Source organism: Dromiciops gliroides, chromosome 3 (genome assembly GCF_019393635.1).
Source record: "Dromiciops gliroides isolate mDroGli1 chromosome 3, mDroGli1.pri, whole genome shotgun sequence".
In the NCBI taxonomy this organism is placed as follows: Eukaryota; Metazoa; Chordata; class Mammalia; order Microbiotheria; family Microbiotheriidae; genus Dromiciops; species Dromiciops gliroides.
The window spans coordinates 242,604,308-242,676,396 of NC_057863.1; the positions used below are offsets into that span (position 1 = coordinate 242,604,308).

General features: G+C 38.9%; 1 protein-coding gene across 2 annotated transcripts; it reads right to left on the reverse strand.

Annotated features, from left to right (window-relative positions):
* Nucleotides 1–15,114: 15,114 nt before the first annotated feature.
* SHOX (short stature homeobox) lies at nucleotides 15,115–33,802 on the reverse strand. Of its 2 annotated transcripts, none has more exons than XM_043991424.1 (5): nucleotides 33,401–33,802; nucleotides 29,046–29,254; nucleotides 24,492–24,549; nucleotides 24,230–24,318; nucleotides 15,115–21,273 (listed from the first exon to the last, which is right to left on the reverse strand). In XM_043991424.1, exons 1-5 carry the CDS (start codon nucleotides 33,675–33,677, stop codon nucleotides 21,028–21,030), a joined length of 879 nt encoding a protein of 292 aa, XP_043847359.1. In that variant the 5' UTR covers nucleotides 33,678–33,802; the 3' UTR covers nucleotides 15,115–21,027. The 2 variants fall into 2 exon arrangements, with proteins under 2 accessions (XP_043847359.1, XP_043847358.1); XM_043991423.1 differs by having other exon boundaries at nucleotides 24,227–24,318.
* Between the last annotated feature and the right edge of the window lie 38,287 nt (nucleotides 33,803–72,089).

A 72,089-nucleotide genomic window follows, 5' to 3' on the forward strand; every position in this document is an offset into this window, starting at 1 on the left:
TTTCTTCCCTCTCCAATTTACCATACACATGGTGGCCAAACTCATATCACTTAAGCACAGGTTTGATTATGTCATTCCATTGCTGAGGGAGCTTCAGTGGCAATTCTTTCCCTTAGGTAAAAGCACAGCCTCCTCTATTGGGCATTTAAAGTGCTTTACAATTTGACTCCAGGCTGTCTTTCTAGACTAGTTTTTCATTACATACCCTATAATCCAGCTGAAATAGCCCACTTACTCTTCTTCATAAAGAATAGTCCATCTCTCACATCTAAGCCTTTGGACATGGTAACCATCATACCCTGAAGTATTTCTTTCCTTTCTCCCACTTTATGGAACTCCTAGAGCCTTTTAAGTATCAGCACAAATTCTACCTTCTTCAACAGGCATTTCCTCATTTCCCCCAGTTATTTTCTATATATCTGTGAACTTATAGAATGTAAACTCCTTGAGGGTAAGATATATCTTACTTTTTAAATTTATACTCCCAGGGCCTAACACAGTCTCTGCCACATAATAGACTCCTTGGGGGGGGGGATCCAGAGTTAAGTGACTTGCCTAAGGTCATATGGCTAGTGAATGTCTAAAGTCAGATTTGAACTTGGGTCCTCCTGATTCCAGGGCCAGTGCTCTTTCTACTTCACCACCTAGCTGCCCCAACTGTTAATCAGTGCTTATTGATTAATCGATTTATATCTGACAACACAGCTGATCACTAGACTATGCTACCAAAAGAGAAAAAGAATCAAACAAAACTCTTAGATAAATGATAGTTTTAAAATATTGTTTATATACATTTATATATACATGTCACATATGTGTATGTATATATACATGGGTGCATATATGTACATATATATTTAAATATCAACAAGCTGTAACTAGGGTGAAGCAATCAATATGTTGTTGGAGGATAAGAGAATTTATAGTGTACTTAGAGTACACATAATCCTTTGACATTGTGAAGTTAGCAGGAGTAATTAGTTAAAATAAAAGGGAAACACATAATACCATTTTGTCCTCTCTGCTGTAGCTAGGTGAGCTCCTCCTCCCATAACAGAACAATTATTCTATTATCTGGGTTCTCTGCCCTCTCATCCCTACCCCCAAGTAGACTTTGTCTGAAAAAAAAAAGTTTTTTGAAGAACCCATTTGATGCTACTTGCCCAGGGAGAAATTTTTGGAACTTCTTTTAGGGGGAAAGAAAAATGTTATGCCATTTACAATTGTTCTCTAAGTAATCGACATTTATTCCTTTGCCACTGTGAATAGTCATAATGCTGTCCTTCTTATGCTGGTCTTTTCTTGATCTTTTATCTTTGCATCCCTAGCTGCCCCTGAGGGAGGTGTTTTTTTAATCTGTTCTTTGAGATCTAGCTTAATTGTTGTAATTACTTAGTATTGAGAGATAAAACCAGGGGCAGCTAGGTGGCACAGTGGATAAAGCAAGGGCCCTGGATTCAGGAGGACCTGAGTTCAAATCTGGCCTCAGACACTTGACACTTACTAGCTGTGTCACTGGGCAAGTCACTTAACCCTCATTGCCCTGCCAAAAAAATAGGGGGACCCCGTCTCAAAATAAACAAAAATAAAGACCTGTTGATTGATTTCATTAGCCCCTCATGCCCACTTACTTACTCACCACCACCACCATTGCCTTCCTTATCCCCCATATTCTACCACCCTTTCCAAGGGATTCATATCTTCAGATACATGACTTGTTTTGAGTACTACTAGGATGATTCACTAGCATTCTAAGTTTTCCCAAACTATTTTTTTATAATGTTTTGGTTTTGGTTTTTTGTTTTTGTTTTAGTGAGGCAATTGGGGTTAAGTGACTTGCCCAGGGTCACACAGCTAGTAAGTGTTAAGTGTCTGAGGCCAGGTTTGAACTCAGGTACTCCTGACTCCAGGGCTGGTGCTCTATCCACTGCACCACCTAGATGCCCCCCAAACTATTTAATTTAATAAAATAAAATTCCTCTCAAGTTCTTCATTTCAGCTCTACAGCAGGCCAGATAAAGTAGCACCATGGGGGAACTAGAGTCTAAGACAATAGCCATGATGATCCAGTCATAACAACATGAGAAAGAAAGTGTCAAAATGATTTAGGAACAGGTAACCAAAAATAATGAACTCTGCTAACATTCTTACAGTATTGATATGGCCAGTGAAAGCTTTAACTGCTTCAGTATTTTCAGAATAAATATTCATTGTGCCATTTTCCCCTGTGGTCATTTACTTGGAAAATCTAGTGCTTAGCCACAGATACCCAAAGCAAGGAAAGGCATTCAAGAAGCTAAAAATGTAAGGTTTATTAAAAGACTTTTGACTTTCTTTTGGGGGGAAATTATTTTCTAAAGAAATAAAGGATAGCCACCTTTTTTGTGATTGAAGAGATTTTATTCTAAAGTAGTGATTAGACAAAAATCAGGGCTCTAATGGTTATAACATATAGATAGAAAATAAAGGATTGGATGAACAAATGAATAAATGTAGCAGACTTTTCTGTTTCAAACCATCTGGAAATATATTTCTCAGTTCATTTGAAGTCCATCTGAATAAAGATATCAAACCTGAAAACATGCAATGTTTCCTTACCATTGTTTCAAAACCTTGAAATAATTATTGAATTAATGATTTGTTATACAAGATCTTGCAATAATAATAACTATATTGAAATCTAGATAGATAGACACACACAATCTATATGTATATTTAAAATATCACTTTTTTCCACATTTACAGCTGAATATTCTCTCCTCCAAGTCAATGATTTTGACCATCCCCACTTCAAAGATAGGACAGATAAAGTAAGGAGAGGTTTTGCCACTAGCCCAAAATTAGTTGACCACAGAAATATAGGACTAGAACCCAGATTTCCAATGACTCATCCCAGGATGATAGAACAAACTGCATTGCCTTTAAGTAATGATAATTTTATTCTTTTTAGTCTAGATCTATGATTTCATTCCTGTGGGGAACTCCACCAATGCAGATGATCGATGGTTCTACAGAACTTCTTGTTTTAGAGTGTTGCCTAGGAGCACTGAGATGTTAAGTGGCTTTCACTGGATCACAAAACCACTAAGTGTTAGAGTCTACTTGAAGCCAGGTTTTCCTGTCTCCAAAGCTCTTTCCAGACATTCTCCCATGCTTCCTCAGTTTTATTATCCACCAAAATTAGCGTGCATGTCTGTGCCCAAGGCCTGAAATAAAGCAAAGCCTCATAAAAACCAGGCAGATACAGGGAGGCCTCCTTCCTCTTTGTCCCTGCCTTTTAGTTAAAAAAAAAAAAATTTATGACTTGTTTGATGTCATGTTCCTGTGTTCTCTCTCCTCTCTTGTGACACCATGCACACACATGTGTGTATGTATGTGTGTGTGTATATATATATATGGGTGTATATAAATGCATATAGAGAGATATATACATATACACATATATAAACTATATATGTACATACATATACATACATATATATAGGGACGTATGGGAGTATGAGGGCTTGCTGAGCCCTTTTCAGGGCTGCTCATCTAATTTTGGTACCTGACATTCAACTCTCACAAATGCAGAAGCCACATCCCAGTAAACTGTCTCAGCAGATGGCTAAACCAGGTTAAGGGTAAACAACGAGTTTGGGTGAATTAAGGGGGTGTCTATCCCAAACATGTGAAGACTTCCCCCAGCAGAATGAGCAGATGAGAATGCTTTGTTCCAATGGCCATGAAGGCAGCTGAAGTAGGCCCTGTGGAGAGCTTAGAGCTTGGTCAGACATCAAAGATGTCAAGGTCATCTATTACATCCTGGGCCATCACCAGATATGCTGATTTTTGTCTTGTCACTAAACCTAAATGACTCTGAGAGTGTGAAGCTGTCAACTTTGTGCTACTTGGCATCACGTAAATCCAATTCACCCAAGAGTCAAAATAGCACCCCATGTTGTCATTGATCTACAATAATGAAGGACAAACAACAACAATATTCATTAAATGTCTCCCAATTATGTGTAAAAAACTTAACATTCATTTTTTTTTAATTTCGAGTCCCAAATTCTCTTTCTCCTTCCATTCCCTCCACCAGTACTGGAGAAGGCAGGTAATATATCTATTATTTACATGTTAAATTATGCAAAATATATTTCCACATTAGTCATGTTGCACTCCAAAACCACACCCCAAAAAAGATAAAGAAAGTTTAAAAGTATGCTTCAACATATACCAAGATATGGTCAAAAACATATACCAAAATAAGTTCAAAATGATACATGTTTTAGACATAAAGGGTGATACTAAGCAAATTAGGGGAGTATGGATTAGTTTACTTGTCAGATCTATGGATAAGGAAAGAATCAGTTACCAAACAAAAGATGGAGAAAATCATGGGAAGTAAAATGGATAGATTTGATTGGATTAAATTTAAAAGGTTTTGTACAAATTAAACCAAGGCAGCTAAGATTAGAATGAAAGCAGAAAACTGGGGGGGGGGGGTTACAGCAAGTTTCTCTGATAAAGGCATCATCTTTTAAATATACAGAGAACTGAGCCAAATTTATAAGAATATGAGTCATTCCCCAATTGATAGATGGTCAGAAGATATGAACAGAATTTTAAGAGGAAGAAATTGGGGGCAGCTAGGTGGCACAGTGAATAAAGCACCAGCCCTAGATTCAGGAGGACCTGAATTCAAATCCAGCCTCAGACACTTGACACTTACTAGCTGTATAACCCTGGGAAAGCCACTTAACCCTCATTGCTCCACAAAAAGAAAGAAAGAAAGAAAGAAAGAAAGAAAGAAAGAAAGAAAGAAAGAAAGAAAGAAAGAAAGAAAGAAAGGAAGGAAGGAAGGAAGGAAGGAAGGAAGGAAGGAAGGAAGGAAGGAAGGAAGGAAGGAAGGAAGGAAGGAAGGAAGGAAGGAAGGAAGGAGAACAAATCCAAACTATCTGTACTCGTATGAACAAATGCTCTATTTTACTACTGATTAGAGAAATGAAAATTAAAAGAACTTTTAGATACAACCTCATACCTATCAGATTGGCTAATATGACATAAAAGGAAAATGCCAAAGGTTGGCAGGTATGCAAGAAAATTGGGACACCATTGTATTGTTGATGGAGTGGTAGACTGATGTAACCCTTCTGTAGAGCAATTTGGAACTACAAATAAATGTTTCATCAAGGAAACACTCCATGTTCCTTGAAGAAACAAAGGGGGAAATGTGGTAAAATAATGGAATTTGGCAGACGCCCAGGGGTCTGACTTGACTGACCTAGTAGTGTTTGAATTGGGTATGAATGAGAAACTACTAAGTAGCCACTTAAGATGATTAGATTTTTAGCCACCTAGTTTCAACTTGTTCAATCCTGAGGAGTGTCCTCAGAGGCTGTGGACTGCATCATCAACAGGGAACCAGTCTCAGCCACACTACTTGAAGGACCTCCCCTTTGGGAGAGGGAGAAAAAGGTAGAAAAGGGGAACCCAACAGGAAGTAACACACACTCTCACTCACTCTCTGGCCTTGAAGGAGCTTTGGAGCAGACTGGCTGCCATAGAAATTACGGATCCCTGGTGGTGAGTTAAATCTAGCCCTTTGAATTAGATGAGCTGAAAGCAAGTTTGGGGATTGTATAGGCTTTTGTTAGAGTTAGGGGGATTATCCATTTTCTTTTTTCACTATTCCCTTGTCCTTGACTTTATTAATTTCACCTTTGCTGTGTATGTTATTCCCATTAAATAAAACCTGATTTGTTTGTGGAAAAGAGGCTTTTAAGCTCCTTTCTTATTGACCTGGGAGAAATAACTGGAAAAGGCAGTTCAGAGGGGAGGAAACTTTGGACCTAGAGGTCCCTCATTATTTTCTGAACCCCAATATTATGAAGAGCCACCCAATTAACTCTCCCCATATTAAGTTTGCCCCCTACACAAAGATCTGTGAAACTATTCATACCCTGAACCAGCAAGATCACTACTAGGTCTGTATTCCAAATAGATCAATAGGAAAAAGGAAAGGACCTGTAGATGTGCAAAAATATTTATAGAAGCTCTTTTTGCAGTGGCAAAGAATTGGATATTGAGGGGATTCCCATTAATTGGGGAATGACTGAACAAGATATGGTATATGGTTGTGATGGAATACTTTTATGCTATAAGAAATGACAAGAAGTATGGTTTCAGAAAAACTTGGAAAGACTTAAATGAATTGATGCAAAGTGAAGCGAGCAGAACCAGGAGAATGTTGTACACAGCAACAACAATATTGTAAGGATCATCAACTGTGAATGACTTAGCTATTCCCAACAATACACAGATCCAATACAATTCTGAAGGACTTATGATGAAAACTGATATCTACCTCCAGAGAAAGAACTGATAGAAAACAAATGCAGGTCAAAACATACTGGTTTGGTTTGTCGTTGTTGTTTTTACTTGTCTTATTTTTCTTTGGTTTTGTTGTCTTAGTTTTCTTTCACAACATGATTAATATAGAATGTTTTGCATGACTGCACATGTATAACCTTCATCAAATTGTTTGTCTCTCAATGACAGGGGAGGGGAGGGAGAACAGGAGAGAATTTGGAACTCAAAATTATAAAAGCTGAAGGTTTAAAATTGTTTTTACACCTTATTGGGAAAAAATAAAATTTCTCTTTTTTATTATAAATGTTTCCATTTACTTTAAACTTAAATACAAAAAGAGAAAAGGAATGAAATAACTTTGTCATGTGCACAGCAGAACATGAGAGAATTCAATAAAAAATATTTCCATTTCAAGAAAACCTATATAATAAATATTACATTGTTTTCAAGGCAACCCAGCTTTTATTTGCTTCCTTTTGGTTTTCTTTTGTTCTTTGCTGTGCACTTTTACCATATTTACCCCTCCCTGGCCCCCCAAAGAAGGCTACAATTAGATGCAAATATATACACATAAAATTATATCTCCAAATATACACATATGTATACACATATGCTCATAAACATATATGCATATTTCTACTTGTCATCTCTTTCTCTGAAGATGGATAGCACCTTCTTTCATAAGTCCAAGTCTTTCCATGTTTTTCTAAATCAACCACCTCATCATTTCCTGAACCACAGCAATATACCAACCCAATTACATCCTATCTGAAAGGGTGTCTATAAAAGTTTTCCCTACAATTTTCTGCATTCCTTCTATTCTCGGCTACATTGGTTTTATTTATACTAGAAAATTTTAATTTAAAATGAGAGAAATTATTCATTTTACACTTCAACAATGCTTACCTTATAACACAGTTTAAGGTCTGCTACTGCTGAATCTGCTTCCCTTACATCTTTTTTCTCCTTTTTTTTTTTAAATACTTGTTTTTTGTTCTTCTAAATGAACTTTGTTATTATTTTTCCTAACATAGTAAGATTTTTTTTAGTAATTTAATTGTGATGACATTGAATAAATACATTAATTAGGTAAAATTGTTGGAGTTTTTATTTTATTGGCTTTACCTATTCATGAACAGTAAGTATAACTTCAATTATTTAGATCTGAATTTATTTGTATAAAAAGTGTTTTATGTTTATGTTCATATAGTTCCTGCATCTGTCTTGGCAGGCATACTCAAGTATTTTATATTTTCTGAGTTTTTTAATGGTCTAAAACAATATTGAATAATATTGCTGAAACAGTATGGTTTCCCTATTTTTCTCTTTTGATTTAATATATTTTAGCTTTAACTTTGAGAACATGATTACTACCTCTCTCTGCTTTTTTACATAATAAATTCTGTTCCTGCCCTTTACTTTATTTTTTGTGTATGTTTCATTTTTATAATATTCCCTGAAACATATTGTTGAATTCAAATTTTTAATCTGCTGTTTCTTTTTTAGGGGTAAATTCATTCCATTCCTATTCTAAGCTATAATTACTTGTGCATTTTCTTTCTTCCTATTTTTCCTCATTGTTGTTTCTACCCTATTTACCCTATTCCTCCTCACTCCTCTGCTTCTACTAACTACTTTGCCCTCCTTTTCTTTAGCCTACCCACTCCTCTGAGTCCTTCCCTTTTTCTCTATGCCCACCCCTTGTCCTATTGTCCTATCCCCTTGCCTTCTTATTTCTTTCTGGATTTGGAAGACTTATGTACATGTGTGTGTGTGTGTGTGTGTGTGTTGTTCCCTCCTTAACCCATTTCTGATGAGAATAAAGTTCTGGTACTAACTGCCCACCCACTAGATATTTCTGTATCACTTTTTCCTGTTATGCCTCATTTGTATGAGATTTTATTCCTTTTTTATCTCTCTTTGCTCAGTTTTATTTTTCTAGAATCACCCCATCGTACACAACTCAGTCTAAGCTTTTCTTTCAAATTACCCAAATAATGATAACAGTCATAAGAGTACTGATAACATTTTCACATATAAGAACTAAACAATTTATCTTTATTGAGTCCATTATAGTTGGTCTTTAATGTGTACCTTATATTTCTCCTGGATCTTATATGTCAAATTTTCCCTTAATGTCTACTGTTTCTGCCACAAATACCTGAAAGTCTTTCAGATTGTTAAATTTCCTTTTTTTTTCATTCAGGATTATATTTAACTTTGTTGGATAGGTTACCCTTGGGCATAACCCCAGTTCTTTTGCTCTGTGAAATATAGTATTCCAAGACAAACAGTCCTTCAACATAGTACCTGCTAGGTCTTGTGTAATCCTTATTATAGCTCCATGATATTTAAATTATTTTTTTCTTATTGCTTTCAATATTTTCTCTTTAACCTGGGAGCTTTGCAACTTTGCTGTGATATTATTCTAAATTTTCATCCTTGAATCTCTTTCAGGTGGTGACTGGTGGACTTTTTTCTATTTCCACTTTGCCTTCTTGTTCTAGAACTTCAGGGCACTTTTCCTTTATGATTTCTTATAATATTGTATCAAGATTTTTTTTAGTCACAATTTTCAGTTAGTCTGATTATTCTTATATTATTTCTCCTCAATCTGTTCTCCAGTTCAGTTGTTTTTCTGATGAGATGTTTCACATTTTATTCTATTTTTTTTTCATTATTTTGATTTGTGATGTTATTTCTTGGTGTCTTAGAATGTCAATAGCTTCCCCTTTCCCAATTCTAGTTTTCAAGTAATTATTTTCTTCCTTAAGCTTTTGGTTCTCTATTTCAAGTTGGTTGATTTTTTCATAATCTTCTTGATTTTTCTTATATTATTCCTTTTTTTCTCATTTTTCCTCAATCTTTCTTACTTTATTTTCACAGTTCTTTTTAAGTTCTTCCAAGAATGCTTTTTGTGCTTGGGACCATTGAAAAAGGAGTGACTTTTATAATTTCATTATCTTCCTCTGAATATGAACCCAGATCTTCTTTATCCCCATAGTAACTATATATGATTGAGTTCTTTCTCCTCTGCTTACTCATTTTTTTAAATTTTTATCTTATTTTTACTTCATTTTTTTTAGCAGCTATTACTATAATCAACTTCTAATCCTAAGGCATGGGGAATGGTGCCCCAAGCCTCAGGTGTTTCTTATTGTTTTGTTTTGTTTTTTTCCTGAGGTCTGACCCATGGTGTAACCTTGGGCTCTCCTCTCCACTCCTAAGCCACAGCTAGGACCCCCAGCCATGCTGTCCCACAGATGATCTTGCTCCCTGAAGTCTGTCTGTTGGATGGAAACTAAAACTGTCCTCTCTGCCCTGGAACTGAAACCAGGGATTCTACTCTCTTGCAAGTGCCCACAACAAGCAGAGTCCCCATTCTGCTGCTACTCCATTCACCAGACATGCTCATTCCTTCTCCTCACAACCACAAACAGGGTCATGTCTGGTCAGCACAGCTGTGTTTGGTATCCCTCAACAGTGGAAGGTGCTTCAGTCTTCTCCTACTCAATTGTCAGATCCCCACACTAAGAGATAAAGTTTCTAAGGCTGAAGCTGCCCTCCACCTCAATGCCCACCCCCACCCCCATCCCAGGACTTGTTTGTTGATTCAGCAAAGTCAGCCTGGAGGGGTTTACACTTCACTCAGGCTGAGCCTCTGCCCCTGGAGGTCAGGTCATTCCTGGGATCTTCTCAAGTTGTCTTAGGTGGACAACTGTTTTAGCCCTACTTTGTTTATTTCCGCTGCTCTACATTTCATCTTAGGTGGTGGTCTCTTTTTTATATTTCCAGTGGAGGAAATTTATAGAGCCAAAAGTTTTCTGACCTATTCCACCATCTCCCTAGAATCCTCCCCAAAAATAAAATTTCAAAAATTTTTAAAGTATGAATAAATTTGCTTCTCTCTCTCTCTCTCTCTCTCTCTCTCTCTCTCTCTCTCTCTCTCTATCTATCTATCTATCTATCTCTTTCTCTCTCTCTCTCTCTCTCTCTCGTATTATTCATCATGTGTCTTTTGGAATTTTCTTGCATCATTGTCTTGATCAAAGTAGCTAAGTCTTTCACAGTTGATCATCCTTACAATATTGCTGTTACTATTGTGACATCATTATTAATCTGAGTCTCTTCTCTCCACCTCTACCCCACTCCACTTTCCAGGTATGCAATCTATATCCCCTGTTAACAAGTTTCTTCTGCATAAAACCTATAACATCTAGGATATACAGTGGGGTGGGGGAGGCAGGATGAGCATAAATTATCAATGGACCCAATTTGTTGAGGAAAGACTAGTGATATAAGAGTAAATGAGCATAAAGTAAGGGGCATGAGAACCTTATTTGTTTGAAAATAAGATGTAGTACTTTTGTCTTCATAAATGCATATTGATGAGGATTATTTTTAACATATGTACTAGTGATGGTTAAACACATGTTAAAAGAGGAAAGAACTGATACTGGCACATTGATTATAAATACTGAAGAATAAAAAAGTGTGAAGAAAAAATCTGAGTATAGTAGAGCTTGAATTGGCCATCTCATATAGAACATGCAATTTTAGCTCCCTTAGGAAACTTCCAGGGACATATGTGACTAATTATATCAAGGCTTCAGAGAAGAGAAGTTCCCTTCATGCTTACAGCTATGTGGTGATCCACTGTCTAATCAACAATGTGAAAGGTGTTCTGATAAGTTCAAATATTAGCCTCCCAGAAGACTATAACAACATTTATGAGATAAGAAATTTAATTTTGTTTTAAGTTTGGTTTTGTTAAATGTATTCTTGTGGATATTTATGTTTAGCTTTCTTTTTATGTGTAGGAAATAAATAACTGTCCCATAATTTATTCATATTTACATTGAGTACCTTCTCTCTTCTTTTTCATGGAAACCCTAGAAATCAATCATAATGTAGCATATAAATAAAAAATTTCCCTGTAGCATCAGGCTTGGTGTTTAAGTGAAAAAAAGCATGGGAACAGGAAGCCTCTTCCCTCTTTTTAAAAACCTAGATTCCCCCAACACTGAATACAGTGCAACTCACACATATGTGTCCAGAGCAAAGGGGCCTCTAAGTGGAAAAGGGAGTGGCACATTACTCCAGCCCCTGCCCCAGCCCCAGTGGGTCCAGAAGCAATTCTCAAAGATGGAAAATATACTAATTGCAGTAATTTGTATGAATTCCTTATCATTTAACCTAGTTATCATGGAGTACAATAACAGATTATATTTATCATCAAATATGTCAGATTAATTTTGTTGTTTTATTTGATTACAATAGTAAATTCTGTACATATATGTTCAGTTTTCATAGTTTATTGCCCATGCAATATGGTTGTCTGCTCACAACTTTAAAATAATATGAGATATTGCAGCCAGCTAAACTAACCTTATTAATTAATATTCTAAATGGGTGCCATGAAAATCCAGCTGTAACTATACAGCTAATCAAACAAAATAAACTAAATGAACAATTTCCATCCTCCAGTTTTGCTGGCCAAATTAATCAACCAACTCTTGGTCACATCCTGTTTGAACACTGGAAATTGGCACAGTCTAAATTAGATATACTTTTTTATTATTGTTTTTTAAAAAGAATGTAGTCTTTCCAACATTTTATCTCTAAAAAATGTTTAAATCTAATATAGCTATCATTATATATATTTTCTCTTCCTAACTATATTAAAAATCATTGAGGACAGGAACCATAATTTATAATTCTTTGTATCCACCATACTACTCAATACAGAGGACAGGTATTCAGGAAATACATGTTGATTGATTTAATGAAGGATACCATGTCTTTTCAAGTCACCTATTAGAAATATACTCTCACCTGAAAATAATGGTCACATTTGCTCCATTAGTCACTGTCTAACTTGTTACCGAGGTAGATGCCACTACTTCAGAAAGTTAAATAATTACAAAGGTCTGTACACTCACAGAAAATATCTTCCTTTTAAATCAATCTGGAGAATAGAGACTTCATGTTCATGAAAAGAAGCAGCTAAATCCTTAGCTACTCTTGTAGTCTCCATCTAAATATTACACCAAACACATTCAGCCCACTGGTGGAATTATACTCATTAACCCAGCTAATGATATTCAGACATATGCTTGTTTCACTGAATGGAAAATTCATTAGATAAGTTTCTCTCTCTCTCTCTCTCTCTCTCTCTCTCTCTCTCTCTCTCTCTCTCTCTCTCTCTCTCTCTCTCTCTCTCTCTCATAGGTGTTTGGGTTTGCTTTTCTTCCTATCCAAACCATTTTCTGCTGTCTGATTTATGATTCAAAAAAATAAAAATGTGGTCTCCATACTCAATATTTCTCTTAGTTTCACATTTCACTGTCATTTCTAATATGCAGTGTCTGTTTAAATTAGGGTATTCTTCTTTATGAGTCTAATGCTTTGTTGTTGTTTTTTAGCATTTTGATGGATTACTCAACCCAAGTCTTCTGTTTCCTCACAGGACCTTAACATCTCATAAAGAAGAGTAAGAGATAGGCTCTTCAAGAGAGGACATTTACCCCCCAAAATATTTTATTGTATTTGTGTTTTATCCCCTCCAGTTCTACATTTTATCCAAAAGTGTTGGGACTTCTTCCCAAAATGTTCATGGAAATATGTTACTAAAATATTTTTTTTAATTTAAAGTATATTTTCACTGAGAGCTGGAGAAAATCCAAGTACAAAGATAGAGGAAAAAACCCCATGACTCTTTTAAACTATAAAACCTACGTGCAACCTAGTAGCACTTGGCAACACACATCACACATCTCTCTCCATTTCTATAAGCTCAAAGCAAAAAGAAAAACTAAAATTATTTGAGAAAATATATTGAAGCAGGAGGCAATGACAGTAGCATAAATGACCAATATTAGTCATTGTTTTCTTTAGATCATTTTCTTATATTTTTACTATAATTATATACAGTAATTGGATTTAAAACATTTTTCTTTAACTGCTTCATAAATGACCATCTAAAAGAGCTCATCTTATTTTGTGCTTAATATATGTATTGGCTAATTGAGAATTTGTTTTTCCACCCTTCTGCTTTAAAGTCCTACATTTTAAATCATCATTGCCTTTGTAGGAGCAAGTAACCATGAATGTCAGCACCCCAATGGCTGTCAAATTCACCAGCCTAGAAATGGAAACAGTATTTGTATTTCATGAGGAAAAGTAAATATTTACTTATAATTCTTCCAAGTATTCAGATTTGGAATGGTCATAGGAACTGTCATTCTCATTTACATTGTGTACATATATGCAACATAAAACAATATTTTGTAAATGGGTTAGACCAAGAAAAACCATGGAATAACCTTTGGAAAAAGCACGACTAAGACTAAAAAGGCAAGATTGACTAGCTGATGACTGTTATGAAACTTCTGGGTTCTGAACTTCAAGTGGAAATTACATTTTTGGAGGATGATGACTTATGTTTCACAAAAAAATATGTGCTTTTGAAGGAAAGGGTTTACCAAAATGACCAAGAAAGATATCAAATACCTTACCAAACAATATCTGATTAATTTTATATAAGTAAAATGTATTAAGTTTGATACTAGAAACTCAAATGACTTGGAAAAATGTTATTGGACTTTCAGCAAATCCTCCCACCCAAAATTTTTTTTAAAAAAACAGCTAAAGACCATATTCTCTCCCAAGGGCGGTGGATTCCAAATGCCAGTCTCATAATTCACTAAATACCACTATGAGAGAGGAGTTTCTTAATTAAATTTATTGAGGAAATGCATACATTTTGCCTGTGACTCTGGTAATCTATACTGCACATGAAGTGGAGATTCGGCCATCATAGGTATCTTAATCTAATGTGGACAGTCAAATAAACAATTCAGGCCCTTTAAGTGGATTTATTTTTATCAGAATTGTTCCATTTGACTTTTCACATTGATCATGCTAGATTTATCATCATACATTACATGTTAATGCATTTGTATTATGTAGATGTAGGATGGCTTCAGGAAGATGAAGCAGTCACACTCTACCAAGAGTTAGTTCTGTGCACAGATTATCAACTTGGAACACCACTGATTGAGACTGGAAATCTCTCAATTCCAAATTTAATTGTGACAGAATTATATAAAATAGTTTTACTAGCATGTGAATGCTTAGTTTTCTAAGAGACAAGCGGGAATCCTTTCCTTTTGGAAAACAAGAACTCTCTCCTAGTGAACGAGGAATAGCTTGCTGAAGTCCAACTGCCTGCTTCTAAGTAGCCATTATCAATGAATAAAATGGGCTCAAACTCAATGAAAATCATAATGGGAACTTCACATATAGGGCTACCGTGCCAATATTATTATCACTATTTGTTTTTTACTTAAAATGGATAACATAGAAAGGAATCTAATCATTAACTTTCCTTCACAAAAGAAAACCACCTCCATCCCCCCAAAAGTAGCCATCATTAAAAGCAAGTTACTCTTTCTTTAATTTGAAAATGTTTAAATAAAGCAGGTACCAAATTGTAAATTTTAAGGAGTAATAGGGAAACAGAATAATATGGAAAAATAAATTCAATTAAAATCTAAATATTTCATACTAAAAAAAATTACAGCCATAACCCAGCCCACAAAAGGAGCTCAGTAAATGTTTTTGTGTTCCTTATTAATCCTTTTTTAAAAGTATTGCTAATAAAATATAATAATGATTTGGGTTCTCTCTTCTCCCTTTCTTTTCTTGGCCTATGAGAATACATCTACCAAGAAGAGGGAAAAAAAGTAAAAAGAGGAGAAGCAGCAGCAAAAGGTCCAAAGGGGAAAAAAAATACACAGAGCAAGAGATGCATGACAGAGTAGCCTGAAAAATGTTTTGTTTATAAATGTATGTCAAGCTCTGAATAGATTTGGTAGCAAAATATACTACTCAACTATCACATAATTGAATGCTTTCCAATCAGTTTCCTTAGGGAAGAGTTGGGTTGTTGTTGTTTTTTAACACTTAGATACAAATATTTATAAGTTTATTCATATGTCACTTTTACAAGATGTACATTCATACCATATGATTCAACAAAATACACTCTTTTAACTAGAACTGAACATGTTTGATGAATTTGTGTAAGAGCATGCTGGCATGACCAAAAAACTCAAACTAATTTTTTCCACAATAACAAAGGGATACAAACTTTAAGACCAGTTGGTTTTAGATAGTTTTTTCTTTTCATTTTTTGCAATCCCTGAAATGTCTGTAAACTCAGACAGACTATGTATACATAACCCAAACATTGTAATGCTGTGGTAAATCATACTGGCTGCTCATAAATTTGCAAAAGCAACAGGTTTTAAAATATAAAAATAAACGCAAAGCAATGTCAAATTTACACTCAACATAATTAAAATATCACACAATTAGAAACTTTCAAACCAAAAAAATAAATAAAACATCCACATACATCAATACCAAGAAACAGAGAGATCTGCCTATCTCTGATGTAATTTCTACATACTATGGGCCTGGATTCATGAAAGTATCACCTTTCAATAAATAGTGTGTTAATAGCTTTGAAATTTGATATTTTCTACATTCCTCAACTGATTTTTCATTAAATATCAAATTTCAATTCAATGTTTATAAATTGCATCAAGTTTCAATGTATATTGAAAAAAATCAGCCTACTCTTAGACTGATTTTTAATAAATTAGGCACCAGATAAAAATATCAAACTTGTCAACTGAGATACTCCCAACTTGGAGGAAAGTGAAACTTTAGAACTGTGCCTCACAAATTAAAAACTTGGAGTCCTTCTTGAGCCTCAGTGAAGATGCTGAGGAGAAGGATAGACTTGTGGTCTCCTTTGTACCCTTGGGGAAGGACTCAGAGGCTATTATAATGATTGAAAGGCAGGAATGGACATGATGGATGCAGAGAAAAAAAAAAAAGGCTATCTTCCCATAAGCCTGGGCCTTATAACTCCCCTTTAATAACAGCTAATCATTGAACCATGAACTACACCACTAGCCTGATACTTTCAAATATTTCCTGTCTTCTTAGGTTCCCCCAGAGTCACAAAAGATACAGGTAACAAAGTCAGAACTTCTGACAAATTCATGACACTTATCCATCTATTTGGAGTAATGATTTTTAAAAATGAGCAAGAAAATACACCTTTTAAAAACATTAGGGTCCTAAGTGAGAGAGACAAAGGATTGTTCTAATGTCTGCATTAAGCAGGGACTATGCTTACAGTCTCTGCCTATCAAACACGATTCTAAACCCCTACTCATGTCTATTTAATGAGAGCAAACATAAATGGATGAACCAACTTTTATATTGACGAAGCTGCTTTTCATTGCAGTTGTTTTACTTGTTCTCTTTTTTGAAAGCATGGGGAAGGAAGACTTAAATTGTTGTTGCTTCTTAGCGTTGTATAAAAATAGAATCTGTCACCTCTGTGTGTCCAGGACTACTGATAATAAGGAAATAATTGGAGGGTGGGAGGAGCAGAGCTAAAATAATTGTGGGTTTAAGGGACTATAAGAGCACATACCCTTTCCCTTGGAAAACTGTACTTTTCCAAAATACTGACATTTACATGTGTCATAGCTCTGCAGAAACATGCATCTAATAACCATATTCACCAGTCAGACACCCCAAGTTTGACAAATAGAAAATTTTGTTTAAAAAGGGTTGATTGATTTGGAGTTCATATATGGTGAGGATCATGGATAAAAGAGGGGGAAAAAGTGTATGAGAGAGGGATTCAACATCAACAACATATAATCTAAATATTAATAAATCCTGCATAAACTAGTTGATTTTCATCCTCTATTTCCCTCTTCCCTCAAATTTACAGATTTCAAAAATATATATAAAGTACTCAACAGTTCAACCAGTTTTGCTATTTCTGAAGACCCATATGATTTATTGCAGGAGAATTTGAATCTCGGCTAAATTGGCAGTTGTGATTTCTTTTTCTATTTCTCTCTAAGAAGTTCACTGAAATGTTTGGTGTTTCTGTTTGATGTTGCTCTTTTTAAAATAATATCACCTGTTATGTAAAGAAGTTGATTCTTTCAAACCAGAAACACTAAACCAATCCAGTAGACATCTGCCCAAAGTCCCCAGTTCTGAAAATCCTGGGGTTCTTTGTCATTCTCACAGCAAAAATTCATGCAAAGATTAGTAATATGAACACCATCACTCAATGAGGCACTCCCTTGGAAATTAGTATACCACGTATATTAACAGAACCTCTTAGCATTCACTACACTTCTTAACACAAAGAAATAAAGAAAATAAAGATGAAAGCCAGGATAAGTCTTGACCATAATTGAATGAATTTTTCAATGGCTTCTACTGAAGGATGTCAAAAAGAAAGAAAACATTGCTGCACACACACCATTATGCAATGCCACTCATAGTGAGCTTTCTGGTCCAAGTACCAGTATAACTATTGTGGACCAAAAGTAGAACAAGAGCCAAACTCAAGCAACAATATGGCATTTCACTCTTTCAAGCATGAATGCCAAACTGGAAGAAAGAATATCTAAGTGAAGTGCATCATTTTTATGAACATTTAGCTAGCATTCTGTCCTCCTAAATCATTCAGTGGTGTCTGCTTCAAAACACGTAAAAATGTGAAGCTGCTCTTATCTCCATTAAATAAACTATGCCACCCAGAAGATACTATAAGAGACTAAAGAAATGGGAAGTCAGAAGCTACAGTTAACTTTGTTTTCACAGGATGTGGACTCATTTTTTTCTCAGTAAACCTTTCCATTTAGTCAACTTTGGCAATATTAAATGAGTCAATAATGAAAAAAAAATTCTGATTCACTTATTAATAATATTCTTCTGACATTAATTTGAAATTTAGCAGTAATACAAAACAGCTATCAGAGTTATAAACCCAACTGGATATCATTGACTAACTAGCCTTAAGCTTCATGACTCATAGAACTACAACCACTGGACAATTCCATTTTATATTTTCAGACTCTACTTTGGCTGGAATCTCGTGTGTGTGTGTGTGTGTGTGTGTGTGTGTGTGTGTGTGTGTGTGTGCTCGTGTGTGCTTCAATGGGTATGGGTTTTCTCTTTGGGGAAAGAATGAAGGGATATGGTTAGATCAGTTTGGGGGGAAATAGACATTTTTGAATCCTCTCTCCAACATTTAAAACATGTGAAATAGTATTACTACTGCAGCTAGTTACAGCACAAAAGAGTTTCAAGATATATTTCTGAATTTAAAGGAGTTTCAGCTTAAGCAAATTATTTTCTTTTGTCTCATGTTTAAATAAAAAGTGCAAGGGTGGAGGTGGTTGCTTTAAAAAACGAGAGAGAAAATAGTTACACAATATGAGCTCTATACTAGTACAAATAATACTGCTCCTTTTTAAGCTACAAGAGTTTAAAACACTGTTTTTTCTGATTTCTCTGTGTCATGTTTAATAGAGTTCTATTAAAATAACATGGTAAAAAAAAAATATCCAAAGGAGCATACGGTTTTGACAAAGGGGTAAAAAATGACAGACAAGACTCATAATCTTTAAGATTTTCAAAAAGCATCTACTTTTCACCATAATGAACGGGTGTAAAACCAACCTTTAAGTTTCAGAAAATTCAATTTGTGGGAAATATTAAAATTCAGCAGGGACAGAAGAACCTTATAACTGACTAAAATGGAAAGATTAAATGCATCAAGTCCTACCTTATGAAAATAGTTGAAATCAAACTTCAGTAAATGCCAATGGTATTATCAGGTTACTAAATGGCATATATATATATTTTATATTTTTTTAAAGAGGCCTAAAGGCAGCACTATTTAGAGGATAAGCTTCCATCAATGCAGGCCTTGATGACTAAGGCAAAAAATAGACATCTTGTTAGAGGTAGACAAGTCCAGTACTGCTCTCTCAATAAACAGAACAGAATAAATTGATTGAAATAAAATTACACAAAAATCAAGTGCATGATCTGGAAACTCAGACACTTTGGTTACATCATTTCAAGAGATTTTTTTTTCCCTCCATTTCATACTATCTGCTAAGACAAGTTACTATTTGGTGTCTACATTATTGGCCAAAAGAACAAAATAAAATAAAAAATACTGGAATTGCCTACCACTACAAAACATTATTCTCTTACTTAAAACTTATTGAAAAAAAAGTCATAAATAGCTTTTCAGCTTTCTTCCCAGAAATATGGCACATTAATTGGACTAGGGATCATGGCATCCATCTTTTCCCATATGTAATACATATCATTTTAACCATTTCTAGAGAATCTGTCATTTTGGCAAAGAATTGCAAATACCCCAGTCCTTTATGCCTGAGCATCAAGAACTAGGTGATCTTTCTTGCAAAGTTGGATATTGACAGAGTAAGAACATACGGCTATTTTTAAAATCTATAATATTTACAGTATTGCACTTTACTGCACATAATTGCATTTCACTAAAATTAATGCTGCATCAGTATTATGCCTTAAAACCATATGTCCATCTTTTTATGTAAGTCATTTGTTTCTGAATTCTGTAAAACAGCAAAATGTTAATTCAAGATTCAAATATTTGCAAAATTATAAAGTCAACCTGTTCCTATGGCACAATGCATCTCAACTAGTTCCGGTAATATGGGGTCAAACTGTGCATTAATATTGTTCCCATAATTCAAGTCACCACTAATGGTTACAGCTTTAGCAATTCAGGTTTTTATCTCTCCACACACACACACACACACACACACACACACACACACACACACACACACACACTCCCACCCCCACCTTTCTTCAAAGGATGTAGCCATTTGAGAGACACATTTTGTTATTGCTGCTTTTTTTTTTCCTTTTCCTTTTTTTTTTTCTGGAAAGAAAAGTACTGCCTCTTGCCTCAGATCTGAAATTCCACATTTAAATTCAAACCAGTTCCGCTGCAGCTCTTCAATGATGGAAGATATTCATGGCAGTGAAATAATACTGTTGGCAACAAAGAAATGTCATCTTTAATGGAGACCAGCCCCAAGGATCTTTTGTTTAATATATTTTATGATCTTCAAAATGTGTTTAGTTAGACACATGCACAGGGTAGCAAAACTGACAGCAGAAGATGAGTAATACTGATGTGATCAATTTTGCCAGGGTCAAAATCCCAAAGTCCCAATGTTCACAGATTAGTATTATTGAGGATTTTTGTTGGGTCCCTCCCGCCCACCACCTACTTATCTTCCCGAAAGTCTTTGTGAGGGTTTGGTTGTTTGTTTTAATGTATTTTTTTTTTAATGACTCTTAATTAGGACTGAGGCTGATTCCAGGCCCATCACTGCCTCCTGCTTTTAATTGTACTAAAAGCACCGAGCGTCAGAGAGAAGGAGAGATGCTGGAGCCTAAACTCTTCAGAACCAGCTGGGGTCCAAGGTGAGTGAGGAGCCTTTGGACTCAGAGCGTGCACTTCTGGGACCTTGAGTCTGTCCAAGCACTCGATGGGGTCTTTTCAAGAACAAAAAAGCCGATGGTTTCGGGAGAGCCCAGGCCAGGACATTAGGAATGAAGGGAGAACCAAACGGGGACCAGGGGCGAGGGAGCGCGAGGGGTCGAGTCCGCGTGCTGCTGACGCTTGGCGGAGAAGGGGGAGGAGAAAGCGAGAGAGAAGAAAAAGGGAGGAGGAAGTTCCAGTCCGTTCCGTGTCACACGTGGCGCGGGGGGTCAGAGCCCCAGGGCCTCTGCGTGTTTCCGGGCCTTGAGCCGCAGGTCGGCGATGCTCGAGTTTTTGCTGTTGCTCTTGGCAGCGGCGGCCACCACGGCGGCAGCGGAGGCTGACTCCGCCAGCGAGGCGATGGGGAGCCCGAAGGGAGGCGGCGGGAACATCAGATAGGGGGCGTGGGCAGCCAGGTGGGGATGCAGGTGAGGGTGCGCGTGGGCCACGCCTTCCAGCTGCAGCTGTGCCTGAACCTGCGAGGAGGAGGGAGTGGTGGAGGGTGGATTCGAAGAGGAGAAATAGTGGACAAACAGATAAGGTTATGGGGAGAGGAACTAAGCGCCCCACTTCCCACCTCCATACCTTAGCCCATCTTTTTCTCCCAGTAGGGTCCCAAGAAGGAAAAGGGAGTGGGGAGAAGTAATAGAATTTCGCAACTGGCGGGGTGATCTACTTCACCTCACCCCATTGTACAGGTGAAGAAACTGTGACCCAGAGACGAAATCATTCATAGAATTGGAGGCAAAACTAGGACTCAACCCCATGCCTGCAAATGCCCGCGCAGTACTCTCCCCATCTCGTTTCAGAGAACCCCAGATGCTTGAGTACCGCCCGAAGATGCTGTGGAGGATGGGGAAGGGGTTGTTCGAATTGCTGAAGAAGTGTTATCTCTCTTTTTTTTTCCTCCCCCCCCCAAAAAAAATAAAAAAGTCTTCTCAAGAAATGTCTCAATTCTGTTTAGCTTTGACAGTAGAGATGAAACATCTCAGGGAAAAACCTTTTCACTGCCCAGTTGGAGCTCTTGCCCTCTATCAGGAGAGCAGAAAGAACAGCCTTCCTCTCCCCTTGGAGACTGGGGTTTGCCAAGTCCCCAGGCAGAAAAAGAAGGGGTCACTGAACTCTTATAAATCTGTGTCAGACCCTGGCCAACCTCCAGGTCTCAGCCAACACCCATAAAAAGAAACGATGGGGCAGGCAATGACTGCGGGGACACTAGATGGTAAAAAGGTAAAGTACACTGAATCCCTGCTTTGCCGCCTGACCTCCAAGGGTGTACTTTCATAATCCTTCTGCAGGCTTGGGGAGTGGGGGAGGCGGGGTGAGAAACCAATCGCTGAGCCCCAGAGAGATGCTGTCTGGTAAAAACCAAAATTTCACTTTATTTGACCCTTTGACATTTCAACCTCTTCAGTAGCTGGAGATTGGCCCCAAGGCAGAATTCACTGCACCACTCTGCTGGGTTAGTGTCCTCAGAAGACAGATTGTGAAGGGATAGGCCTGAGTCAGCAGGAATCTGATCTTGGAATTAAAGTTTTACCAAATCACTAGGGCTGCAACACACCACATCCAAGGGCAATTAGGGAAATAGAACCCCTGTGCACTGCTCTCCACCACATAGATTAGCTCTTGGGCCAGGGAACTAGGTGCTACCTAGCTGGACACTGTAAGCCATATTCTTATTAAGGCTGAAAATTTGGGCTGCAGGGCCAGGGCCAAGGGTGGAATGCTTGACTGAACAACCTCAAGGTACACAGGTACTGAAGACACAAAGCTAAACTGAGAATTGACTACCTAAACTGAAAAGAAAGGCATAACCTTATAAACAAGGGGAGAGAGAGACAGGGAGAACCCAAGGGGTTGGGGGGTGGGGTGGGGGGGGGGATGAAGACATAGCAGTCAACTAATATTTCAAAAATGAGCTGCCTATTGGCCTTGGAACCAGCAAGTGCTAAATAGCAATTTTTCAGGGCTGTTTATTTATACCTTTCTAAAAACTCTTTAACCTTTTATAGGGAACCAAAAGTTACTGTTTACTTTGGAGCTTCCTTTACTTCCACAAACACATGGGATTGGACAAACTGATTTCAGCCTCCTTCTTTAGGATCCAAATATAAATCTCAATCCCTGCCCTCAAAAAAAAAAAGAAGAAGAAGAACTGGGCATATTTTCTACTATTTTAAATATCTCATTTTCTTTCGACCAATTCTTTTTGGCTCCAACCAAGGACGGGAGAAAATAAAAAGGGGGCAGGGCTCACCCCTTCCTCCATATTGGGACACTGGGAGTAAAGACTAAATTATTTCCCCCAAAATTAACTTTGCTTGCACCCACACCTCCTGCAGACTTATTCCCCATATGCCCAAATGTGAAGAGGGGGTTGGTGTGTAGAACTACATGGTCTATACACACAGTCCCCTCATTCTTCGGCTCCTGAAAGGAGGTCCCAGAGCAACCACCTCGCTGCAAAAAGAGGACGCCCAATTATTCAGTGCCGAATTTCCCCCCCCCCCCAGCCCTAAAAGACTCGCTGTAGCATAGTTTTGGTGAGAAACCTTTTGCCTTTTCAAACTATATGCTTCAAAGAAACCGAAGACCTCAGATTTCAGCCTAGCTCCCTGCCCAAAATCCTAGGGGACAAAGATCTGCTCCCTCTTCTCTTCCCTTACCAAGTTGTTAGAGGAAGAAGTTTCTGCTAAACAGATATATCAATCTTATTAAATTACTGTCTTGCGCCTCCCTGGTGTGACTTGTTTTACGGTTTCTTTGCTCTCTTGGTTACTTAACTTGTACTTCCACTGGGTTTAGTTCCAGTAAAGAGCCCAAATTACGCAAGAAAAGCGCACTCTATTCTGGTTGGATCACCAGGCAGTTCAGGGGACCCCGGGCATCCGCATAATCTCACTAGACCAGAAGACTTCACCTCTCCCAGGCAGACCCGCTAAGTTTCAGAGCGCTCTGCGTAGCGCTAACGCAACGCCATTCTAAGTAAATTGAAGCTAAAGATTCTCTTCGAAAACCTTTGCTGTTCTCTTGGAGGAGTAGCAGCAAAGACCTTATTTCTTGTCTCTTATTGGCCTCAGCACATCGTCATTCCCACATCCTTCCCTGATTTCTCCTCTGCTTGTGCCTGCACAGGGAGCGTGGGGGAAGTGGCTCATGGATGGGTGGGTTTTTTTTTTATTTTTGTTGTTTTTAGTTTGGTTTAGGGGTTTTTCTTTCCCCTCCAGAGGTAACTTTTGAAGTTTTACAGCGTGATTTTAATATGTGCCAACTTATATATAAATGCCACTTGTAAAAAGTGTCTCACTTCCTTTCTTTAGACAGCAAACTGAGAAGAGGAGGGGCTGACGGGAGGAAAGAAGGAAACGGGGAAAGGAAAGGGAGACAAAGCAATGAAGCAAAAGTTTAAAAGGAAGAAAAACGAACTACCTGTTGGAAAGGCATCCTTAGGGCTCCCATATTAACGTAAGGGGCTACCCTGCAGGCGTCTAAGTGACTTGCAGTTCCCAAAATAACGCCTGGAAAAAGATAGATTCCAATCAGCAACCTCTATCTTCCCGGTTTCGCTACCCCCTTTTCCCTGGAAATCGATCCCTTCACCCCTCCTTGTCCTCCCCGTCCCCAAGCTCAATGTCCTCACTCCCGAAGCTGAGAGTTCCTGGAACTCCTGAACCTACCCTTAATCACCCACCTTTGTGCATCTGATTTTCTTGCTTTCGGCATTTAGCTCTTCGATTTTGGAACCAAACCTGCAGAAAAGAAAGACAGGTCCTCAGGGCAAGGGGGTAAAGAAGGACAATGTGAAGAAGAGGACAAATCAACATGCACACGTACGCGCGCGCGCACGCACGCACACACACACACACACACACACACACACGGAGCGAATGAATGGCACAACTCTGGAGGTTTATTGCCCCTTGGTTTCAAAAAGTTGTAATCTCTGGATCCAGTCAATCTCAGATCCGTTCTCTCTGTCCGTAGAATCTCTCCTCAATTTACTACATACCATTGTCTGCTTTCTTTTTTTTTCTTTATTGCAAAAAGTGCATTGGCCTTGAAACTTATAATTTTAAAAGAGAGAAAGAAAAATGGGAAAAAGAAGAGGGAGGGAAGTGACCTTCAGAAAGATTTATTTGGTTCTGATTATTTCACCAGACCAGAGAAGTTAAAGTCTTTGGTAAACAAGAAATTAAGAGAGAAGGAAACAGCCTGTACACCACCGCAAGAGAAAACAGAATACTAAGGGCCAAATCACATCCAACAAACTTCTCTTCCTAACTTTACCTACAGCTTGGCTTTCACCTCTTGGTGTCCAGCTCAAGCTTTAAGCATACCATTTAAGAACAGGTAGGGGTTTTAACGAGAATAAACAGTAGTAGAGCAACCGGAGACACAAATAGAGGGAGAGGGCACGAGTTCCCTTTCAGTTCTTAACAATAGTCCAAATCTCTTCCGATGACTTTTTGATACACTCCTTGAAAAAAAAAAACATAACGAACTCCATCCAAGTTAGAATTCAAGAGTCATTATGCAAACAAGAGAAAAATGTCAGTGATCCAATAAAAGTTGGTCTCATTCCAATAACCAAAACTGCTTTTTAAAGAACTACTTTCGATTGCCTTTTTGTTTAATCTGTTTCACATCAGTTTAGGCCATATCAAATTGTTTCCCTTTAAAAAAATGTCCCCTTATAATGGTAGTTCTGTTAGAGAAAGACATAGGGTTTGGGGGAGATGGTTGATTTTGCAAATCTGGTCTAAAAATTTTGGAATGATTTCCCGAGGCGCTTTCTCTTTATTCCCCTATCCCCCATCTCCCACTGCCCCACCCCTCCTCTTACAAAGCTCAGGGTTGTGGACAAACATTAACTTCCATCGCTGATAAAATCTGTAGTTAAATAAACACCTCCAACCTTTGATGTTCTTACACTTGCCAAGCGATCACACGGTTAATTAATACTAACTGCACTTCCTACAGCAGCTTTCCCCTCCAAGCTTTCTTCAATTGCCTTAATGATGGTCATTTACAACGGAGTAATTAGTGCAAAGAAAGGCTTCCGAAGGCATTAATTACCCAGGGTACTTCAATGCCTTTGCTGGGCTAAAAGTGCTCTTTCTGCCCTCCCCTTCTGAACCGTCGGAACACTAACTGATCTCCGGAATAATACTAAACTGTATCCATCTCAGTTAAATTTCAGCAAATCTTGAACTATTTAGAAGACTCTGAAGTCTGTCTAAAAACAGTAACTTGAACTTTTCATTCGTTGGACTTTTTATAGGTTGCTTCAATCTACAATGAAGCGTGTGCCTTGGAAAGACCTACCGGCTAGTCTGAACATACAGTAGAGACTTTCTCCCCCTAGGGTTCTATGAAGTACAAGGAAAGTTTTATCATGGTGCCTCAGAACTGCACCCCAATTTATTTTATCCCGACGCACATTACTCATCTTTATAAAATATCTGTTGTTCGCCCCCCCCCTTTTCCTAGGTGATTATTTTATGAAATTCCTCCCTGGCTAATATCTTTTTAATGGGTTTGGGAATGGGGGAGGGGGAAGGGGGAGGAGAGAGAAGCAACATTTGAACAACTTCTGCAATTTTCAAAAACAGAGCCATATTTAAATCTAGAAGGCAAAGCTCACTTTCCCATCAGCCAAAGGAAAAAAAAATAAGATTATGGGAAATAAAAGTGATGAATTAGCCACTGCGTTAAGCGATAATAAATCAGGCTTGGTGTGATTCACGATCAATTCCAATTAGTCATGAATATGCTAAGTAAAGCACAGTACACTGGTTTAGACAGTTATTTCTTCATTAAGGACCACTCAGTGATTTCTTTCACAAATGCTCTAATCTGATTTCCTTTTGATTTCCATTAGAGACAGTGAATAATGACATTTAATTTAGCCCTGCACCATAAACCCAAAGATATTTGTTGTAATTGAATTACCGCCTGCTCCTCACTATGGTCTCATAACTTTCAATTATAACCCTGACAGCTGGGTGATATGAGTTTCCAGTACAGCACTAAAAATAAAAGGTTAATAAGGACCAGCTACCATAGGAGCCTCAATTTATTTACAGCAAATTTCCACACTAAATTGAAACTATATCCTTTAACAACAAGGGACAGCCTGTGCAGAAAAGGATTATAAAACAATTCAGATAGTAGTCAAATATGGCTCTTTTTCCCCCATCATTGGTTTCTGCCCTCCCCTATGCCCCCCAACTATTTCAGCATTCAATATATATTTCAATTAATGGGTGTTATGAGCACTTTCTGCCTTTTCCTCTTTTTTATTATGTGATTCTTCTATGCTCAACATACAACAATTATTCTTTTATATTTCCATGTATTTTTTATTTACAGTAGTTAATTTTTAATTCACACCTGAATCAATAGCTGCACATCCCCCCCCCTTTTTTTTATTTTAGGGTTTTCCAAGACCTGTAAGCACTTGAGGAACCAATTTTCTGTAACTATGAACATCCTGTTAAGGTGCTACTCAGTAATAAACTACTGAAAGAAAGAGTACAGAATTAAATTACAAGTAATTTATTTTTATAGAAACAGTACATCAAGGCCTGGAAGATATTACAGATCCCAAGAAGAAGATACTGGGAGATGACATAAAAGTTGATGTCCCCTTCAGCAAAAGTTTAATCTTTTCATTAATTTATATGGTGCCGTTAGATCAATCTTTCCTGAGAATATAGGGCAGCATGTATGCCCCATCCCTCAGCCTCTTCCCTCCCTCCCAACCCCTGCACTATTCCACTGAAATGGTCCCTTACTAGGACCTATATTCTACAAGGGATCTTTTCCCTAGTTGTTTTTATACAGAAGGATTATTTTAACCACCGCTGAGAAAAGCTAGCAGCACTACCTCAGAAAAGTGCCTGGAGGAACGATTTATTTAAGCTGGATATGCCACTTATGCAGATAACTCTTGAAAAGACGGGAGGGAGGATGGGCTAAAAGGAGATTGGAAAGGGATACAAGACTTCTTTGGAGAGATATTTTTTTTTTAATTGCTACTCATAAGGACATCTTATTTTCTTTCACAAAGGGAATTGCAAGACGTTATTTGAATGTATGGAACAAATAACTGCTATAGACTGAATAGAAAGCACAACCACTCTTGGAAAGTTCCTTTGCCCTTTCTGGGTCCTACAACAGAGACTGATCTGATTTCATTTCCTTTTATTTGAAAATCATCCCCAGGTTTTGTATGCTTTCCTTGGCCCCTTTCCTTCCCCACCCTTCTGTTTTCCCTCAGGAAAATAAGAGACAAAGCAAAAAAGTCTATCTCAATCTTTAGGAGCAACAATTCAAATAAAGTGTATTCAAAACCAGAAAGGCTTTTCCTAAATTAAACAATGTGCATATATATATATATATATATATATATATATATATATATATATATCCAATTTGCCTTTTCTGATGCTGGAGAAAATGTAACATCCAATACTGTAATGAGTATGTGTACACAAACATACATATATTTCCACACACCAGATGGGGTGTTATGAATTCATGTGCCTGCTCTGGGGATCAGATGGGGACCCTTCTAGTCCCCACCCTGACTCTGGATAATCCGGTCCCAAAGAGACCAGACAGACTAGCTTTTCAATATGCCAAGCATTTTCTGTTATCCCATCACACCCCAGTGCAGTGGGTAAGGGGAGAGAAGAACAGAAAGAAGAGAGAGACAGAGACAGAGACAGATCGAGAGAGAGAGGGAGAGAGGGAAAGAGAGAGAGGGAGAGAGAGAGAGAGAGAGAGAGAGAGAGAGGGGGGGAGGGAGGGAGGGAGGAATAAGGAGTTGTGAGGTAAAAGAAAGGATAACTGAATCCTTGGCAGCCAAAAGAGTGTAAAGAGGAAGAGTGTCAGCCCTGTCTCATCATGGGTAAGTGTCCATTCACACATTATTCCTCTTCAACCCAGTCCACTCCATGTTGTCTTCTACCTCCAAAATTCAGGCTAAACATTAGTACTCCACAAAGCAAACCAGGAGGGAAAGAGGAAAGGGATAAAATTAGATGATAGAGATAGATAGATGAGAGACAGACAGACAGACAGACCCACCCACCCACAAAAACATACAATCCAGATCATAGCTTTCAAAGTCTTAACCCTTCTGCAGCCAGGGAGGGTGAATGGACTGGGGGAAGGTTTCTCCAAGATGTTGAAAAGCAGCCCAGGTGTGAAAGCTTTCCTTAAAACCCTTATGACTTACCTGCACTCTAGCTTCAGAGAGTCCCAGCCTCTGGCTCAGTTCCTCCCTCATAAAGGCATCTGGATAGTGAGTCTCATCAAAAAGTCTTTCCAACTCATTCAGCTGCTCTAAGGTGAAATTGGTTCGGCTTCTTCTCTGCTTCAGCTTGGTCTGTCCATCTTCATCTTCAGATTTCACGTCTTCTCTCTTCTCTTTGCACTCGTAGATCCCTGCCAGAAGGGAGGTGGGGGAGGGGGGAATATAAAGCTTTTTTTCCCCTCAATGTTTCAAACAGTTTTTGTTTGTTTGTTTTTCTCTCTGGAAACATCCCCAACCACTACCACCACCCCAACTGTACCACTGTCCTGTTCATTTTTACACCTACTCTATTCTCCAAGTTCCTATTTTTCTTTTTCCTGGAAGAAGGGAGGTGTGGGGCAGGCAGGTAGGCTGTGTCTACAAAGGTGGGTTACTTAAGGCAACTAGCTAAAACTTATTAAGGACTGAAAAGAATCTTGTAGGTCATCTAATTCAGTCCTCTCATTTTACAGATGAGGAAAGGGAAGCTCAAAGAGATGAAATGACTTGCACACAACTGATATGTCATGCAAGGAAAGGGGGAGGGAGAAATAGTACTTTTGCAATTATCTGTATGTTGCAGTCAAAACTCTTTGGCCTAAATATTCATATAATTTTCTTAATTATCCATTTTGCAATTGTAAACATCACCTAAGATATGCTTGTGTACATATGTGTGTTTTGCATAGAATTTTCATTAGCCAATGAATGTTTCATAGAGGATAGAGTTGAGTTCTGAGTCAGGAAGATTTGGATTCAAGTCTCACCTCACACATACACTGGGCAAATCACTTAACCTCTTAGTGCTCCCAGAAAACTTTCTAAGACTCCAAGTTGCAGAGGAGGTTCCTCTCTGAACTGGAATTCCCTCCCAAGCAACATCCTACACCCATAAAAATCACAATTCAGTTTAAAACAAACAAACAAACAAACAAAAAACATGTTTAACTTAAAGGGGGATAGAGTGATAGACATAATTTCCCCAAAGCAGTCTTAAACTATTCCTAATTCAGAAAAAAAGGAGGTGGCAGTCAAGAGTCCGAGACCTATAAGCCTACTCCAATGAAGAAAAACAATTTGGGAAGAGCATCTGCAACCAATTGCAGCCTTTAAAAAAAATAGACTCATGCACAGACTCACAAACACTAAACAGGGAGCTGTACCTTTGGGGATGCTGAGAGATATTTATTCACTATTCTCGCTAAATTTACCTTTCTATAGGGTTCCAAACCATTTTAAAGAATTCTTACAAATAAATCTCTAAAGTGGCAACATTTCCTCTCTATTGATCTTTGAGTTATTGATGTAAATTTAGACTTTTTTGTCTTCTCTCTCATGTATTCCCCTCACATATTAATGTCCCAAGTAATACAGTTTATTGCATCCAAAAACCTGTATACGGTTATCTGTTTGTAGAAAACCAAGAACTGAGTAACTTTTCCATATTTATGCATTTCGCCTGGGATTGATTTCCCACCCCCTGTAAAACCCATTGCACAAGTCTCTCACTTTTAAAATGCAAGAAAAAAAAGCACCACGTGAGAAGGATGCCAGCTACATACATAAGTGTGTAATAAGTGTGTAATAGCTTTTCTTTCCTAAGTCATAAGTCTGATGACAGGGTGCCACATTTCATTAAGTAAATGCCCACTAAAACAGTAAGTTAGAAGGCAGGAGCAAAGAAGATTCATCCTTTTGCTTCCAACTGAGTATCCCCATGATTGTCTTTGATTTGAGAGGAGGATAATCCCCACAACTTCAGAAGGCCTTCTCACCTGCCACCCTAAGTTCTACTCTTTTCTAAAAAGCATTTAAAAAATTGGGACAAATTGAACTAGAAAAGTCCCCAAGGGACTCCAGTATTCAATCTCTCCAAGGGAAAGAAAAATATGGGAACATAGGTACACACACACACACACACACACACACACACACACACACACTAATTTGTCTGATACCTTTCCCTAGGATTTCTCTAGGTTGCTTTTCATGGGAATTGATCTCCAATGATCAATTTTAAAATCTCAAAGGAAACTCTCTAAAGGATTACATTTTTTAAAATAACATTTATTATCAATAATAATGACAACGATGTTCTTCAGGATGTGAGAGTGGAATGAAAGAGCTCCTGGGAAGATATTCTTGTTTCAGTTTTGATTTTAATAATAACAGAACCCCAAAATGTGAGGCCCAGAAGGAAAATTCAGCTCGAGAGGTCATCAAGTGACCCTATAGCTTTTCAGAAAACCAATCCATTCTCTACCAAGCCTTGAAGACCTAGGACATCCCAGAACCTGTCCCAATACATCTGTGTCCTGGGTCCCAAGACCCTCTCACTCAATTGAGTTATGTAAATATAAGGACGTTCTTCACACATAGCTCTTGAAATTAATTATGGAAGTAATATTTCCTTTCTGCCTGCCTTCTCCCCTTGTTCATTTCCTTCCTTCCTTCCTTCCTTCCTTCCTTCCTTCCTTCTTTTAAATGGGTGCTTGAACCTACCTGGTTAAATTCTGAAACCTGCCTTGCTGTTGCTCTATCTCTGGCAGATAGGAGGAAGATAGTCTGGACGAAGGGGGAGAATCAATTGGCCATTTCCTTCTACAGAATCACTGGGGAATTATTGGCATAGACGACCAATATAAAGATTTGAAACTAGAATTAACTCCTTGATGAATTTAAATAGCCAATCATGTCTCCATTAAAGAAAACTACTCTGTATATTAATTAAAATTGATCTGTGTCTATATAGGGAAATACAGACATTCTCGGTCCTCTTGTCAATAGTCGGCATGCCTATTTTCTATAATTCCAAGACTAGAAGGTGACAAAATAAAGGTTTTAGAAAGATATGTTGATCTTTTAAATGGTCCAGAAACCTTGAGGATTCCATTTAAGATTTAAATAAATAACTTAGTTATAATACATCTCATAGAAGACACTATGAACCTCACCTTTTTTTTCTTTAAGCAGAGAAATACAAATAAATGGATTTGTTATCGTATACTGCTTTCCTTTTTAAAATTTAAAACCAATCTATAGGTAGCAGTTTCAAATTTATTACTGCTCAAAAATCGCTCGGAATTTATCTTTGTGATTAAAAAAAGAAGAAGAAGTAACAGAAAAATGATCCATTCTTTGGGAACACACCTGTTTAGCTCGAGACACTTTCTCAAACTTGTGTTTTGTTTTTCCAGCTTCGAAATCTCACACCACTACCCCTATCAGAATAACGTTTTCTGAATTGATAGGATTAGATAAAGTAAAGGTGAAACTAGTTTGATCAAGGTCTTGCAAGGTGAGAATGACGGATGAGGCCGAGATACCCTGTATCTGATTTTTTAAGCTTTGACAAGATCTATCTGATTTCATGATTATAGCTTTCTCGGGCCCATGGAGTTAACGCAAATACAAACACAGAGAGAACACATCCCAACTGTTGTAATCCCCTTAAAACAGCCACCTGCACTGAATGCAGCCTAGTCTTTTCCGAGGAGTCTTAAAGATCTAAAATTCCAACGTGAAAGCCTCCAGGTCCAAGGTAGAAAGTTTTCTACTAGAAGAGCATCCTGATGTCCAAGAAAGCGGAAGACCTGATCTTACCGGTTTGTTTATTTTTAATCTTCCCAAGCCAAACAATGTATCCTACATCTCTTAGATATCAAGAGTGTACACGGAGAGTTTAAGAAACATCGTCATTGTGGCTACGGGTCTAGCACACGTAGGAAATGTGCGTGTACCTTATGCATGTCGATGTATATGTTAGGATAAACGCATAGGGATTTATGCCCGGGACACATACACGCACACAAGCAGACACAGACCCCAGACGCATTCACGAACTGACCACCCCACGGTAAATCTAATTTTTTATGTCAGATAAACGGTTGCTCTTCATTCTGCAACTACAAAGTTTTGATTTTAAAAAGCAAATGAAAAGCCCATTAACAAAATCAAATCCACATTTTCGCCTCACTCGTCTCGTCCCCCTTCTTTTCCTCCTGTTTCTCTCCCCTCTTTCCCTGTCTCCATCGCTCCTCTCTCACAGTCCCCCTTTCCCTCTTTCATTTCTTCCTTTCAAAAAAAAAAAAAAAAGACGTGCAATTGATTGGCTTGTTCTTTCAGCGGAAGCCGCGGGTTTAAATTAATAGAGTTTAACATCTAATTTAAAACAATTTCTGGAGCTCCGGGGCCTCCCCGCCCGTGGAAAGGGGGAAGGAGAGCGCATGAAGCAGGCTTCCCGAAGAGGCGCGGGCGGCAGGGGGTCCGGTGGCGCGGGCTCTGGCTCGCTCGCTTACCTTCCGCAGCCCTGCCCGTGCTGAACTCCTTCAGTTTGTCCTTGTCACTCTCTACATGGTCCTTGAAAAGATGCACTGGGCAATGGTTGCTGCTCTCAGTAATGTCCTGAAGGTTAGAATCAGAGTTTCCCAGCTCCCGAGATCGAGCCAACCCACTCTCCAAAACTTCCCTGTATGTAATAGTCTCCTTCTTGCTGCCGCTGCTGCTGCCGCTGCTGCTGCCCTCTTTGCTTTTCTGGTCAAAAGATTTCGATACAAAAGCTGTAAGTTCTTCCATGGCTGCCCGGTGATCTTATCCACAGAGATCCACTTGTTTTCAGTAGGAGATCTGGCTGTCCTCTGCACGCCTTTTTTGCACGTAGAAGATGGGCTGTATAGGGTTAGATCACTCCTGCTGTTATTTATGCCTTTCAATTTGAGATCACACTATTTATACATGGCTACCTCAGCCCAACCCCCAGCTCTCCCTGTCTCCAGCAATTACTGACTACTCCACAGTCGCAGGCGGACTCCTAGCAGCTATCTCTCCCCCACCTCCAGTCCAGCAATTGGCTTTCTTTTCATTTCATCACTGTTTGGCATCTTTGCACCTTGGTGAAGGGGGGTAAAGATCAAAAATTTTAAAGGGGAGAGCGAGAGCGAACCAAACAGGTATCTGCATTCTATAAATGGGTTGCAGAAATGAAAGTCATTGGAAGACTTTATTGATTGTAAGGAGGTCCTTGCTAGCCAGCACTGTGAGTAAAACGTATCTAGTTAATAGAATATGTCTTTCAGAATGTCTTCTTGCGATGTAATTTATAGATGCCGCAGGAGCAAGGAAAGGGATGCGCAATAAAAGAGATAATTAATAAAAAGTTGGAGATGAGGATTTCATTGCGATCGTGGCGATCCAGCGTGGTTTGTGGTGTGTGTGTGTGTGTGTGTGTGTGTGTGTGTGTGAGTGTGTGTGTGTAGTGGGGGAGGGGGTGCTTAATTGTCAAATTGGTCAATGACAAAAATGTGGTGGAAAGAGCACCAATTTCTAAATGAACCTTGATTATCGGTTATGAAAGTTTCTGAGACTCTGAGGTCCGGATTGCTGTACCTCTAAGCAGAGTCATCTAGGAAGCATTGCAAGCATTACAGAATCTGGTTTGTGGCTACTGTGTTCTCACCCAGAGACGTTGCCTGGGAAATTTAAGATTTTAAAATGTGTTTTAATAACGTTGTATCGCAAACCAAGTCAGCTGGGTCTTACTGAGGACTGTTTTGTAAACATGCGCCCTATTGGCAAAGATCGGAATATGTATAGATTTTAAGTAAGTCAAACAGATGTTGTCATCTCTAGGACGAGGTTGTCACTAATTCGTCTGTGTAGTTTATTGTGGGGTAGCAGTATTTTGGTTTTGCCACGATCCTCTTTCTGCTTGTGATTTTTCCGCCATGTGCTTTGGGATAACCGCTTGTCTAAACTGAAACGTGAAATTAATTTTCAAATCCTGGAAACCAAGTATGTCATTCCATACTGCAAAATTCCATCGGCAAAAAAAGTTGAATTCTTTCTCCCTCCCTCCTTTTCTCTTTCTCTTCCCCTCCCCCTTTGGAGTTGAGACAAAGGCTTTTCACATTGGAGGGATTTTTGCGGTTATCTATGGGAGCTCATTTTGCATTTTCTTATGTCAATTCCTCGTCTACAGCATTAGTTAATCAGACCACATAATCATGCCCACCCTCAGCTCTGTGAATTTTATCCAAACGAGGTCTCGCTGCCCGAGCCAGGGACTATTGTTTCCTTACCAGGAAAGTGCGCGATCACTCCGGGAATTCGCGGAGCTCTACTACCATCAGACGAACGATGTCTGATTCACTCGGAGGTGCTCGCCCCTCCTGAGTGTATACACCTGCACGAGAGGGAGAAGGGGAATTCGAGGAAACAATTAATAAGGCTTCCCCCACTCCCGCCCCCACCCCCTAAGGAGCAACGCTCGGGCGTGGAATTCTTAAAGTTCTTTCGAGGTGATACAGAGCTATCGTCGGGACCTTCCTTGGGCTGCGAATCTCCGGGGCTCCGCTAAGCTGAAAGATGTTTCGGCTCTGCTTCGTCCCCTTCGACTTCAAAAGCTATAGGCGAGGAAGCCCTCACAACTTAACAAACAGGTCTTTGTCATCTTGGCCCTCTAATCAAAGCGAAGGCGCTTAGATATCACACAGAATTACAAATATCACCCTCATCCATAATGCATACCAGTGCCTTATTGTAGGTCCGCGGGTATAAATAAAAACGCATCCCCAATAGGGTGTAGGGCACACGCGCAAGCGGGGGAGGTGGGGCGGGGGCAGAGGGAGGGTGTGGAGCGTGTACGTCTGGGATCTGAAACTGCTCGGGCTTACAGGGAGACCCGGGATGGAGATTCGTATTCGCTCCCCACCCCCCTCCCTGGCCTATCTTCCACACCCCCTCCATCCCCACCCCCCACCCCAGTCCCCTCCAGTCAACCTCTCTCCCTCACACACCTACCAGCATTCGCACAGACCCACTCTTGGGAATCTGAAATTGGATTCTCTCCTTTCTAGAGCAGAGATTGGGCTTAGGTAGAGAGAAGGGGAAAGAGAAAAGGGGGAGAACAGCAGAGAGAAAGAAAAGGAGGGAGAGAGAGAGAGAGAGAGAGAGAGAGAGAGAGAGAGAGAGAGAGAGAGAGAGAGAGAGAGAGAGAGAGAGAGAGAGAGAATCCAAAAAAAGTTCAGATGATTCAAGCTCAATTACCAACTTTCTCTAGCAGGATCCCTCTAGGGGGGGAAAGTTCTGAAAAACATTGTTCCTCATCATCCATTATCGATCGACTCGTTCCTGAGCCTCCTTGACCGAAAACCTTTCTCGATCCTTCCTTTTCTTTCAGCCAAGGTCAAGAGGAAAATGCTTCCCCAGAAGACTGTGGGGGCAATTACCAAAATTTTCTGTTCACAATCCTCGCTCCAGCTTCCCCAAATTAAACCTTCATTTCAATTTCTCACCTCATTCCATCTTCTACCAACCTAGCTTGTACTTGGATAACTGCTTTTCTTGCTGGCGGTACAAATTGAAAGAAAGGTTACAGGGGTGGCTGCGGAGTCACAAGTCGTGGTTCCCAACCCACAGAGACCCGAGGTGGTCTTTCTCCACCCTTTAGCCCCACATCTGGTTGCAAGGCCTGAGAGAGATGCGTCTCGATTCTACATGGACACCCAAGAGCTCAACTCCGCTGGGAGTCCCGCCCCATTCAGGATTTTAAATTTCAGCTATGGAAGGGGAAAAAAAGAAAAAGTCTTTCAGAAGTCAAACTAAGTTTCTTCAATAATATATTTTTTTAAAAGAAAAAGAACGACCTAGTTATGGCCGGGATCTGCTAGAACCTCTCAGGGGAAAAGAAAACAACTCTAATTCTCTATATAAGGAGTCAGTTATTATTTCTGGCAAATCAATATGTAGTTCTAACCCTTTTCATTAAAACATTAGCCATTAAACCATTCATTTACTCGTTTAAATCGGCCTGGATTGTTGAGGGACTTCGCACCTTCTCCTTCCTTGAGGGCCAAAAAGTCTAAAATTGAACTTTATCTGTTATCAGAAAGGTGGAAGTTTCTTTCCTTCATTCCTTCTTTCCTTCCTCCCTCTCCTTCTTTCTGAATTTGCCAAGTATAGGCATTAACTACAGTGGCCCCTTCCCTCCCTCTTTCTGTCTATGCTCGCGTATCCACTCATATTATTTAAAATAAGAACACAGGAAATGTTTTATATTTTAACCAGGAATGGAGACCTCCCTCCCACACACATTTTCTCGGTTTTAGGCATTTAAGCATTACTGAAATATGTACATTATGGAATTCTGTATTTACATTTTGCCATACATAGGCTTTATGGGTTTGGGATTATATACTACTCTCAGCCTGGTCGAAAGGTTTGCTGCAGAATGGACGATTGTTCTAGTTTTATAGATGCCTTGTTGAAAAGGAAAGGAGAGAGAAAGAGGAGGGAGGAAAGGGGGCGGGGGTGTGAATGACATTAAAAGGAAAGATCTCAAGATTCAGAGTAATAGGGTAGTTGTTTTAATATCTTAAATTAATGTTTTCCACCTACTGAAAAGCAGTGTATGTTTGAGCAGTTTGTGTATGGAAATAAAATCACACACTCAAGTTTGGGGATTTCCCCCCTTTAAAAACCTGATGATAATAGTCTCAAAACAGTAAGACTCTCTTGGAGCAGCAGAAACAAAAACAAAAAACCTAATAAAGTATTTAAGATGCCAATTTCTCCAAAACCTACCTTGTCCAGGCACCCCGAGTACAGTGGAAATCAGAAAGGAAGCCTACAACTATGTATGTATGCATGTATTTTATGTATGTATATGTGTGTTTATATACACACATATACATACATACACACATATTTGCATGTATACATATTTATCTATATATTCTTGCTGTTCTCTCCGTCTCTCTGCTCCTCACTCCTTTACCTCTGTCTTTCTCTGTCTCTATCTCTCTGTCTCTTATCTTTCTCTCTCTTTCTCTATCTCTGGTTTCTGTCTCCCCTTCCCTCCCGTCTTCCCTCTCTCTTTCCCTCCCTTTCCTCTTCCCTCTCCACATTGTTAAAACTGACTATTGGCTGGAGATGGCGTTGTTTTGTTTGTTTTAAATTTGAAAAAGTGATGGAAGTCTAACCTAGATACCTATGGACGAGTCTCACTTATTTTCAGAACGAGAAAAGACAAGGAGTCTGCTTTGGTTTTTAAAGAAAAAGAAAATCATGAAACTCCATGTTATGGAAGAATAAACGGACAAAGGACATTAGAAAGTGGTGGGTGGCAGTTTGGTCATTAAAAAAAAAAAGTAAATCTTTGTTTTAAAGATCCTGGGCAGTTAAAGAAGCGAATCCCTGGAAATGAGAGAATGCTGAAGAATTAAGACTTCTGCCTGTCCCTGCTTTCTAGAACTCGGTGAAAAGGCTACGAATTTTCTAGTGTCCTCGCGGCTCTGCACTGCACGCCTGCGCACACACACAAACAAACATACATCTGAGTCCGCTGGAAGTTGAAAGACCACGTAGTTATTCAAACAAAGGTTAACCGCCCCTGCATCCCCTCCCGCGTAACCTTACGCATTTCATAAATTCAGGCCTAAGAAGATCACCTCCACTATGGGGGCCAGGGCATAGAGTGGGAAAAAAAAAATCAATCCCCTCTAGAGATCCCAAGCTCCCTCACTCTCTTTATAATGCAACCCTAACATAAAGCGCCAAGTTTTCTTTTCCAGTGCAGGTATGCAAATATGCTGCTAACTTTACACAGGATAAGGTTTTACAGAAAGAAGTTGTCTGGTCCATGAGCATAGAGTGCCTGGAGAGGAGTTATTCCTCTATTTAAGGACTGGGAATGGGAAAATTTTTGCCCTAACCCCCCCCCACACACACACACACACAAACACACCTGCGCCTACGTACAGATGGGAAACGCACCTCACTTCTATGCCCATAAAACTTCCTTATTATGGCTATTGGCTCCCTGACCCAGGTCAAGGATGTATTGAAAATACTTAAACTTGAAGCTACAGGATGCTCTAATTCGCCTCAAGATTTTGGCTATGCACCCAATAAATCTACTTAGATGAAAACTGTGTGCCACATAACTCACCGGGGGAACATATTGTACGTCATTGTCACAACAGGTATCAATAAACTAGTTTATTTGTGCATAAAGCTCTCCAGTGTTCGCTAAAGGTTTCAAGAGAGAGACCTCAGGGAACAATTATTTAGGATAATATCAATACATAGATGCTATCTTTTCTCTGTCTTCAAGAGGACTGAAAGAGCATTCAGGGCTTTCCTTTTGGTGAATCAGAGAAATATTTATGAATGGACGTTGTAGTTGACAGTTTCCTTATTTGCAGGGCAAAGAATGAGAAGTTAATGGAGTTTCATATTCGGAAGGGGAATAGTTCTTCGCCCCACCCCCATGCCCAACTGTATAGTAGCAAGCAGGATTTTAAAACTTTAGTCAAACGAACGAACCTACCCTCTCCCAAACCTAAATTGAATGACTTCTAATCAAAATCTATTTAATTAGCTTAACTGAAGACAAGGATCTCGATCTCTCTCTCTCTCTCTCCCTCCCTCCTCCCTCTCTGTCTCCCTCCCTCCTTCCCTTCCTCCCTCCTCTTTTCTTTCCCTCTCTTCTTCTTCCACTCTCACCCTTCCTCCTTCCTCTCTCCCTCCCATTTTCTGAGGCAGTAATCATGGTCATTGTACACCAAACGTTTCCACTCCACCAGCATACTCTTGAAAAAATTTATTGGATTACATGAAAATGAGTACACATATTTCAAACAATACCCTCCCTTAATCTGGCTCTGTTTTAACAACATATAATTCCAAAGACAATTTGTATTAATAATGACGGAGACGGTGTTAATGGTTTTCAATTTTTGAGTGTGTTTTTAGCGACAATCATCCCCCCCATTAAATATTTATAAGTATTGATCCAGGGTTTCAGGATTTTACAGACGTCTTAACACATTTCATAGAAGAGATTTTTTTTTTAATTTAGAAACCTGCCTCTGTATTCCCTTTTATGCTGTTTATTGATTTAAGCAAACATCCGTGTTTCAAATGAGGAGCTAATAGATTTTCATTAAGACAGGCTCTCTTAATCCAGATTGTGAATGGATATGATTGATCTAGTCTACAGAGTCTACAGATATAATATTAATAAAGGGGCTTGTAATGGCAGGATTTGCTTTTCTTTCATCAGGGAAGGGTAGTGGTGTTTTTGTTTTCATAAGCTTTCCAGCCTTTATGCTATAAGTTTAAGGATTTGTTTGGGGGCCAATAAGACAATTCACAGAAGGGAAATACATCTTCAGCAATGCATATCCAACTAGGAGGGAATTGTATTTGTTGTGTGGGTCCCTTCAATGGAATTTTCTTTTCTTTTTATTGTTTACCTGCCGTATACTTTTGTAGCATATGATGAGAATTAAAACCTCTTCCTTTCAGATCTAATCACAAAACATTTATTTTATGTTTTATTTAAGAAAAACATTGTTTTTATGAGGAACAAACCAGTTTTCCACCAAAGGAATTCTAAAAGTGAACATTTTCTGGAGGTCACCACTTAAAAAACAAAAACAAAAAACAAAAGGTTAATTTTCATTCAGAAAGGGCCTGGGTGTTATGCATAGAATATTATACCTGATGAATAAATTAAAGCATTTACAGTGAGCAGTTTCTACCATAATTAATGTAGTGTGAAATAAATCTTCCCGACATATTTTGGATTTCATTCCAATTTCTGGCGAAAGCCACAGAGAGAAGACATCTAATTCAAGCTGTTCCTTTTTCTTCCCTCTACACCTCCCACTTCTCCACCTCCAGATGCCCCATTAAGGTTCATTTTGTTAATGGAGAATTGCATTTTGTGGAAAATCTCCATAAACACCTAACTTATTTTTTAAAATCCCTTTTAATCCTCATCTCTCAAGATATAAGTGAAAATGGTATAAAAAGCTAATATTTTCAAAAAAAAAAAACCCCAGTACATGAGACTTTTTGCAAGAAATATTCTGAGCATGGCGAATCATCTCAAGAAAAAGTTAAGCACTGATAAAATTTTGTACTGCCAAATCTAGATTGCTATTAACCACACAACTAGCACTTTTGCAGAAACAGACAAATAGTTATTATTCCTTCAGTAACATGCTGGGCATGGTACAATTTAGTGCTCTGCAATAATGATTAACAAGTCAAAAGGGCATATTTTCTTCTAGGGTCTACAGCTCAGGGGACTCTTGGGGGAGGTATGTCTTTGACATAAAGTAGGAATATTTACACATATGTATGGAGTTAGCAAAAAAGAAAAGTCAATGAATAACTCAGTGAGCTATTATGATTTTCAGTTATTTCCCAGTGATTATTTCAATGAACTCTTATAGTTTCCGAGTTCACAAGGAAGATTTACTGAATTATTAATATTTCTAGTAGAAATATGATACAGTGGAAAATTATCCTCTCTTGGGGGGATTGTATATCATTTGATATCAACTTCCAGATGTTACAAAAATCTAGTACATTAGCTTTTTCCTATAGGAGAAGGTGTTAATTAATTATATAATCACTCAAATAGACAACTATTTCTTATCCCTTTCTTTCCTTCAGCAAACTGTAAGAAAAGTGTTGAAATTGTTGTAATATAGAATAATAAGAAAAGAGTCAAAACAGAAAATGGTTTAATACAGAGACAAAAGGATAATCCGATTCCCCAGAAGAAAATTTGGGGGCAGGGATCCCCGAATAATTTTCTAACCTATTATCTTCTGTGAGTGAACTATCCCAGATCTCCTTCTCCTTTACCTCAATCTTACTTATTTTCCCATCTACCAGGCTGTTTCACTGTCTATCAGGGATGTGCTTAGTATGGGGGGATAACACTGAAGCGAACCAGTCATGGTTTATATATGTATGCGCTGAAAGGCAGTTTTTGAAACTGCACTGATACTTTATTTTTCCGTTTCAACTTCAAAAACAACAACAAAGTTTTCTATAGAGAACCATACCGTACGTATAGTCTATTCTTACTTATAAATCATGACGATTATACCCTGTGCTGAGTTATTAGAATCATAAAATGTTGACGATGAAGAGGACCTTACGAATCATCTTGTGACTAGTCCAATCTCCTCCTTTTTTACAGATGTGGAAACTGAGATCCAGAGAGGCCACAGCCTTGATCAAGTCTTCAGCTAAGAGGAGGAATCCCCTAGAGCACTGGTCACCCAGGGTCTCGTCACTACGACCCTGTAATTGCTTTATTAATACTTTAAAGCCTTTCAAGGCCTCTCTTGAGCTTCGTTTCTTCTACCTTTCTCCTCCTCCGCTTCTCGCTTCAGCAAGTGAAAGTTAGTGAGGAGCAAAAGTTGACTGGAAAGCGAGCTGCCTAGAATCTTGTTGTGGACGAAGACAATAAACTGGGGCGAGCAGTAGATGAAGAGGTTGTGAAGCCGAGAGGATAGACAGGTGACTTTGAAGTCAAAAACTGGGTTAAACATCGTGGTTGAATGGTTTTATCAACCTGGTCAACTCAATTCTTCGTGCCCTAGGCAGAGCAGTTGAGGAAGTTTCCTCACCCTATACCAATAAATTCACAGAAACGGACTAATAATGAAAAAAAAAAAAAAAAGCAGATAAGCCAAACGCTTTGGGAGGCATCGTGTGTGTGTGTGGGGGGGGGGACGGAATGGGACAAGATATGGGTCAAGATCAAGACAGGAAAGAGCCACTGAAAACAGAAAGTAAAGTTATAAAGGGGACAGGGATTCCCACTCCCCACCCCTTTGCTATATGCTAATTTGTGAAGTCCAAAGGGTTTCGGGGGAGCAGTTGCAGGAGAGGGCCCCGATTCTGGCCCGGCCTGACCAAGCACTGGGAGGGGGGTTGGGAAATGGGGAAAGAGGAGGGCCAGTTTCTGCTTCAGGCCCTTTCCACCAGCAGCACAGCCTACTGGCCTGAGGCATGGCTCAGGGCGAGAAAGCTCAGCTCGACCTGGCTGGACAGAAGCCAGGAGCCCACCTTGGAGCTCAAGACTGCGATTTATGAGCCTGGCTGAGGGTGGGGGAGGCAGGGAAACAAGGGGGGGGGGTGGAGAGAGGAAAGGAAAAAAGGGGGGAAGAAGAGAGGAAGTGAAGGAGAGACAGAAAGAGAGGGGGAGGAGAGGAGGGAAAGGGAAGTAGTGACAGGAAAATAGAGAGGGTGGTAAAGAGAAGGGAAAGAATTAAAAGGGAGGAGGGAAAAGAGAAATAGAGGAAGAAAAGACAGATAAGAGAGGGGGAGGGGGAAAGGGTCTAGAGAGGAAGGGGAGAGAAAGATTATATGTGTGACTGCTGTTTGTTTTGTTGTTTGGTTTTTGTTGTTTTGCTTTTTGCCTGCCCTGGTGGGCAGGTGAGTGTATGGGCATGCTGTCTAACACTCAGGGTGGCTATGATGAGCTTGCATTAACTCCATTTAGGCACTGGTACATAGAAAGAGAAATCTATTCCTAGGTCTCCAGGCAATTCCCCCCTCCCCCCACTTTCTATTCTCTTCCCCAATAGCCCAGCCTAACTGGAGCAGAGGCTACAATTCCAAAGACCAGCAGAAGTTTACAGCTCCGGGAAGATCAGAAGCACCACTTAGAAGGCCTTGGCCAAGGGCTATGCTAGTTTGAGGGCTCAGTGTACCAATTGCCCCTTTATAACCAAACCCTAGGGTATGTCAGGTAGATGCTTCTGGCAGGTTGATACAAGAATAGCCAATGTCATATCAGGGTATCCCTGACAATCTAACACAGAACTCTATTCCTTGTCATAGCTGTCCTAAAATCTTGATCTCCACCCTATCCCCACCTCTACTCCTCAGATCTCATGAGTGGGGGGAGGGGAGGAGACTCAAGACTCAAGACTTGGGCAGCTAGATGGCCCAGGGGATAAACTGCCAGACCTGCAGTCAGAAAGACTCATCTTCCTGAGTTCAAATCTAGCCTCAGACGCTTACTACCTTTGTGACCCTGGGCAAGTCACTTTGCCTCAGTTTACTCATGTGTAAAATGAGCTGGGGAAAGAAATGGCAAACCAGTCCAGTATCTCTGCCTAGGACACCCCAAATAGTCTCACAAACACTTGGACAGGACTGAACAATAAAAGACACAAAACAGAGTCCACTGCCCAAACAAGCAAAATTGTAATGAATGCTGTTTGGACTCCAGAGACTCGAATTCCTACCCTATCTCTCCCACTTAAAACCTATATTATCTTGAGCAAGTGATACAGAGGAAGGAATTCTGGATTTGGAACAAGAGGACCTGGATTCAATTCCAGATTCCCCAATTATTTCATCGGCTACTTTGGGCAAGAATCTTAAAATCCGTGGGTGTCAGTTTCCTCATTTGTAAAATAGGCAGGACTAGATTTCCTCTAAGAGCTTTCTTGCTCTAAATCTACAAGTACTTGACCTCTTCGGCCCTCATTTTCCTGATGAGTAGTGAGTCTTGGATTTAGAGGCAGAGATCCTGGTTTCATATGGGATTCACTTACTACCCACATAGCTTGAGAGAGTTACTTAATTTCTTTGGCCTTGATTTCCTTATCTTCATCCTTCCTGCATTAAAGGAGTTAATGGCTTGTAAGGTTCCTTTCAGTTTTAAATCTATGATCCTATGAATCCACCACTAGAAGAGAAAGCCCTGAAGAGTGCCTAGGAGGAAGAGGGAGTTCAGAAAAGGAGGAGAAAGCCAAATGTCCGTTGCCTTAAGGTGTTCCTTCAGCTTTGTTCTAGAAGAAGGTCATGGTACTCTCCCTTCTTTCCCCAGGAGACACAGTATAATCCCAGTACTTCCACTTAATCTCCCCTTCTAGCTAAATGAAGTCCATATGTGTGTATTTGTGTGTATATACACAGACACACATACATAGATATGCGTATACATGTATATACACACATATCTGTGTATGTAAATATAAAATAGATACCTCTTTTCCCACAGGGTCTTCCCCGCCCTCCTGCAATTAAAAAATAGAATCCACATCTTCACCCAGTAATAGCAGAGACTGACAGTAGGTTTCTGTGGAGCTTTGTGTTGTACTTACTCTCACTTGATCCCTACAATAGATATAAGTATCCCCATTTTACCGATGAGGAGACTGAGTTTAGAGAAGTTGTAACTTGCTCAACTCTGGTCAAACAGTAAATACTGTGGTTCAAACTCAAGTCTCTCCAGGACCCATTCTATTTCAGCAGGCTATCTAACCTTCTTTGGTCAAAAAAAAAAGATGCTTCTACCATGGACTGGAACTATAAAGAATATAAAGTTTAAAGGTTTTTTACTCTTACTCTTAAACCAGACCATATGCTGGCTTCTCAGCCCTTGCTGGCTACCTTCATGGGAGGCATAAGATTTATAAGATATCCTAGCAATAAACCTACTGTCTGTTAAGCTCTTTGTTTCTGTATGGAGTGGCAGAATATTGAACTTGGAGTCAAGAGACCTGGGTACTGCTCTGTGTGCCTCTGGGCAAGATAGTTGACTTCTCTGAGGATCAATTCCTCCACCTGTAAAGTTGGGATGAAAACATTTGTACTCACAGGGCTGATGTGAAGAAAGGGAAGGATATAGAAAGGTGGATTATTTCAGCAAGGAGTCCAACTTTACCCACAGGGCTAGACACTGACCCAGCTGATTAGATTAGGTTTGGCTGAGGAAGCTCTTGAAGAAAAGAGCAGAAAAGTCAAAAGTCTTCCCTGCATAGAGAAGGTGGCAGTTCTGAGTGGACAGCCTATCCTAAATTAGATCCATGGCTTCTTGACATTAGGCATAGAACCCCATTGTGTTCTTATAAGGTTACAAAATCAGTTTGATCCACAAGTTGAGATGGTATTGATCTAAGGAACTTTTCTGTACCACGTAGAGACCTTCTGTTAGAACATTAGATAATAATAGTCCTAGAGCTAGGTTAGAGCTCAGAAGCCATCTGGGCCAGCTAGGTGGTGCAGTAGATAAAGCACTGGCCCTGAAGTCAGGAGGACCTAAATTCAAATCTCACCTCAGATACTTAATGACTAGTGTGATCCTGGACAAGTCACTTAAAGCCAATTGCCTTAAACATCCAGAGCCGTCTCCAGTCTCATGTGTGTGTATATGCATACATGCATGTATATATATATATATATAAATGCACCATCCATATGTATATATGTGTGAATAATATATGGACTGTGTATATGTATGTATGTATGTGTATATATATGCACGTATACACATATATACATATATGTGTGTGTATATATATGATCTTGCCATTGTACCCAGATGGCTCTGGAGGAGAGAGTGAAGTTGATGACACAGTCCTGCCTCACTTAAATCCAATTCACTGCAAGTCATGATATCACCTCCCGATGTCATGGTCCTCTTCTAAAACAAAGGACAAAAAAACAACAGAAGCCATCTAGTCCAATCCTTTAATGTTTCAGATGAGGAAACTGAGGGTCAAGTGAACTGCCCAAGGTCACACAGATTGTCAAGTATTGGGTGCAAGATTTGTTGTTTTTTTTGTTTTGTTTTGTTTTGTTTTTTGCGAGGCAATAAGGGTTAAGTGACTTGCCCAGGGTCACACAGCTAGTAAGTGTCAGGTGTCTGAGGCCAGATTTGAACTCAGGTCCTCCTGAATCCAGGGCTGGTGCTTTGTCCACTGCATCACCCAGATGCCCCTGGGTGCAAGATTTGAACCTGTCATGGGGTGCAGAGCACCCCAGAAGTTCTCTGGGGCACATCAAGGAATCTTCTCCTTGAGAAACTAAACCAGAGGACAGATAACGCCTAGAGAGATAAGCTGAACCAAATCAGACTGAGCTAGCTTCAGATTCCTACCCTTCATTCTGGTCTCCCTTACCCTGGGGAGATAAACTTGGGTGTGGCTGCGGCCTTTGCGTCCTGAAGAGAGATCTGTAGCCACCCCTCACCCAATTCCTCCAGTCACTACCAGTGGGGGATGATCCTCCACTCCTCACCCAATTCCCCCAGCTACCACCAGTGGGGGATGGTCCTCTCTCACTAAAGGAACTTTTCACAGGCAGATGGTCCACCCCCATCAGTCCTCTATAAAAGTACCTTCCAGTCTCCTGTACGAGGAGATTTGGTACCTCTGAGCCATGTGCTTTATGCCAATCTCCCCATGAAAAGTCCAAGGATTTCTTTCATGGTTTCCCTCCCCCCACCCTTCCCTTCCCTTGCTCCTAAATAAACTATCACCTTATTCTAACTACTTTTTGTGTGCAAGAGGGTGTAATTCTTTAAAGAGGAATTCCTAAGAACCCCAACCCAACCCCTAACAAACCCATACCCCACTTGCTCCCCACATTGGGCACCAAATGATATGGGGGAGAAACCGACAGGAGAAAGCACATGGGTCCTTAGGATTCCTCTGTAAAGAATTACACTCTCACACAAGACTTAATTAAGAATAAGAGAACAGGTTTATTGGGGTACAAGAGAAACCGGCCGGGAGGAAGGTTTTGCCAGAACAAAATGCTTTCCTCCCCAGCTAACTTCTGGGGTGCCATTTTATAGGGTTTAGATGGGGTGGGTAAGAGTCTCTTATTAGGTGAGGGGCTGATGGTCTTCCCGAGTTGCACTGGGGTAGGAAGAATCCCTCGTGAGTGATCTGGTGGTGGGTGTCAACTTTGTCCTGATGGGTCTAAGCAGTCTGCTGATGGGCAGTTCCAGGTGGTCTTCTCCTGGATTACCTCATCCAGATGCTTAGGATGACTGGAATGTAGGGTGATGGTCCTGGAGCATGCTCAGTAGATCTGTGCCACTTATCTCCATTAGGTGCATGTGTATGTCCTTGATTGTGTTCAAGGAGAGGCCTACTTGATTTCAAGGGAAAACCCCTGAGGTTTCAAGGAAAAAGTTCCTTGAACCCCCCAGAGAATTGTTGGGGTGACCGGGGCCCATAATCCTCCCATGACAAACCGAAGTGTTCAAACCCCAGAGCAAACAATTTTTTTCCCCAGCTTGGAAGGCCCCTATTTTCCCCAAGTTATATTTTTCCAAAAGCCTATACTCTTTCTTTTATTGGCATTCAATTTTTTAAGGTATTTCATAAGAACTGTATTATGATCATTTTACAAACTGTCCCCTGCTCTACCCAGTACATGTACTTTGAGACCATCCACTCCAGAAGCAAAAGTATAAAAGTCTTGGCTCAAGATGCTGTCTCTCTCCTGTTGTAAAGGGCAGAGCAAATTAAATACCAATTACTGCAAGCAGTAAAGTGCTTTTATTGCATGAACTCTAGTTAAAATAGCACAGAATGATTTTTCCCCTTTGGAGGAGAAAGGAAAGGAAAGAGCCCTGGAGCCAAATCATGCTTATGTAGGGTGATCTCTTGAGCAGGAGCCAAGGCTAGGAGGATGTTTTCAGTTATATAATACAGAGAGGCAAATTGTCAGTTGTGGGGATAGTGGTTACTATGGCAGGCCAGCCCCAACTTCTTTTTACAAAGAAGGTCATATTGTGTGGCAATGAGAGCAGTATCAGGACTAGGAAAGGGAGAGAGGCAGCTATAAACATTTCATCAGAGTTTTATGTGGCTTCTATAAAGAAAGAAATCATGTTATACATTACATTTACAAAGTAATTTTTACCATCACTTTTACCAATTATTCCTCTCAGCCATCTTGTTGGGTGGCTAGCTTTTGCTTTCGCCCTTTGACCAATGATGTAAACGAAGCAATATGGGGTCACACTGCAAGTAATTGGGGGAAAATTGGCATCAGACCTTACATTCTTTGAAAATACAGGTTGGCCCAATTGACCTTCAACCACAGACTTGTCATGGTTGAAGTCTACTAGAGAGGCACTTTGAAAGCCTGCATTCAAGAGGTTTGTTGTTTTCATTGATTTGGGGAAAATGGGGAGCACACTCTTTAAGTGTGTAACATCATGTTATAATGTGGTATTGTCCTAATTCAGTGGTTCCCAAATGTTTTCATCCTAATATCTTCATGTGACCCCTCAAAACAACAATTATCACACACACACACATATACTCACATACAAGATATATCAGAGCCTAGAACAGAAGCTGAGATTAAAGTTACATCTGGTTTCTGTTATGTGATGTTACATCCATTTTCAAGAATTTTCTCTTTTTCTCATTGGATCATATATTTAGAACTAGAAAGGACCTCAAAGGCCATCAAAGGTCATCTAGCCCAACCCCTTTGTCTTACAGATAAGGAAACAATTGAGGTCCAGGGAGGTAAATGATTTGCCCATGCTTACACAGGTAGTAGGGCAAAATTGGAACTCAAGACCTCTTCCTCCAGCGCTCTTAACACTGTACCACTGTTTCTCTCTGTGTCTCATCTGTCTGTTTCTCTGTCTCTATCTTTATCTCTCTGTGTCTGACTCTCTGTTTCTGTCTCTCTTCTCATGCCCATATACACACAAACAATATGCTTATGACATCAACAAAGATCAGAAATGGCATATTGTTCCCAGAAATAACCACAGTTTGCTTCTTTGAGATGTTTACCATGTAACTCTTCTCTCATTTCAGCAGGTGACCATTCTTCCTTCATTTAGGGTAAAACCTACACTTTGGTCCCTTCCTAAGAGATAAATAAAAGAGTGCTATATATCCTTGGGTCAAATCCCTTCATCATTTCAAAGGTTCTGGTGATTCCCTAGAAATCCCCCAGGAATCCAATACTTTAATAAAAGCAATGATAGTTCACATTTATAGGGCACTTTAAGGTTTGTAAATCCCTTTGCATACATTATCTGTATGATCTTGACAAGTCCTATGAAGTGGGTGTTATTGCTAGTCCCTTTTTTATAGATAATGAAACTGACAAGAATGTTCAAACGCCTTATCCACAGTCCCACAGTTAATACATAAGTGTATAAAGGTCAATTTAAAGCCCCGTTTTCTTGACTCCAAATCCAGTACTCTGTCTGTTAAGACATGCTGCCTCTTTTGAGGCTCGTTCTGAATTGAACTGAGCTGAAATCAGCAAACATTGAGCACCTAATATATACCTACAAAGAGAGGAATTTTAGGTATTTGTAAAACTGGATTTGAAGGGGGAGAAGCATAAGAAAGGTTGGGGTTGTTCTTTCTAAATAGAAAAACTTTCACTAGTTTCTCTTCTAAAAAGCATCTTACTAGTTTTCTAGTATGCCCATTGATTCAGTTTTGTTTTCTTTCTGCGTCCCTGGACTGTTGTAGTTTTATGGAGACCAGATTGCTATGACAACAAAGAGCCATTCCAAGCTAATTATCTGCAAGAGGAGAGGTTTTCTGTAGATGAATAAAATCTAAGAATGCTTGAAGACTAGACTTGACTAGACTTAGAAACACAGAAGGAGCCGAAACTCTGCCATGTGTTCTTCAGCCATTTGAAACGTTTCTTTCTCCTGCCACACAAGTTTGAAACTTCCAAAACAATCATTTTAAGAATGATCTATTTTTATTTGCATATGAAATTCTGTTTTTAAAAAATGCCACAGGCAGAAAATTTGGGTCCCATATTATGTACTTCATGAATGACAACACAAGGAATGTGGCCTCGTTAAAATGGATAATTGCTCTAATTTTTTTTTCAATTTGGGAGAATTTGGCAGACAAGCTATTGTTCCGATGGGATCCCAGATGCACCTTCTTCACATTCAAAGTGACAGATTTGGATTAAGAAACTGGTGGCTTCTTCATGACATAAGTGTTCTCCCTTCATCTACTGATCAACCTTGGAACCAGAGCTTGTAGGCAAGCTAGTGTGGATTATTCAGCACACTGATAGCTGTCCTTTGCCATAAATCAAGTGTTATCTGGTGACCAGGACTTTAAGATATACACAAAGCCTGCAAATGGGGGAGGTTACAAAGGAGTAACTAAAGAATAAGCAATTTTTTTAAAGACTCATTTTTTAAAAAGCCTCTTTAAAGCTTAAAACTGCATGCACTAAGACTTTTGAAATACTTTTAATATATTTGTCTCTGAAACTAGATACATATTTGTATATATACATACACATATAACTTACAAGTAGAACAATTCTATGCCTACTTGTAAAAGAGACAAAGAAAGAATTTAGATAGCAGTGATCTATTTCTTTCTAGAAGAGGATGACAATAAGACCTATCTAGTGAAGTCAAAATGAAGTTATTGCACTTAGCTGTTAAATGAGCATTCCTGTGATCATGGAATTATGTATAGGCTATGGAAAATTTTAATAAAATATTTTGTAGAGCACTTTTGATAATTACATAGGTATATGGATGCAATTTAAGATGCTAAACCCTTTTCCAGGGGATGTAAGTATGAATAGATTGTTTATGATTACACATACTTGTATATATGTAAACATACATTTTTAATTCTTCATGTCCATAGCTATAGAAATACCTATATCGATCATGTTTACTTTTCTTTCATGGCAATTTCCCTGCATAATGAACAGAAGCAAAAAGATCATGACCTTGGTTATGCGTTCATTTCATCTAGAGAAGGACACACTTTTGCATCCCCATTTGGTTGGGGTATGTTTTCAGCATCTTTTTGAAGCCCATCAAATTTTGTTTTCCTCTCACTCAAACGAATTACTGGCCTGTGCACTCAGACCAACCAGTTATAATTAATTAAGAACTAAAGAAAAGAAGGAAATTCATGTACAAGTAAACTCTAAAGAATTTTTTAAAGCCAACAGAGTTATATAGAAATTAAATTCTTAAACATCCCCACTTAAACTGTCTGTAGATAAGTGTGCAGATCACCCATTTTTTAGTTCATAGATAAAAAAATATTTTTACATATTAGAGAAAGAGAGAAACATCCCTTTTTACAAATGTGCATATCTGCCCATACAAACACATTAATACTCACCCAACCAAATGCCTAGGGGATTCTTGGTTTTGTTTTTTAAATTGGCTCTTTGCGGCCTCCTTTTCATTCCTTTGGGTATGTGTGAGCAGCTGTAGAAAGCTGTAAGGCTAGCCAACAGACCTTGTGTCTCCCCCAGATGTCAATTAGTTTCTCTAGGGCTTCCTTTGGATTCACTGGGTCTTGAGACCTCCATGTGCTGACTTATTTGTAAATCATGAGTTATTCACTAACTCCATGTTATTAATTAGAAGATTATCAGCTTTCCATGGTTAGCTAGCTTGTGTACTTTTGGTGGGAAGTTCCAGTTACTAAACACAGAGAAGCAAGATTCAGTTCGTTACTATGATGGGACAACGCTGCTTTCTCCATTAACTAACAGTTGGAATTATATGAAAGGGGTCTGTGATCCTGAATGTGTTTCCAGACTCCTGTAACCCAGAAAGCTCCTCGTTGCAGCTGCACTTCTAGGTTGGTAAAGGCTGGCCAGCTGTTCATGGAGAGGAGCCCAGTGAGGAGGCCAGAGGTCTTATGCAAACGTGCAAAGAACTAGTGTCAAGCTTTAGGAGAAAAAACTGAATAAACCCTGTTGGCAAGTACCAAAAGGCAAGGAACTGGGCGCTAACAGGGAGCCGCTAAGCACATTGCCTCTAGACACGATTGCCTTTTAAACTAGTTAAATTTAACTGGCTAAAATCTCTTGGGGGAAATACTGTAAATGAGACAAAAATAGAGCGGTTCCTTAATTTGTCATTTTTCTCAGTTACATGTCCTGGTTCCTTCCGATCTTATCTAGTGCCTGAAACATTTGCACAGAATAAGATGCATTTGCATTAAGCCAAGTTCACCACCTATCTTCATTTTATGCCCTCCAAACATACAAGAGGGTGATGAATGAGAGGGAAAAAAGACACAGCATCAAATAGTGTTTGTACTTTTCCTCTGTTGTCTCAAGTTTGGGCGCAATTCTACCTGACATCGGGAAGCATCCAGCTAATGATTAGGGGGACATAAGATGGAATTTATTTCAATACCAAGGAAATTTAGGCTGACCTGCAGCCACTCTCTGCTTACATGATTTAAGTAAATTAAGAAACCAAAGGAAAATCCAAAAGGCTCCAAGGGACAGAATGGTGCTGGAAATTTGAAATTCATTTATAGGTCTCCCTGGTAAGTCTGGTTCAAAGTAAAGTGAAAAGCAAAATACAAGTGAAAAATACAATGTGAAGAGAAAAGCAAAATACAAGTGGAAAAATAGTAAACTTTGTAGGTCAATCCAGTTAAGTTGTCCAACCTTGTTTTTCTGTAACTTTTAAATAGACATTTTCAAAGGACAATGGTTTATATAAGCAGTGGATAGAGCTCGGGGCTTGGGGGAAGGAAGAAAAGACTTCAAATCTAGTCTCAGACATTTACTGAGTAAATTACTTAACCTCTATATGCCTCAGATTCCTCATCTGTAAAATGAGGATAACAATAGCACCTATACCCCAGGATTGTGAAGATCAAATGAATTAACATGTGTAAAGTACTTTGTAAACCTTAAAGTACTAAATTAATGTTAGTTATTATTTACACCTTCCTTTAATCCTGATTTTTTTAAATCATTAGGGCTGTTCAAAAAAAGGGGAGGAGGGTTCATCTTTTCTTATTAACCCAAGCAATACCCCCCAATTTTTTATAGACACAGGAAATTCAGATTGCCCACTGAGGCTGATTATCTACTCCACTGATAAGAGATCAAGCCCTTGGAAGGGGTTTATGAGAAAAAAAGAATCTGTCTGTCTGTCTTTCGCCTGTCTGTCTCTCTCTCTGTGTCTCTGTGTCCCTCTCTATGTCTCTGCTCTTGTCTGTCTCTGTCTCTCTATCCCTCTGTCCCTCTGTCTGTCTCTGTATCTCTCATTTCTGTCTCTGTCTCTCTCTGTTTCTCTCTCTGTCTCTCCTTTCTCTGTCTCTGTCTCTGTGTCCCTCTTTCTCTCTGTCTCTCTCTTCTTTCTCTGTCTCTGTCTCTCTGTCTCTCTCTCTCCTCCCCCATACCTGTCTCTATCTTTCTCAGTTTCTTTGAGGGATTCAGTCCATTGCTGACTTTTCTACTCTTCTCCTTGACTTACAATAACTTAGAAATATGATTTTAACAGGTCAGGAACAGAACTGGAGAAGTATAATATTCTGCAGTACATTCCAGCAATAATTTTTAAAAATCAATAAACATTTCTATTGATGCCTTTTAACAACACATTCATTTCTGAATATACTAAAGCAGCCAGGTATAATAACTGAGAGAGCATTGGCTTTAAAGTCAGAAAGACCTACCCTGGACAAATCATTTCATGTCTCTTAGCCTCAGTTTCCTCTTCTAAAAAATAACAATGCCAATAATAGCATCTACCTCAAAAGTTGTGAGGTTTCATAAATGAGCTAATTCAGTGAGATATATTATATTGTGAAATTTGAAGTATTATATAAATATGAATGATTATTCTCATATCTTTCCCTTCCCCTGTACATTTTCCGTTGTATCAAAGATTTTAAAAGAAAAAAAAGTTCAATAATATCACCTGACACATAGACCATGTCTGGTAGTTGTAACGATTGGAATGACGCCACCTGCTGGAGACTTACTGTAGAAGAGTTCTGCCCATGAAGCGAAGGTCTTTGAGGGTAAGTCTTTTCTTGGGCATCAGGAAGTGATGTTGGCTAGTGGGAGGAAGAAGGAAGAAACTAACGCTCTGTCTCACGCGCTTTTCCTTTGGACTCTGGTGGAGAGCAGAGCTAGAAATGTGCTCTCCCTTTAATAGATAGGAATCTAGACCTTTCTTTTCTCTTTACAAAACTCTTATTCTCCTTAATAAATGCTTGAAAGTCTAACTCTTGCTAAAGCTTATAATTTATTGGCAACCACTCATTGGATATTTTAGACAGACTAGCTAGAGTTTTAGCCCTTAACATAGTATATGTAATATTCCAAACTTGTTGTCCCTGACCTTTATAATAAAGGGAAGACGTTCAGGAATATTTCTTAAGAACTTTTCTATGATTGTGTTTAGCATGAAGAAAAATCTTTTCTTTGCCTCTGCTTTAGAGAATATGGCTGAGATAGTGGATAAGGCAATCACTGGAGGCAGTGAGACCTCAGGGAATCATATATCTCTAAGACTTGGAAGGAGATAAAGACAAACTAAATGACATAGAGTCAACCAACTAATTAGTGGCAAGGCTGGGGCTAGAATTCAAGTCTCCTGGCCAGAGATTTTTCCATTAAGATATTTCTTCCACCTTCATGGCACAATATAACACAGTGTTGACTACTCATGGGTAAGGGATTCATTACAAAAGAATACAACTCCATTTCAGTTAAAACTAACAACTCCTGAGATGTAAACAGCAACTTCTTGTTTTTACTTTTTTAATCACCCTTGCTTCTGAACATATTGTTCCTTCTTCATCTGCCCAGAGAGCATTCTTTTATAACAAAGAAGAAAAAATTTAAAAGGGGGGGGGGAGGGAATGTTCAGGAAAACTAGTCAACATATCAGCTGAATATGGCAGTATGTGCGTGTGCACATATACATATATAAAATGTTTAGATATATATGTATGTGTATATACACATAAATACACACATATATGTATATATGTATGTGAGTTTATACCCCACCTCTTCAAGGAAGAAAAGGAGGTACATTTTCTCACTTTTTTAAGGACAAATTTGATCTTTCCATTACACTGCTTTTTCTTTCAAGCAATTTATCTTAAAAAGTGGTTTATTGGAATAAACAATGGATTTAGGAGTCTAGTGACCTCTAGTCCAATCTCTGCTTCTAACTAACTGTATAACCTTGGTCAAGTTATTTGACCTACTGTGAGCACATTTTTTTCTAATCTGAAAAATAGGATTGTCATGAGAATAAAATGATGTGAAAGTGCTTCATAGAACTGAACATGCAACATCCTGTTATTTTTATCATGATGCCTTTTATGAGTCAGAGCAAGAGCAGTCACATTAAAACTGCCTCTTTCTGGAATGAGAACCGTCGCCAAATTCTCAAAAGAAACAAGTTGATGGCATAAAGGAAAGAAAAAAAGGGATGAATTGTAAGGGCTCTAATACAGCATTTTATCAGCACTCTCAATGTCAAATCCAACTCCAAAATGATAGCAAGATGAACTGGCTAAAGAGAGAAAAAATGTTAATGGTGCCTTGTTTCTTTACATAATGCTGCCTCACTCAAGAAGATTAAAGATCTTTATAATTATTTCAAGAGAAAGTCCTGAATAAATCCCTTTTTAATTGATGGGGAATTTGGTGCATGGAAAGAGGAAGGACAGGCATACACCGGAGCAAGGAAACAAAGCATCTTAGAAAGCAGCATGATGTGATAGAAAGAGCACAGTACTGGATTCAAACACTGTCCCAGACACCAACTTTGGACAAGTCACTTAACTTCTTATAGTGCCTTTATATGTAAAATTGGAGTAATGATAGTTTTTTGTTGTTGTTTTTGTTTTTTTGTGGGGCAATGTGGGCTAAGTGACTTGCCCAGGGTCACACAGCTAATAAGTGTCAAGTGTCTGAGGCCAGATTTGAACTCAGGTCCTCCTGAATCCAGGGCTGGTGCTTTATCCACTGTGCCACCTAGCTGCCCCCAATAATTTTTCTTTTTAAATAAATGTCTAGCCCTAATCTCTTTCCCAATCTGCAGTTTAGACACTCCAAACCGAATGTCCTATACACATCTTAAAAACAACATGCCCAGAACTGAACTCATGATTTTTCTTCCTAACCCCTCTCCTCTTCCTAACTTCCTTTTTTTTTTTTTTTTTGGTGAGGCAATGGGGATTAAGTGACTTGCCCAGGGTCACACAGCTAGTAAGTGTCAAGTGTCTGAGGCTGGATTTGAACTCAGGTCCTCCTGAATTCAGGGCCAGTGCTCTATCCACTGCGCCACCTAGCTGCCCCTCTAACTTCCTTTTTACTGTTAAAGGTACCACCATTCTGCCAATCATCTCTGTGTCCCCTTTGCCCTCTTCACTCTGTTTCATCTCCCATATACAATCAGTGATTAAATCCAGTTATTTGAACCTTTGTAACATCTCTCATATACACCTTCTTTTCTTCTCTGACACTGCCGCCATTTTAGTTCAGACCCTTATCACTTCATGCTTTGACTACTGAAATAACCCTCTGGTTGGTCTCCTAGCTTCAAGTAACTCACCACTCCAATCTGTCTTCTCCTCAGCTGTCAAACTGATCTTATAATGAAGGTCTGACCATATTATTAATACCCCCCCCATTCAATAAACTCCAGTAGCTCCCTGTAATGTCCAGGATCAAATATTAAATCGTGTTTGGCTCTCAAGACCTTTCACATCCTGGTCCCTACCTGCTTTTGCAGTTTTCTTACAGCCTACTCTTCTCCATATACTTTGTGATCCAATAGCAATGACCTCCTTGATGTTCTTTGCACATGACACTTCATCTCCTGTCTCCTGATGTTTTCTCTGGCTTCTTCCCAAGTTTGAAATGCTCTTCCTCTTCATATCTGACTCCTAGCTTCTCTGGTTTAATGCAAGACTCGGCTAAAGTCTCACTTTCTGCAAGAAGCCTTTCTCAGTTCTCCTTAATCTTAATGCCTTCCCTCTGCAACCACCCCTGGTTTATCCTGGTTTTGTATGCACATAGCTATTTTATATGTTGTCTCCCTTATTAGACCATGAACTCGAGAGAAGGGGTTGTTTTTTGCCTGTCTTTGGCATAGTGATGGACAATAGTAAGTATTTAATAAATGCTAGTTGAGTGGATGACTGACTGATTTATCCTGAGTGGTTAGATCTATATCTTCCCTCAAATTATCCATAGAGGATATGCCCAACTTACTGAAGCCTTCCTCTAGGTCAGTGGTTCTCTAACATTATTATTATTATTATTATTATTATTATTATTTTGCTTGTGGTACAGTACACTTTGCTATTGGGAATCATAGCACATGAAATGTTAAAGCTCCAACACTTCGGAAGAGTCAGTAAATTTACCTTTGCAAGTTGCTCTTCAATAAGGACAGCCATTTTAGCTAAGTTCTTTGTGAGGCAAATGCTAACATAGTTGATTCATGTAATAGGCAAGTTTGGTTAATTTTGTAAACACTTGGCATTTTGGTGGCAGAGTAGTTGGTCTAGCAGTACAGTGGGTAGCGCACTAGACTTGGAGTTCAGAAGACTTGAGTTTGAAAACTGTCCCAGACTCTTAGTGGCTGTGTGACCCTGGACCAGTTACTGAACTTCTCTGTGCCTCAGTTTTCTCATTTGTAAAATGAAGATAACAACAGATTCTACCTCAGAGTTGTCATGAGAATCAAATGAGTTAATATATGTAGAGTACTTTCCAAAGCTTAAAGAACTATATAAGTGCTATTATTGTCATAATAATTATTATTAATACTACTATATTTCCCATACTCAGTATGTCAGATAAGTAAAATTTACATTAAAGTTATTTATAAATTTTATTTTTCTGCAACAATATTATATCTCCAGAGCCTAGCATAGTGCTTGACATATAGTATGTGGTTTAAAACTGCTTGCTTAATTAAAACATCTCTGAGGTATCAAATCACACCTATCAGAGAGGCAAATATAACAAAAACAGAAAATATTGGATGTTGGACAAGATGTAGGAAAACTGTTGGTGGAGCTGTGAAAAGGCCCAACCATTCTGGAGAGCAATTTGGAACTATGCCCAACGGGCTATAGAACTGTGCATACCCTTTGATCCAGCAATACCACTGCTAAGTTTATATCCCAAAGATATCCCCAAAAAGAGAAAAAAGACCTATTTGTACAAAAATATTTATAGCAGCTCTTTTTGTGGTGGCTAAGAAGTAGAAATCAAAGGAATGCCCATCAACTGGGGAATGGCTAAGCAAGCTGTGGTATATGATGGTGATGCAATATTATTGTACTATAAGAAATGACAAGCAAGATGATTTCAGAAAGACCTGGAAAGACTTGTATGAACTGATGTGTATAGTGAAGAGAGCAGAACCAAGAGCGCATTGTGCACAGAGACAGCAATATTGTTTGATGAAGAACTGTGAATGACTTAACTATTCTCAACAATACAATGATCCAAGACAATCCCAAAGGACTATTGATGAAACATACTATCCACCTCCAAAGAAAAAACTGATATTGATGGAATATAGACTGAAGCATGCTATTTTTCACTTTCTTTCATTTTTTTCTTTTATTCAAGTTTTCCTATACAAAATTACTAAAATGGTAATGTTTTACATAATTATACTTGGATAATCTATATCTGATTGCTTAGTGCCTCGGAGAGAGAGGGAAGGAAGGGAAAGAGGGATAAAAATTGGAACCCAAAACTAAAAATTAAAATGTCTATTATTTTTTTAAAAAATAAAGGATACTATAAATACTAAAAAAATTGCTTGCTTGATTGATTGAAAGAAAATATAATATCCAACAATTCACTATGAACCTATTGAAATTCATATCACAGAAGTGAACCTATGGGGCTTTTAAAAATACTTTTTAATGTATTTTTAATGTATTTTTTTTTCAGGGCAATGAGGGTTAAGTGACTTGCCCAGAGTCACACAGCTAGTAAGTGTCAAGTGTCTGAGGCCAGATTTGAACTCAGGTCCTCCTGAATCCAGGGCCAGTGCTTTATCCACTGTGCCACCTAGCTGCCCCATTTTAAACGTATTTATGTACTGCCTAAATTTCTCCTGTATCCATTCCCCTTCCCCTCCCAGAGAGTCAGCCAACCCATAATGACAAAGAACATTAGATTGTGAGTTCCTTGATGGCAAGGATTACATTTTGCCTTTCTTCATATTTCCAGTGCTTGTCGCAATTCCTGGCATAAGGGAGGTGTTTACTGAATGCTTATTGACTGACTGCAGAGTGTGCAACTACAATGGACTGACTATGTTGTTTGAATGCCAAAAGTACATTTGCCTAAAAGACTATTTTACAGAGAAATCACAAAAGGCAAATGTCCACACACGGAGGTCAGAAAAAACAATACAAGGACTCTCTCAAAGTCTTTCTGAAGAACTTTGGAATAAGTTGTATGACATGGAAGACATCAGTAAAGGACATGGTATGCATACATCAGAATTTCAGTAGCTCAAGAGGTGCAAAATTTAAAGACATCTTCACTCCAAATGTTCTTGTGGAGTATTTGTGCACAACTTGTGGCATAGCCTTTCAAGCTTGTATTGATCTGATCAGCCAGTCAGACACACTGTACCTTCACTCCAACATAGTCCTGTCATTCTGATTCTCTTTGAGAATGAAGAAAAAGGACAACAACCAAGCAACCATTGACTGATGAGAAGGGGGGGGGGGGTGGAGAGAAGACAAAACAAGATAAGAGAAAAAAGTAATTAATAAAACCAATGCATCAAAAAAAAAAGTCTGAAAATACATAAGATGCTCAACAACATGGACTTCCTATCTCTGCAAAGGACTGAGGGGAAGTATCTTTTCATATCTTTTCTCTAGGACTTTTAACATTTCAATGAAGTACCCAGGCTATTGATATGTTATCCTTGTATCTTGCAACATAATTATCCCACCTTCTTTTCTACTCTTAGACTTTCTTAAGAGCAACTTCTAGGCAATTTCTTCCATTAACACCATAATTTGTGATATACCACAGACTTTTTACATCATCTATATTTCTCTGCCCTTTGGGAGGTGGTAATTTTCATTCTTTATAGGTGTTGATGCTCTGTGATTTGCAGTTATGTAACATTACTAGGAAAATATAGATGATTTTTTTAAATGGGCTTTTGTGTTAGAAATCAGCAACCTAGTAGCACCAACTTTACTTGTCTTTAAAAACTTGGAACCTGGATTGAATAAAAGAAAGCAGAAGGAAAAAGATGAATTATAAAAGATAAATTCTAAACAAGTATTAGTTATAGGAAACAAAAAGGTACAAGAAAGTCTGACAACATTCTCTCCAACAAAAATGTAATAAGGTTGAAAAATAAGTTAGGACTGAAATATAACTGACCAAAGAGACAATCCTTATCAAAATAAAAAACAAGAAACTCAGTTCCACTAGTTATTCTTCATCTTACTTCCCCAGAAACTGCAAACTGTCAAATATAATCACCAGTGGAAGAACCAAATAATAAAATTAGGTTTTCTATTTCTTTAAGCAAACAAGAAAATTCAGACATTTGTTGCTGTAGTAAAAATCTCTAATTTTTATGCCTTAGGGTTCATTAAAGGTCAAACTTAATTTTCAAGTATATTGGGACTACATTTCCTGCCTGACTATATTTTTCATGATGCCTGAGACCAGAGATTCATTGGAAGGAATTTCCCAGGATTTCATTTCCCAAGATACTGTTTACCAGTGACGTAGGAGTGATTATATCGGGGACTCTTGAGAAGATGGCTATGTGGAGGGAGATTGCAATAGCACTATCTAGAAATCACAGAGTTCTGGAATGTTATTGAGACCCCTCAGTTCAAGAAAAGGAGACATCCCAGCTCCAGACATGGCAGGACTGGGGATGTTCTAAACAGAGCTCTAAGTACTACATGGGAAGCCAACCAAACTTGATCCAGTAGCACTATAGGCTTTGTTATGCCATCCCCACATCATTCTATAAACCTCAGAAGTAATTGTCTTTCCTTTCTTTCCACCCCTAAACTCCCATTTGAAGGAGATTTGAGAGGATTAGGTTACATTATAGAAGTCATAAATCCCTCAGGAATATGGGTGTGATGGTTTCTGTTTCTTTGTTGTTTTCATTCTGTTTAGATTATTTACTTTCAAAATGAAGGCAGAACAGCAGATGGGAAGGAAGGAAGAAAGGAAGGAAGGAAGGAAGGAAGGAAGGAAGGAAGGAAGGAAGGAAGGAAGGAAGGAAGGAAGGAAGGAAGGAGGGAAGGAAGGAAGGAAGGAAGGAAGGAAGGAAGGAAGGAAGGAAGGAAGGAAGGAAGGAAGGAAGGAAGGGAGGGAGGAAGGAAAGAAGGGAAAGAAGAAATGAGGGAAGGAGGAATGAAAGGAAAAAGATAGGGAAGGAAAGAGGAAAGTAAAGAAGGAGGGAAAGGAGGGAAGGAAGGAAAGGAGAAAAGGGAGGGAGGGAAGGAAGGAGACAAGAAATGAAGAAAGGAAGGAGAAAAGGGAAGAGGGAGAAAGGGAGGGAAGGAAGAAAGGTAAGAAGGGAGAAAGGAGCATTTATTAAGCACTTACTATGTGCCTACTGTGTGTGTGTTTGGCACTAAGGATGCAAACACAATAGGGAGAGCTATGCCCTTGGTCCTGTCTGGGAGTAAGATACAAGTTGAGTTCAGATGATTGTTGAGGAGTCAAACAGATATGAGATGGTAGTTTAAGCCAGTTGAATGCACTTGTCTTCCAAAATACACTGAATTGAATCCAGTAGTTCAGGTAAATCTAGAGTTGAGTGACTATGACTTGAAAAAAAAAGAGGCAACAAGACATTGTGGAAAGACCATTGAAACCAGAGTCAGAGGACCTGGATTGGAATCCTGGCTTTATAACATTTATGACTTGTCTGGCCTCAGGAAAGTCACCTCCCCTCTCTTGGTCTTAGTTTCCTCATGTGTGAGATAAAATAGAGAGATTTTGGATGATTTAAAAGGTCTCCTCCAGCTCCAATAATCCTACAAAATGGATAAAAGCATAAAATTACAGCAGAATGGAATGCTGGAAAGTGTGCTTGACCTAGAGTGAGGCAAAACCTGAATTCTTAGCCTAACTCCCACTTTCTCCAGCTCTATGATCCTTTGCTAGTTAGTTAACTGTCTTTGAGCCTTTGATTCCTCATACACAAAATGGGAGGGGGAATGAGAATTAGGTAATTTGAAATACTTATGTTGTAAAGTTGTTGAAGGAAAGAACTTTTAAACCTTAAAATACTGTATTAATGTGCATATTAGATCTGTTCACTTCCCATGTTCAAAATTCTATGCACATATGTCAAGAGTGTCTTTGATGCATGTATGAATAGGATACATGTCGAGAATTCTAGGACACTCTATTAAGAGTCTTTTGGAAATGATGGAGGGGGAAGAATAATTCATTTTCTTTCCACATTAAGTCAAATTTTTAAATAAAAATGATTCAGGGTTTTTCTTCCTCCCATGTTTCCTCTGCTGGCCAAGCCCCAATTGATTTAACATCATAAAGCACTTTTGAAAAGTTTTAGCAACTGTAGAAAAGGATTGGGATCTATGCTTGTCACTAATTCATCCCTAGGAAGTTCAGCTTTGAGCTTAGTTAGAAAAGAAATAAGAAGGCAATTGAGTAATAAAATGATTAGTAAGTGCATTTAGCCATTAACACACACACACACACACACACACACACACACACACACGGATATGTGAATGGGGATTTCCACCTGTGCATTTTGCAGGTATAGCTTAGCCATTCCTGTTTATATAAAAGAGCAGAATTGGACTGCTCTCTTGGGGAAGGGGGAAGAGAAAGGCTCTAGAAAATATATTGTCCAAGATGGTTTCTTGCCTTTCCTCACCCCACAACCCTAGTTAAAGATTCTTCCTGGTCAGAGTTACAGGAGCTTTAGAGGGGATATTGCCAGCCTGGAGATCATACAGAGAAGAGTAATTAAGTAGTAAGGGATCTCAAAGCCATGCTATCAGAGGATCAGATGAAGGGAAAAAGAAAGAAGAGACAGGATTAGAGTTGTTTTAATGAAGAGAGATTAGACATGTTCCATTTGGACTCTGAGGGCAAGAATAAGAGCAATGCCTAAAACTTAGAAGGAAGTGCTTTTAATTCAACATAAGAAAAAAAAATGAATGCTCAAGTGATAAGATTCACCACCCCCACCAAAAAAATAGAATGTGCTACTTTAGGTCTTTAGGTCTGAAGGTCTTTAAAAGAAGGCTGACTGACCACTTGTTTGGGGTGTTGTAGACAGAATTCATGATTTGGGGAGGGATTAAACTAGATAAATTGAGAAGTTCCTTCCAACCCTGCAATTCTATGATTAATCCATTTAAGCCTCATTGAACAAAGGCCATCTTGCCCTTGGGGTTGATTAGATCTTGTTCAAATATTGACTCTGGGCATTGCCACGAACATCTCCTTAAAATGATATAGAGGGTCAATGTTTCCTTCCTTGTTCATTTGTCTTCATGATTTTTACCCCTATTTAGTGCAAGAGAACACAGAGAAATCCTGGTTATTCAGATAGAAACAATTGTGAATAAAATGTGGCCTTATTCTATCATATTCAACAAAGCTCTTCCTACCAATTAAGAAAAGCTGAATTGAAGAGATAGAGCTTACACCTTACCCTGAAGGTAATTAAACTAGGACTCTGTCAGACCAGGAACGGAGTTCCAAAGTCAAGGGCCTTCCATAAGACCCAGTGCCTCCAGCATTTAGGTTTTTTAATGACATTATATACATCATGGGTTCTTTTTTAAAAATTCCATTATTCTCTTCTCTCAGAATATTTTCTATGGCATGAAATGCTTTTCAGAGTATAACCCTTCACCATCACAAAGGCTTGTTTAATGTCAGGGATTCCTTGGAAAACCAATCATTTTGGTGCATGTATAACTGAGAAATGACAACAGATTTTTCTTGTTAATACGTGTATTTTTCTTGACCTGTATCCTCAAGAGAGTTGCAAATTCAACTGGCTAGATGAGTTTACAATTCCCATGAAATCTCAATGAGCTTATAATTCCCATGAAATATCAAGTCCAATGAGGACTATTAGCAAGATTTCACTCTAACACCTATGTCATTGGTGTTTTACCTGCTACATGAAGCTAAAAACATGGCTTGAAGAGAAAAGCAATTTAAATGCACTCACTTGACACCTCTTCTCAAGGAGGAGGTATGATTGCTACCTAGTCATAGAAAGAACACAGTGACCTATATTTTCCCACCTGGTAAGGCTTGTCCAATCACAGATCCATAGAATACCAGGCTTTAAAGGGACCTTGAAGGTCATCTAGTCAAACCCCTAACTGTAGTATAAATCTCCTCTTCTACATTATTTACAAATACACACTTAGTGTCCTTTGATGACAGGGAGCTCACTACCTTTTTAGGTAACATTGTTAAGAAGTAACTCCTTATAATGAACTCCTTAAATTTTCCACTTATTTTCTGCTACTTCTGTTTTCTTGGTCCAAGTTAACTAATAGTTTTCATGTGGCAATCCTCCAAATTTTGGGACTCAGAAGAAGAAGAGGTGATTTAGATATTGGAAAGCAAAAGAATGGAATAAGCATTCAGTAAGTGCCTACTATATACCTAGTATTATGTTAAGATCTTTATAAATATCTCATTTGAATAGGGGATTCAGTGTAATCAAGATTATGAAAGCAGATAAGACCAATTTACAAATATCCAAGGAAATTAAAAATGTTCTACCAAAGCAATTCTCAAAGTGTAGTCCAGGTTGTGATCCCCAAGCCCCTTCCAAGGGGTCCACAAAGTCAAAACTATTTTTATAGAAATACTAAGATTTTAAAATTTCTAATTCAATAAGCATTGGTAGATATAACGCACATAAACAAAGGCTCTTTGTAGGTTCCTCAATAGTTTTTAAGAGTACAAAGGGATCCCAAGACCAAAAAGTTAGGAAGTGACAGGAAATAGTCTCACCATCTCATAACTGACCTTCTGAAGGATGGAATTAAACAACAACCAGGGAACTGAAGCAATGAGGTGGTTTGTTTGGTTTGCTTTGGTTCTAGGTGGGGTGGGGAGGGGGGATAGACTTTGGTCATTTTAGCATGGAAATCATAACAACCATATGTGATGATCAAATATCAAATAGGCATGTAAGATGCAAGAAGGCAACAAAGATTACCCACCTGGTGGCTTTTTCACCTCTGAAAAGTAAGTAGCTCCTAGCAGGTAGAGGACATGGCAATTCAAGAAAGGAAGGAACCTCATTCTGAGCATTTCTTGTGCGCGCACATGCGAGCACACACACACACACACACACACACACACACCATGTTGGGGGGAGAAAAAAAAAACCCATCAAAATCTTTCCTAAAAAGAAATCACCTTGCCAAACTTAGAGAGAGAGAAAGTCAGGGGGGAAGGGAGCATTAAGCACAACATGCAATCTCCAGACTGAGTACATTTCAACAACTATCTGGCCAGCAAAAAGCCCAGAAATGATTTTATTGTAAAAAGCAGACTTTGCACAAGTGATGTTCATACTCTGTCATCGTCATTTCTTTGTCGTTCCCCGCTCCCTCCATAAAACCCTGTATTTCCCTATAGGGCACCTTTGACATAAGCAAGAAGAAGGAGTGTTAGGGGGAGAGGGTGGGGTTGGGGAGAGTGAAATGTGGGGATGGGGGGTGGGAAGGGTGGAAGGGACCAATATCAGCCTCTTTTTAATGGCCTTAGTTTTCCATTCTGTTTCTCTATCAGGGACAAATCATTTTTTAGTAAAGCACTCTGTAAATGATAGAATGAGAGATGCATAGAATTATTTTTTATTTTTTGGTGAGGCAATTGGGGTTAAGTGACTTGGACTGGGTCACACAACTAGTAAGTGACAAGTGTCTGAAGCTGAATTTGAACTCAGGTCCTCCTGACTCCAGGGTTGGTGCTCTAACCATGGTGCCACCTAGCTGCGCCCTGAAATGCATAGAATTTTACAAGCAGAAGGAAATTGAGAAATGATCTAATCCCACACCTCATTTTTATCAGAGGAATCTGAAACCCAGACATAGAGGGCAGTATGGAAGGCAGCAAGGCACAGTGGAAAGATCACTTAGCACAGAGTCAACAGAACATATTTTTAGGGTGGATTTGCTCACTTACTAGCTATGTGAGTTTAGGCAAATCATTCAGTTCCATGGGCCTTTGTTTTGTTTTGTTTTGTTTTACCTGGAGACTGAGCATTTGGGGTTAGAGTTTAAGGATACCTCCCACATCTACCAATTTATAATTCCAGTTCAAATGATTTATTCAATATCACATAGTTACAAAGATTTTAAAAGTGGGAAAAGCAGTTTAGCAAAGAACAAAATAAAAAACCACATGTTTATTATATCTGATGGTTATCTGCAATATTTACCACTCATAACCCCCACCCCCTGAACAAAAGGGAAGGAGGTCTCAAATATTTTTGTTTCCAACTCTTTCCAGGGCCAAGGTTGGCAAAATTAATTATATAGTATTAGGTTGCCTTTTAAAATATTATTTCTTTTTGGTTTTTTTTCTATTACTTCCCATGGAAATCTTTTTTTTTAAAACGAGAAAAATTGTGCATAGCTTCTTTGATCAACTTGAAAATGTGCTCATTTAGAGACACATCCAAAAGGAATATTCGTTTGTTCATTCGTTTGTTTGTTTTTTAAAGGTGTTAAGGGCTAAAATTCTAGCTAAACTGTCTAAAATATCTAATGAGTGGTCGCCAATAAATTATAAGCTTTAGCAAGAGTTAGACTTTTAAGCATTTATTAAGGAGAATAAGAATTTGGTAAAGAGAGAGAAAAAGGCCTAGATTCCTATCTATTAAAGGGAGAGCACATTTCTAGCTCCGCTCTCCACCAGAGTCCAGAGGAAAGAGCGCGAGCCTGAGCGCCAGTCTCTTCCTTCCTCCTCCCACTAGTCTGCGTCACTTCCTGATGCCTGGTCTTGCCCTCAAAGACCTTCGCTTCATGGGCAGAACTCTTCTACAGTAAGTATCCAGCAGGTGGCGTCATTCCAATCGTTACAAAGGGAAGAGAGGGCTTAAACTTCTATGTCTACTCAGATAAGATGTAGGTGGAAGGCTGAGTAATCACTTGAATAATTTGACCATTCTGGGTGAATCAGGCCAAAAGTCTTTTTTATTTCCTTCAGTAGCAAATAATAGCCTCAATGCTCTACCATAGCAAAGCAGAAGCAGTCTACCACTTGGGTCTTTTCACTGATAATCAGCTCAGTCATGGTGAGTTGTTTTTTTAAGTAACAAGTTTGTTTAATGATTATTAATATGAGATTCTCGGCATACTCAGCAATTGCTGTCCTCTTTCCCATGATAGAGACTTTTTACCTCTCCAAATCCTTTCTCAAGAGTCAAAATGGTATAGTAGGCAGAGAAATGAATTAGGAGTTTGGGTTCTTATTGTCTCTGACAGTTATTCACAGAGATTGAGAGATCTAAAGCCAAAAGGATTCCAAAGGCCATCTAATCCACCCTCCTTATTTTATAGATAGGGAAACTGAGGCCCAGAGAAGTGGTTTCTTCAAAGTCACAGAGGGAGTTAAGTGTCAGGGGCCAGATCGTAATACCAGGACCTATGTAACAATGGGCATGATTTCTCTGGGCCTCAGTTATCTGATCTGTAAAACTGGAAATAATGGACCTACCACTACCTGAGACCTCCTAGGGTAGTTGGAAAAGGAAAAGCACTATTCAAACCTAAAAGCACTGTACAGATGGTTAATTTAATGTTTTCTCCTTCCAATGGATGGAAAAGCAGTAATAACCATTCCTTAGCACACATGATATTGTTCTCTATCCAAGGTAGCAAAGCCTGTTTCTTCTCCTATTTTTCTCGTCAGAGCTTTTTACTCCCTTGGAATGAAGGGTTTAGTAAGAGACCACTGATACAGCAAGTTAAGAGAGATGAAAGACTCTTAAGTAAAATATATGGAGGTCTGTGACCCAAGGGAGGTCATTTCCTCTGAGTATGAAACACCTCTCAGGCTGATAGGAACCATCACTAGAACCAGCCTGAAGCAAAGATGGGAAGTAGGTGCTATTTAAAAGATGTTTGGGGAAGGCAATGCTTAATCCTATTAAATGAATCTCTAACAGTGGAATTTTAGGCATCTACTAAGAGAGATTTGGGGTCAGGACAGCCTTCCAGGCAGGCCAAGTCACATTATATATATATGTGTGTGTGTGTGTGTGTGTGTGTGTGTGTGTATATGTGTGTATATATGTGTGTGTGTGTATATATATATATATATATATATATATGTGTGTGTGTGTGTGTGTGTGTGTGTGTGTGTATGTATGTATGTAACTATACATATAGTCAAACTATGTGAAGACAGCCCTAATGCTAACACAAAAGAAAGGGTGACAAGAGGCTGGCTGCCTTTGGGATGCTGTACTCTCCTCCAGATGTCAGCCCTTCTAAGGTCCCATCTGGCCAGCTTTCATCAAAAAGCCAGCCAAGTGGGAATGTACAAATCAGGAAGAGTTCTCCCTGCTCTCTACCCCTAGGGGCTCTACCCCAAGTCTTAAGCCAGTTGGCACAGTAACCTTCTCCTTCTGCCAAAAGAGCTATAGCTAGGGTCTCGGAACAAGAGTAGGTGGCAGAGGATGGGAGCAGAGAGACAGAAAGGGGAAACAAGTCAGGCTGGTCCAATCAATGATGGTCATGACTTAGGAGAGGGAACACATTTAACATATTGTTAAATCTCATCTATGTGCTGCCTAGATTTGCTGAGCTGCTTCTTTTCCTTCCTTTTCAAAATTAATTGTCATGAAGTATGTTTCTTTGGGTAGGAGATGGGAAGAGGAATATATTTGAAAATAAAAGTGCTATTAAAAAGAAAAGATTTCATTGAAGTAAAATAAAACACATGGTTCCTTTGCCTGTCAGCCTCAGTGTTGATTGTCTTAGATTTAACTCTGTTGCTCTGTTTCTCACAGAGCTAGTGGTCTGGCGTATTTCATATGTTCCATGGTGCCAATGAAGGTCATGGGGACCAGAGATTAGACAGACTGTGTCTGAAATCATAAAGGGCTAGAGGAAAGGGCAGATCATATAAATAGGGAAAGGTTGGTCACTACAGAATTCATTATTAAGTCCAGGAGAAGGGTCATAAGCAACAGAAAAATGTAACCAGCATTCATGGATGCAGTCAGAATTGGTGGGGAAGATGACAGCTTAGAAGCAGAACATCAAACGGTTCTCAGGAAACAGGTATATCACTCTGCTCCTTGTAGTATATTTCAGCAAGTTTTAAAATGTATTGATTTCTGAATTGAGCTGCTTTCAAAAATAACACAGACTTCATCAGCCAATGGCAATTGTCAACTAGAACTTTCCTTGGTCTGAGCTATTCCTCTAAAGATGGGGCAGCTAGGTGCCACAGTGGATAAAGCACTGGCTCTGGAGTCAGGAGGACCTGAGTTCAAATCTCACTTCAGACACTTACTGTGTGACCCTGGGCAAGTCACTTAACCCCAATTGCCTTAAACATCCTAGGCATCTGGTGATCTTGCACAGCCCCACCTCACTTAAATCCAAATCAAAAGTCATGACATCACCTTCCAATGTCATGGTCCTCAAAAACAACAAGGGTCTAAACTAAGAAATTCTTGGAGATGACCAGCATCATGAGCAGCAGCATCAGGGGTTATAGATAAAATGCCATAAGTATGTTTTACTTTTTCACAAAGACACATCTTCTTTGTACTTTGAATCATATTGTGGTTCTGGCCAACACACCTCAAGGTTATCAGATCATACATTTAGAAATGAAAAGGACCAGGGGCAGCTAGATGGTGCAGTGGATAGAGCACCGACTCTGGAGTCAGGAGTACCTGAGTTAAAATCCAGCCTCAGACACTTAACACTTACTAGCTGTGTGACCCTGGACCCTGGGCAAGTCACTTAACCCCGATTGCCTCACTAAAAAAAAAAAAAGAAAGAAAGAAATGAAAAGGACCTTGAAGGTCATCTGGTCTTAAATGGAAGATCACTTTACAGATAATCAAACTGAGTCCCAAGGAGGTTCAGTAATGTCAAAGCTAGGATATGAACCCAGGTTCACTGACTTCTCACCTACCATGCTTTTCACTGCACCAAATTGATAGGTGTCTTCTGAATGCCCATGATGGATTCAGCTCTGTTTTAGACAGATATAAGGGAGCTGGAAAATTCAAAGAAGGACATATAAAATATTCCAATAGATAGAGGGGACTCTGTATTGAAACAAAGAAAAAAAAATAGAGACCCATCTGGAAAAAGAATGTTGAAAAGTAGACACTATATTCAATCATATTAAACACTAATCTACCCAAACCCAGAATATGAAAATGAGAAGTACTCCTAGAAGCTAAAAAGGGTTGGTTTAAGGATAAGTAAAAGGATATAAAACTTTGAAAATAAGTAGTTAATTCATGGATATAATTTCCCCAAAGGTAATTCAGACTAAAAAAAAAAGAGAGAGAGAAAAGTCAAAGAAAAAAGAAAAGAAACTAGCTACAATGAGGGTGTAGATAAATTCGCATTTAGATATGAATCATAATAAATTATTAAAGAAAGTTGGGGGTGTCTGGGGGTCCATCCCTTCTTTTTTCAGTTTGTTTGATAAAGGGCAATAGCATCTTCATACAATATAGCTCAGGGCCATTGTCAGAGATAGGTTACTATCCTGTCTAGACCATTGGTCTGACCTAGTATGACATCTTTTTTGGAAGAGGGGCAGTGGAGATTTTATTTCCTTATGGTATACAGACCCTTAAAAAACTCACAGGTGAACTCTGCACAAAGCACAATCCCAAAAAAGACCAATGAAATAGTATAAAGGAGTAGTATACATATGAAACCTTATACTTCAGTAATACAACATTTGTTAGAAGGGAAGAGTGTGTATTTTAACTTTAATAACTTAGTAGCAATGCCATCCGTCGTGGTTCCACTAAATTTGTGTTCCTGTTTAAAACTGTCGTCAAATTTATAGTTGTGGTTATTGTTTATTTTATTCTTTTGTATATGGTTTCTTCACTATTCATCACTTCATACAAGTCTTCCAATATTTCTTTGAATAATTCATATTTACTATTAAATAGGGCACAACAATATTCTACCTCATTCACAGTTGTGCGATATCTTTCTATGATGAAAATGTTCGAGAGCTAGGAAGGATCTTAGAGATCATTTAGTGCACCTCCCCCATTAGACAGATAAGAAAAATGGGGCTCAGTGCAGTTAAATGACTTATCCAAGATTCACAAAGCTAGTTAGCAACCACAAGGAATTGAACCTGGATCTCCTGACTCCCAATTTAATGCAATGAGATAATATTTGTAATGCATTACAACATTGTGGATGTTATATAAATACTTATTCCTTTTACTTCCTCTGTCCCTTTTCCCATAATGTAAAAAATCACAAATAACTGTAGTCATAAACTTCATGCAAAAATGAAAGAAGGAAGATTGTTTTCTTGTTGTTGAACATATGAAAACTATATATTATATATTACATGAAAGGTATATAAATGGCACTG

Bases quoted from the DNA above. Each gene is read 5' to 3' on its own strand.
- SHOX (XM_043991423.1), bottom strand. From the start codon at position 33,677: ATGGAAGAACTTACAGCTTTTGTATCGAAATCTTTTGACCAGAAAAGC. The intron at 24,550-29,045 runs GTAAGTCATAAG...TCTTTTCTGCAG, and splicing joins TCTCTGAAGCTAGAGTGCAG to GTTTGGTTCCAAAATCGAAG. The intron at 24,319-24,491 runs GTGGGTGATTAA...ATCTTTTTCCAG, and splicing joins AGAAAATCAGATGCACAAAG to GCGTTATTTTGGGAACTGCA.